Raw genomic sequence first — 69,514 nt, forward strand, 5'->3', positions numbered from 1 at the left:
CTGACGCCGGTTCCGACGCCGATCCTCACGGGCGCCATTGTGCGTCCCGGATCGGCGCCAAACCGGCGTCGGATTTAATTTTTTTTTTATTTTTCGAAAACACTATATATACGCGCGTTGAACCGACATGCGTCAGACGGAGGCTCATATTCGACTGCAAAAGGATTTAGTTGAAGAGTTGTGGGCGCGGAGGATTGCAAGGCGTTAGTTTTTATGCAAATTTATGTAATTTTTTAAATGTAATTTTTTTAATTATTGTACTTTTTTTAAAAAATTAATGTACTTTTTAAATTTTAATATTATTATTCGATTTTTCCGTATTTGTCTCGTAAATTAAATTCCGTATGTTGATACGAGTGTAAATTAAATTATATAATTGTTATTAGTGATGTGGATAGGTAGTGTGAAGGCTATGTGAAAGCTATTTGATGTCCAGTTGATGTGGCAAGCTGATGTGGCAGGAGAATTGTAGTGCTGATGATGTGGCAGTGTGAAGGCTATTTGAGGGCTATTTGACGTCCTAACCTATTGGAGATGCTCTTAATTATGCGTATAATTAGTTTATTTTTTATTTATCATTAGTTGCTCCAACATAGCATAAGTATTTATTTGAATATGCAATTGTCACTCACTTTCTATTATTCTCATTTTTAGTACTATATTAATCAAACTTTCTTAAAAAATCAAATATTTATAATTGTTTAACAAATATATCTATAACAATCAAAGTATTCAGAGATATTTTTATTGGGGAACGAATTCAATATAATAATGTATAGGATATGATAATCTGCTAAAATCAATTAAATAAACCATAGAATTGGAAGAACTGAACAACTAGAGCTTCCCTTGATGGCTTTATAAATATGCCGATCTTTAAATTCCCCATTTCATCGTGCTCCACCTCTCTTCCGTAACTGCCCCTCCAAACTCCCCAAATTTACACCCATATCCCTCTCATCTCTGCGTTCTTCTCTCTCATCATCAGCCATGGACACCCCACCAGAAGGTTACAGAAGAAATGTGGGGATTTGTCTCATCAATCCCTCAAAAAAAGTGGGTTATATTTCTAATTCATGATTGTTTATTTGGATTTTGCTTGTTTGGTTTATGTGATGATCTTTGTTTTTTGTTAGATTTTTGCTGCTTCTAGACTCGATATTCCGGATGCTTGGCAAATGCCTCAGGTTAATTCAACCGATCAATATTATTGATTTTTACCTTGTTCTCTTAAATTTTGATGTTCGCGCGTAGAATGGGGTTTCTCTCCGGTGATGTGATGAAAAATGTGAACTTCAAAAATTGCACTATTAAATTGAGTTTTTCATTGGTTGCTATTCATATATTTCTAGGGTTGTGAGTTACAACTGAAAGTATAGACTTTAACTCTTGCATTTACGTATTAGCATTTGCTTTTGGTGAATGCCTACTCTGATGTAGTTATTGTTATTCTTATTAATGCATAGGGATGACTTGTATTGTAGTGAAATACGTAGTATACTATAAGTTTGAGTGTTGATGGTGGTTGACTTAAGGTATTCGAGGCTCACATGAAGCCTATATTTCGTGCCAATCCAAAGACTCTTCATATTGGGAATGTGAGGTTGAACTTAGTTGGTATTATAACGTGCAAGTTTTTGAGGAATCTTGACATGATATGAGTTTTTCTCTTAGGGTGGAATTGATGAAAATGAGGATCCTAGAAATGCTGCCATTAGGGAATTGGAAGAAGAAACTGGAGTCACTTCAGCTGATATTGTTGCCGAGGTATGTGTAGAAACTTGACTTGTATTGCTGTTTTTTCAGTATCTAGCTTTATATGTGAACGGGGGAATTTTAGCTCTTCTTCTACATGTATCAACTGCAGTATCTAAGCTTCTGATATAGTTGTCTTATACAGAAAAGTCTGCACTTTAATGGGCTTTTAATATCGTATTATCTGTCATGTCTAAGAAGTGATCTATGCAGGCACCATTTTGGTTGACATATGATTTCCCACCAGAGGTGAGGCAAAAGCTCAAGCTGCAATGGGGTTCAGACTGGAAGGGTCAAGCACAAAAATGGTAGTTATGCTTATTTCTCATTTCTTCACAACTTTGAAATATTTGCTATAAATATGCTTGTGAGCTTCGGGTGTCTTTTTGGACATTCCTGAAAAGTGTACTACTGTGCCAGGGTTCAAGGGCCATGCATAGTCTATTTAAATGGTTCTTGTAGATCTTCAGTCTAATGGTCGGTATGCACATTAGCATCAGGGAACATTTATGATTCCTTTATTGGCATACCCCGTACTAGATTATATGCGCAGCAGCTATTGTGTAATGTTTTTCCAGATTAGTGGTAAAGGACTAAGGGTGGAGATGTGGCATGAATGATCATATCTCCTAGAAAATATATACGAAGCTAGAAATGATACAAACAACTCCTGCATTTGCAATCTGTTGGTATCCACTCTTATTATCTAGATTGGTACACAATTCTGCTGACGAGAGAACACTGTGATGGTATTTTCGAGCATCCTAAACAAGCTATCTGATACTAGCTGCATGCCAAAGTTTTGTGAATAGCCGGAAAACAAAATAGGAATAGCGAAAGATAGAGCTGTTTAATATTTTTGTTTTATGATATTTGCACATGAATCAGAAGTACTGTTTGTCTGACATTACACTTGTAACTTGAGGTTTCTGTTGAAATTCAACGGGAAGGACGAGGAGGTCAACCTCTTGGGCAATGGAACTGAAAAGCCTGAGTTTGGACAGTGGTCGTGGATGTCTCCGCAGGAGATAGTCAACCATGTAAGCTCTCTTTCTCATCTAAAACTATGGTTTCAAGACCTAATCATTTCTTGGCAACCCGACACCCTCGTATTTTTATCTGTAGGCGGTGGATTTCAAGAAGCCTGTGTACGAACAAGTCATGAAAGCTTTCTCTCCGTATCTTGAGTAGATAATTGAGTTCATGTTGTTTCCGAAAGCCCAGTCTGTAAGATGCTACTGCTCCCAACAATAACATCATAGGATGATACATTAATTCTGTTGAAATTGCAAATTTTTTGGTTCTGTTGCACATTCTGTCTTAATTTTGCTCCTTTTCATTTTAAGAAGCACACAAATGAGGAACTTTATTGAAGAAAATCTTTTATACTCTCATCACTGCCAATGCACAATATAATATAATTCTCCATTCCAAGAATATGAAAAGAAGCATAAGATAATCAGACATAAGCTTTCATTAACACATCTTGACAGCACCAGTTCTTCACCATTTGAGCTTTGGTGGGAAGTACTGCATTGCATCAATCACGCCATAAGAAAAAGTAGAAGAGGAAAATAATGTTAGGCATGTTTGGAGTTTAACCTTTTTAATAAGGGAGATGTAGTATGGCTTCACCTTGTCCACATCAACACCAGACTTGCTTTTGCTGTAGAGATCATATTTGCTGCAGAAACAGTGATTAGACTATGTAAATTGTCTCAAAAATATAACTCTAGAACTGGAAACAAATATAGAAGGTAAATCTTCTCAACTTGAAAATTTGAAGCCATTTGAGATTCTCAGCATCTTCTTCATTCATCAGATACTTGTATGCCCCTGACTTGTGCAGTGCTGAACCACAGATTAAGAGTTAAGTCCAGATACACACACACGCACACACACACACACACACATGTACAAGTACTTGCCATAAAAAGAATGATATCGAATGATGAAGAGTGCAGCCGGTGGCAGGGTAGTCTTGTTTTCCTTGGCAACCTGCAAGATCATTTGGAGAATAGAGTTGATTTCAAGAATCCATGGTGTCCAGAAGACGAGGTTATGGAGTCATACCAGGTACAGGTAGTCGTCGTGCCCCCATGACATCAAAATGTTGTCCAGTCCACAGCCCTCTGAATAAACTCCAAGCTGTGTGCTATAGGCTGGATTTTTGTAATCAGGGCTACTCTTAAAATGCTGCGAAATTTGAGATGTCATGTAAACTTTCTACCTACATGGCATAAAGAAATTGTAGTTCTAGAGAGAGATGGAAGACAGACCTCGTAGTGAACGATTGATGGATCAAAAGCGCAGCCAAGAGGGAATGTATCACCTGAAATCAAGCTGATGATGAACAGCTAGAAGAAGAAGGGTGAGAGAAGATGAGCAACTTTGATGAAATGATGAGCTCACCAACAACAGCCCATTGGGGCAGACCTCCAAAGCTAGGCAGAAGAAGAACCTTCCCAAGATCTACAACAGCAATACATAATTGTTACTACTTGGATATATTGTTTGTTACATATGGGGATACCAACCATGAATGAGAGCAGTCACATGCAGCCAGTCCTGATTAGGATAATCTTTCCTAATGGCCTCTGCAGATTGGAGCAGATGCTGAATTTGAGGCTCATCCAAATCCGGATCACTCTCGTCCACCACATCATTGAGGATCTCACAGCATTCCCAGATGCTCATTTCTACGTGATCCAGTGACCTGTACTTGTCCCTCATATGCTTCGCCTGCATCACTCTATCACCATCAGCACCAGAATGTGAAATATACATGGTTAGTTTTGTGGGCTTATCCTTACGAAGTCATATGTTTGGTTGATGTGGCTGAGGCGATAGAGTTCCTCAACCATCTCACTTCTTTCGTTCTTAGCTTCATAATCCCTTCAACAAAAACGTCTCACTTAGAATAATACTACTACTATATGACTGGACAATGAGAGGGATAGGGAGAGACCTGAAAGAATGGCCGTATGAATTGGTGTGAGGCACTACTAAGCTATGATCAAGAATTAGTTCATCAGTTTGAGGAGCAGTCCTATCATCCACACCTTTTCCATAAACAAGAATGTCAAATCCAAAAATCTATCACTGTAGAGAAGAGCGAAATGTGTAGAAGTATGAATACTTGTAAAATTCATATACATATATGTTTGCCAAAGTTAGGGTGGTGGAGGAGAATAGTCATGTTGAGATGATGAAGGTGGAATTGAAGGGTTACACAAAAACAAAAGTGCTCTCTACAAGGTTATTATGATTTCATAGGGTATAATGTAATGAAGCTAGTTAAAGATGCATGTTAACTGTTTGGATGATACTTATATTTCGGATAACTATATTTAATACACTATTAATGTGTCACGTTTCTCATCCCCAAAAAGCGATTAGCCTAATTGATCATCAAGAAAAATATAATGCTGAGATCTCTTTATTAAACAATGTTATTTTCCCCTCTTTTTTTGGATAGAGTAAACTTTAAAATTAGTCTGTTCGCACGTTGTAGGTCCTGATCTTGAAAAATATCACCACATATTTTTGGAATATTATTAATCACATTTCAAATCATTCTCAATTTATCTTACCCACATTTCCCCCCTAACTCTTTGAGAACTTATTTAATCTAAATTCATTGATATTTATAAAAAACAAATATCACATTACATATATGTACTTTTTATTTTTAATTTATATAATTATATAATATAGTGCATAGATAATAATTTAAACATACACATTTCTTTTTAGAAATTATTACTAAATATTTACATATTTTTAGATATATACACACAACAAATTTACTACTAATAGCAATAAATTATTATTATTATTATTATTATTATTATTAATATTACTATTACTATTACTACCGCTGCTTCTTCTTTTGCAATATGTATATACACAACTAATATGATCTTTTTTTATTCTCATTATTGTTATTTGGGCATATACTTAATATTAAAATTAGAACTAAAAAATAATAGTGGTATAATGTTAGATTTGAATTCCTAAAATATTAAAAAAAAATATAATGTATACTCCAAAAGAGGTTCAGGGGTAAAATAAAAAATAATAAGTGAAGAAAGACCTGAAATGTGATTAATGATTTTCCAGAGACATATAGTGATATTTTTTGAGTTCAGAGACTTAAAACGTACAAACCTCATTGCCCAGGGACTAATTTTGAAGTTCACTATTTTAGATAATACATGTGTATATAGTTCTTTCTAGGCGAGAGGTGTTTATATAAAAACAAATTCGCATAATTAAATATATAAAAGAAAAATAGCAAACAAAAACAGTAAAAATAAGTTAATACTCCATCCGTCCCATAAAAATAAAGACACTTTCCTTTTTCGTCCGTTCCATAAAAATATCTCATTTCCATTTATGCAAAGTTCTTTCAAACTCATTATCCATATACATCAATTTATTTACAGCTTATACCACCAGGGTCCACCATTAAACAATAATAATAATATAGGTTTCATTATCCACTAACACTATTAACTATCATTCTCCACATTTCTTTTACTCCCTCCGTCCAGACTTAAGCGAGACGTTTCTATTTTGGCACAGGAATTTAGGTAATGGTGTTTAGTGAATTAAATTATTAATAATAAAGTAAGAAAGAGAAAGAAAGAAAAAAGTAAGAGAAATGATAAAGTAAGAAATAAAAAGAGAGAATAAAGTAAGAGGAAGGAAAAAGTAAGAAAGATAGAAAATAAAGTAAGAGAGAAGAAAAAGTAAAAGAGATATGAGGAAAAAGTAGGAGAGAGGAGTGAGTTGATTGTTGCCAAAAAATGAAACGTCTCACTTAGGTTGTGACGTACCAAAAAGGAAAACGTCTCACTTAGGCTGGGACGGAGGGAGTATTATACTACCAATTATGCATTATTTCTTGTATCGTCCCAAATGTCCTTATGTTTTTAGGACGGATGGAGTAATAAATAAATAAAGGTTAGTTTTATCAATTCACAAAGTTCGGTCAAATTCTTATTTTTCCCACATCTTTCAATGATAAATCACAAAGTTTAAAATAATTTCTTAATTGTCTCATGATAACTTTTTTTTAATGCAAATTTGATGCTAAATTGGTGTATATGTGCTAAATTTTAGTGCTATCAAACGTAAATGTATATTTGTGTGACAACGTGGATGATTAAACGATGTCTTTTTGAGCTTCAAAAATTAAAAATCATAGCACAAATTTGGTCAAATGAGACAATTACGATTTTTTATTAAAATGTCATGATTTGTTATTCAAATTTGAAAAGGTTTGGGACAAACCAGAATTAGATCAAACTTGGTGATTTTATTGACAACCAACCCATTATATAGTTAATCTCATTTCTAATATACATTTGGAGAGACGATATAAATGGACTTGAGTCACATGACTTTAGAATATTATACAGTTTTTAAGCTAATCCATTAAATCGCTTATAATTTATATTACTACCTAATAAATTAGGCAAAATGCATGTAACATTGCCTTAGAGTCACATTTTATATGTGAATGTTGTTTTGTAACTATGATTTGTGCATTTATGTTTGTGTTAATTCTTTTAACGTGTAATAGTTCTCCAATAATACAGTAGCATATTACAATCGCCTTATGCCTAAGTACAACCCATAATGTAAAAGATTATTCAGAATTTCTTGACAAAAAAACCAGATCATCTTCACTTATTTGATCGTTTCTAACAAAACTTATGGAACTTGGAAAAGCAAGAAGGAAAACACAAGAATAAATTGCACAACACAGAGAAATTAAGGAGCAAACTTACTAAAACCATATCCGGAAAAATCTTCCTCAGCATTTTGTGATCTGCATTCAACTTTAAGGAAAATCTCTCTGTTTATTAACACCTGTAATGAAGAAGAAGACTTGGAAAAGGAATGATGTAGACCAAGTTTGAAAGGAAAAGGGCAAAAATTGGTTGCCATTTCAACAACCTAAAATATGGCTCTTTAGTGAAGGTTTTGATGGCAAAGTGAGTTGGTATGTTCTTCAGATTCCTCTCTCAATTGTTACTTGAATAGTAATCTGCAAAAATGTTGTATGATTTGGCACTAAACTTCTAATAGTACTTGTTAGGTCATCATAAAAAAAGGATGCTTCAACTACTAACCACGGTCCAAATTTTCTTTATGTGGTGAGTGAAGATTTTTAACTGAATTATTCAACAATTATTACAATGTTTGAATACTAATCTGCAAAATTAAATGTTTTATGGCTATTTTCATAGTATTGGTGTAAATGTTAAGTGATGGTACCAATCATTTATATTTTCCTGGAAAAAATCTTTCCATTTTTGGCAAGCGAATCAGATGCAGATGGCTGTCTAATATTTCCAGCCACGGAAGTTGAAAACTTGAAATCTTGCTTTTGGACAACCAATTTTTTGCATAGCTTTAATGGGAAGTATGTAACAACTGTACCTCAACAATTCAAAACCATTATTTTGTAGCTTCAAGAAATATTCAAAAATTCAATCTTGATCACCAATCTTGTACACTAGTTTCATTTTGAATGACTACATGAGTATTAATCTTCAGCACATAAATAAGAGTCCAATATACAAATAGTATTGAACAAAGTTGTCTCCACCAACATTGCTAGAATTATCTAGAGCAATTAATTAGGAAGCATTAACTGACATAGTAGAGATATTTTAAATTACTACTATCTCCGTCTCACAAGAGAATACACTTTTGGTTGCGCACAAATTTTAATATACAATTGGTAAAGTAAGAAAGTTGAAAAAAAAGTAATTAAAGAATCATTAATGGAGAATGAGTCTCATCTCATTAGAGATAAAAAGTTTCATAAATTAGAAAGTGCATAATCTTGTTGGACGGGGGAGTACAATATTAGAATAGGCTAGAAGCATGTAGCTTGAATTCTCTACCATGGTATTGACATAGTCCGTCACTTCAGACTTAGATTTCCAAGAAATAGTATTCCCTACATCCGACCGAAAAAGATTCACTTTCATTTTTAGTTTATCTCACTCAAAATGACACATTATTAAAAATAAAATTTCTCTAGCATGGTATTGACATAGTCAGCCACATCCCAGACTTAGATTTCCAATAAATAGTATTCCCTTCATCCCATCGAAAAAGATCAACTTTCCTTTTTAGTTTGTCTCACTCAAGATGATGACACATTATTCAAAAAAAAATTCTTTTATCTCTATTTTATTCCATATCTCTTACTTCATTCCCCCCACCTAACATACAAAATAAAACTACATAAAATTATGTGCCGCCCAAGGAATGAATCATCTTCCGTATGATAGAGGAACTCCGTATTAGGTTAGGTTTATTTTAGCAATGCAAGAGAGTGAAGCTTATGTGTTTTCGGATGTCTTGTGAGATGTAGTGGCGAATTCAGAAATCGAAACTAATAAGGTCGAACGCAGTAAAAAATATTGCTATCATATTTTAACTCCGATGTCTCCTCTTCATTGCAGCCTTCATCGTTGGTGTCCTCTTCATCCATACCAAAGTAATTAAACTATGCTTTGTGAATGTCATCATTGTTGTAAACTCTCATTTTAGTTTTACTGCTTGGATGCAACGTCGAAATACACTATATTGTAGTTCGCTTAGAATGAATAACAAGTATTCTTATTAATTGAGGTACAAACAAGTACAACCATAAATTGAATAAATAAAAATATCATGAAATTGAAAAATGAATAGATGAAATTGAATTGATATTAAAATATAAACATATACCATTGATAGGTGCAAGTGCAGCTAAAAGTGAAGAGGAAAAAGTTTTACTCCGTATTTATGCAATTTATGAAACAATCCCTATGAATTAGAACGGTGATTATTTTAATTTATAATTCAGTTTCTACGCTGATATTTAGTCTATCAAAATCAAACACTAAGCCCTACTCGTCGGTCGGTAGCCGTCTTTAATACCGGTATCGCCGCCGCTCCCATTCAGTCCACTCTCCGGCTTCCGTCTCAACTCAACGTTTGCGTCCGTGTCGTCAGATTTAGGTACCTCCATTCCTGCATTTTTTAGCTATGGCTTCGGGCCTTACCATGTTCTTCTAAATGGTTTATTGAAGATTTGTTAGCTGCAAAATTTGGTAGTTTCAAAGAAGCATACGCGACTCACGACTTATTCTATCAGTTTTGTTATGTTTTTTTCAACTTATTCTCGATTTCTTCGCATATTGGAATTTGGTTTGAAGACATTGTGAATTTATTATTGGTACTTTTATCTATATCTATATGTTAAATTAACATTGATTTAATGTGAATCATAGGAGTAGATTTTTAGTCGATTTTGCTATGTGAATCTGTTTTGTTCGACCTTTTCCCCGCAACCTGCAATTCTAGTGCTACATGAATGGCCTCTGTTAAGTTTTTTGTTTTTTTTGATTTGACAAAATGCCCAAATCACCCAGCTGAGGGGGAGCGGAAACAACATACTATAAAAAGAAGGTTAATCAACCTTAGTGTAATGGTAGTATTTTTGACAGAGGTACCCTTCGACAGAAAACTGTAAGATGACTTGATGATTATAGGATAAGATCACATTTTTAATTTGAGTAATAGTTTAAGCACTGCACTGGCATCATTCCGAAAGTCTTGCCACATATACATTGTAAAAAGATATTCTCACTATTTATCTTAAGAAGTCTGAATATTATTTTTGGCACACTTATTGGATTGATTTAAAATTATGAAAGGAATTGCACCAGTGTTTGGTTATAAACAAGTTATGTGTGAGTTTCTTCTGAACAAGATCCCAACAGCATGCTAGATTTCGGTGCTTTGCTTAGCTGAGCACATAGACTTTAGACTGGCAGCTTTGACTTACTTTATTGCTTAACCACTTCCTTTTGAGCTTTCCTTGAAAGCTAAGCCAAATCCATCTTCTAATAAGTTGTTTCTTTTAGCATACTGTTCTTATTCTTATGTACAGAAAGAATAAGATTTTTAAACTCCATGATTTTATGCCTGTATATTCCATTGCTTCCCTCAAGTTTCAATAGTTGTTCATGCTTTAACTGTCTATAGTCCTGCATGCTTCGTTTTGGTCATTTTTGGGATACCTTAAGAGCTCTTCCAGTGAACTTATTCTCTGATATTGTTTTTTGGCTTTTCCACCTCTCCAATGCTCAATTGGGACGTTTTGCTTCCACCAAACAAGACGTTGAACTGAAAATTTGGGAATTATCCTGCAAAAACATGCTAGGATAACAAGATATGATGTTTCTCCTTTCTTTGCAGGAGTTTTTAATGGTTTGACGTTTGAATGTTGACCTTTCAGCTTTTCATGTATATTCTTGCAGTTATGGTGGGACTCTCGCTAGGGGAGCAAACATTTATAAAAGGTGGGATTGATCAGGATTTACGCACTGATGGCAGGAAACGACTAACTTACCGACCCATTTTTGTTGAAACTGGTATCATTCCTCAGGTACAGTTAGTGTGACCTTTTGAGGTGTTCTTCAATACGTTTAGTAGATTGCATGTTTACTTATCTATTCTTTCATGTTAAAAAGGCAAGTGGCTCAGCAAGAGTGAAGCTCGGGGCAACAGATGTTATTGCTAGTGTAAAGGTATTTTACTGTCAAACAATCACTTTGCATCTTGATTTCAAATTTGGCTTGTTAAGTTTTTTTTTGGTGTCTTGGAACTCTTGTTTTATGCCATTTTATCTTTGGATTTTCTGACTCACTTGAATCTTTTCCATTCTATTATTTTATTTACAGGCTGAGCTTGGAAAGCCAAATCCATCATATCCCGACAAAGGAAAAGTTTCCATACATGTTGACTGCAGTCCAACTGCTGAACCATCTTTTGAGGTTTATGAATTTCATTTCTTTCTAATGTGTGAATGGGTTTATGTGCTGGTTTGTTATTGGAATATCAAATACTTACATAACCAAGAATATTTTGGGAAGATGGCACTATGTGCCTTGTCATTGGGTGATTGATATTTCATATTAATATTTGGAGAACTACGGAATACACAATTGGTTCCCAATATCCACTTCTTGGATAATACACCTATTTCAGTATTATGGGCGGTGACAATTTCTGTTAATCCTTAATAACAGGGCAGAGGGGGTGAAGAATTATCCACAGAGCTCTCTTCAGCACTTGAAAGGTGTTTGTTGGGTGGTAAAAGTGGTGCAGGTACGACTTACAAGTACATGATGATTAGATCTGCAATTTATGTTCGTTACATAAATAGTTATAACAATTTATGGTCTCCCGAATTTGCTCCAGGTGCTGGAATTGATCTGTCATCTCTGTGCATTGTTCGAGGGAAGGTCTGTTGGGATCTCTACATTGATGGTCTTGTTGTTAGTTCAGATGGTAACGTGCTGGATGCTTTGGCCGATGCCATTAAGGTGTATAATTTTTCTCTTTTGGCTTTGGAGTAATCATATTGCATTACATCAACGTGGTTTATCGACAGAAATGAACAATTTTATTAATTTTCCATAGGCTGCTCTAAGCAATACAGCTATTCCAAAAGTTCAAGTTTCTGCCAACGCTCCCTCTGATGAGCACCCGGAGGTTGATGTGAGCGATGAGGAGTTTCTACAATTTGACACGTCGGGGGTCCCTGTTATAGTCACTTTAACAAAGGCAGAAATTCACATTTTCTCTAATTTTCCATCTTTTTTTTAAGCGTCGGGGTTTGGATTCTGAGATGCTCTTGACTTTTACAGGTTGGGAGGCATTATATTGTAGATGCAACGACGGAAGAGGAGTCCCAGATGAGTTCAGCTGTGTCGGTCTCAATCAACAGGCAAGGGCGGATATGTGGTCTGACAAAAAGAGGGGGCGCCGGCCTTAATCCAACTGTTATACTTGATATGGTATCGGCCGCCAAACATGTAAGTGAGCAGTTGATGAACAAACTGGATTCAGAAATAGCTGCGGCTGAGGCTTGCGATGAGATGGAATCTTAATCTCACTATGTGGGGTTGTTGTTTCTTGCTTCTATACTGACATGCGAAGTTCCAAGTCTAATTTATGTCAACTATAGACTAAATCTAATGTAATATCTCTAGTTAATTGATGATTTGGCATTTTAGGGTTGCAATTGATTTTTGGGCACACTTTGACAAGACTCAGTCCATTTATTATGATCTGTATGGCTGTATCCGAATTGAATGCAAGTGTAACAACCGTCTAGCTAAGATTTGTTTAGGAAACTATTTCAGAAGTTTTGCTATGGAAGCATAAAATAAAATAAAATAAAATAAAATAAAATAAAATAAAAACATATGTTCAGAAGTGTAATAACATATGTTTAGGAAACTACATTCGATAACCACATGTTCAGAATTTCAACTTTTTTCTGGAAATAAAATAAAAAAACATAACAAAACAACATACCTTAACAGATACTAAAATCAAGCAAGAAGAAAATAAATACACCTTCACAAAAATGTACAGATTACAGTAAAAACAAGATGGGGAAAATGTTAGATTTGATGGTAAACACCGATCAGTCATATTCAACACATGCCAGCTTTAACAGACAGGATACGATTTCTTATTATTTCGGACATAAAGCATTTCTGTGAGTTTCCTTCACATCTTTGAGTGAAGGCGGCTCAGGCTAGCTTGGATCGATCCATGTGGTTCATCCGTAGGTAGAAACACATCATCCTCAAACTACAAATATCAGAAAATGATGCAGCATTAGATATTTCCTTTTAGCTTTGCATAATATCGAAAAAATGGTGATGGAAAAACAAAGAGATTCAAGAACTTCAAAGACATACTGATTACTCATATAACACATAAATACATGAATTTGTGAGTTAGTATCAGTGAACTGTAGGTGCTAGTGACATATTTTTGTGGGCAATTTCAGAAGAGATTGGTGTAGGAGGGGAGCTGCTGAGCTAGCAACCTAATAATGTCAGTATTTTAGTATAGGTTGGTGATCTTCACTTCCACAAAAGGTTCACATGAAGTTGTTCTTTTTCAAGACAATTGAGTCATTTTGTGCATATAACTTCAATACAAAGCAGAAAGAATCCATCAGAGATATCCAACAAAACTATTGAAGCTCTGAGCATTCAATCTATAAGTACGATCAGTAGAAGTTGGTTTTTTCTCATGGGAAGCAACAAACTGAGTCTTATGATAATAGAGCATTGTAAAGTCTCATAGTCGACTTTGGCATCTTTATTGACAGAGGACCTGAATTTAGTGACCAACATAACTAAATAGAGCCTGGACTAAACAGTGAAAAGAAAGAAATATTGAACTTCGGTACTATTAAGGCTTTCAGCGCTGAACCATCCAGTAAACTCATTAATGACCTCAATGATTCTTTCTGCTGTTGTGTTTATAGTAAGATAGGAACCATACCTTGACTATAGGATTATCTTTGCTTGATAAGTTGACAGGTAAAAAGTGAATATTTGGCATCTTCAACTGAATTGATGAAACATCAGGAACCCTGAAATGAAACAAGCACAGGGTCACTAAGAGGGTATGTTTGGCTTTAAGAAGTACTGCTAGTATATATCATCCTATATCTTATGAGATGTTTTTTGAACTAATAAAATGTGTAAAATTAATAAAACTGCTAGATTTACTTAGAACATACGGTGTCAAAGTGTAAGGATGTTGATATTGTAAGATTATAAGCTGGCAAGCTGCAATACAATAACTAAAGTATTTGGGCAATCCTAAGATGGATCTTTTTCTCCGAATTAGCTTTGCTATATTTAGTCTTTAATATTTCAAAGGAGCTTTCTATAATCTTATTTTGGAAGCAATAAGATGCTTTTGGTTTTTTTTAATCAAAATAGTTCACACACACTCTGAAGGAGCTCAAACACTCTAAAACATATTATGAGTTGTTTTAAAGTGCACACAAGCTTAGCCTTTCAAAGTTCAAACAGTGAAAAACATGTCTGCCGACAGGCCAAATGATCGAGTACAGGCGATGCCTCAAGGAAATTCAAGAAGTGGGACTCTCCATTACAATGCAGGGATGGTGGCATCATTATGAGTGTGTTGGGTGTATACAAGAAAATGGGTAACCTGGCAATCACAGCATTTGCCATGTCGTAGAGAGTACTTTGAACAGATGGACTGTATACTCCTCCTTTAGAAGGCCCAAAGAATGTTTCAATTAAAATCTTTTTCACACCCATGTATTTCTCCATGAAATATAACTGTTTTGCAGGGATACTTGCAAGGGTTTCATAAGAGTACCTACAGAAGAAAATTGAACAGCTGTGAAGGAGGACAACAACTGTAACTTCAAGTGACAGAAATCTGATAACTATATACGGAATATCTTATGATCTAACTGGATAACAGATTCTCAATATAGTCCCTATGAAATCAAGATAGGAAAATTTACTTCCAAGATGCGGTAACCTCTGTTGCGAACATCCTTTCTCGAGTTTCAGGCAAAATTGTATACTTGTCCCTAACAAAGCCTTCAAAACCTGACTATCAAATGATGAATAATAATATAGTATGAGATATAGATGAGAAAACAGTTGCTGATGGAATCAAGTTGCATAGGTCAAGGTTCTATATTGAAAATTTAGAACATCACATTTTAAGTTACAAGTTATTCTTCACCCGCAGAGCAAACTACTTCTATCTTTTCATCATCTATGTGATTTACTCGATGATTAATACAATCAAATGAAAAATCTCAGAATATCTTTAGTTAAAATCAGTGATATATGAGCACATGTAAATAAGTGACCAATTAGAATATGTAGATAAGGCTGGTAGGTGGAGGATTTTATGCTATTTCTCCAGCATCTGAAAAGACGTAATATTAAACCAGGCAAAGCAGGCTGCTGGCCTGAGTCAACATACAAGTTTTTGAGATAGCATTACTCACTTGGGTGGTCTTTAGCACTGCTAATCCTTCAATACCAGAAATAACTTGTAGCCCACCGGATTTCTTTACTACGACTTCAGTTGTGTGCTTCTCAGATCCAAGCTTGAAACCTTGAGATGATCAATTAAACTTAAATTGATTAATCATAAAATTATATTTGCCCTCCCAAACGTTACACAAACACCATCTTGGAAATAGCCTCTCATGCCCATAAAGCCAAAACAGTGAGTCTTGAAAGATTATTAGATTATATCATTTCAGAGTGCTGGTGCTCAGGCTGATTGATCAGGATATCAATCCATGGTCACGACTTTGATCAACATTTAAAGATCCAAGACTCTTGATCACTTTAAGAAGGTTAAGCAGTTATACTAACTTACATCACGTATTTGGAAGGAAGCCGTATGTAGAAAAAACCTATCAGGCAGACTTACCATGATCATGTGGCTGGCCATCAATGTTGATACGTTCCCAGGGCTTCTCAATTATGTTAATAATTGCAGCAGAGACCTACCAAAAGATACTCATCTTCCCAATGATACGTCACACAGTTCTTCAAATCTTAAGCCATATAACTAAAACTAGTTTAGCATGCTATCATCCAGAAACAAGGCAAGACAAATGCACAAGGGCTAGGTTACTCGAAAGGAAGTAAACCGCAAAACAACATTAAACAAGCCATATCAAATTCGAGAAGTCTTGACTTTAATGAATATCTTTGTGGATATGAATTCATCTCTCTCTCATATATGGTGGAGATTATCTATATTCAACTGGTTACACATCAACCAAATCATTCTAACATGAAAAAATAAGGTGCCCCAAATTTTTTCAGCGTTTCATCAAAGTCATTCATAGGACGCCTATTAGTCATTTCATCTAAATTAACCCTCGAATTTATTCGAATTGAAGGGATCAAAAACTCTGACAGACTCATTTGCACTAACTTAACTATTACCTGGGGATAGAAAGACGTAAAGTGCTTGCCAAGTAGTATGGCAAAGTCCTCCACCGAAATCTGCTGGCGACATTCTTTAGCTTTCACATATACCTGCACCGCAGCCAATTCACTACCAAATTTCCATAATCAAATTCAGGGACAATGGATCAAGTTATTCTCGCATATTTACCATGATGATGAAACTCAAATCTATCTATTTTCCAGCCATATGTAGTACAATCAATGAATTGATCATCCTACGCAATAATGAGAAAAGCAATAGATCTTGTGGTTACCGTGTTTTTCATGGTATCGGTGGCGACGATGTCGGAATTATCGGCGCGAGTATAGGCGGGAAGACAGTCGGAGAGGAGGCTGATGCTGACGTTCCATTCAACGAAATGGTGGCGGCCGCTCGGTTCTCTCCAAACCCGGCCGACTCTAACCCTGGATTTGCCGTGGCGCTGCTCGAATTCCACTCCGTTTACTGCCATTGTTGGTGCTGCAATTAGTCCGATCACGATTCACTAGAAAAGATTCCGTGCAACTTGCGGCCACGGCTTTTCCTCTTAAAAAAACAGCCCATGCTGCGTCACGCCCACTAGCTTATTCTAATTGCCACGTCACTCCAAGATTTACCATTCCCTCTGTCCCCTTAGTATTTTAGCCATTTCGGTAAAAATCTACTTTATAACTAACTCTTTTTACATCGCTAAACAATACCTCCTAAATTTTTATGTCAAAAGAAATGAGTCTAATATCTTAGGACGGGGAGTACAAATGCCCACTTTACATATTTAGAAATTTAAATAATTTTTATTATTTTATTAACCGTAAAAATATAATTAATTTAATATTGATATTAGGTCATAAATTAATACTCCCTCTGTCCACGAATAGGAGTCCCGTTTTTCCATTTTAGTCCGTCCGCGAATAGGAGTCCCGGTTCACTTTTACCATAAATGGTAATAGGGTCCCACCTTCCACTAACCCATTCCACTCACATTCATTTAAAAACTAATATATACAAGCGGGACCCCTATTCCACTAACTTTTTTCACCCACTTTTCTTAACATTTCTTAAAGTCCGTGCCGCCCATAAATGAGACTCCTAATGGCGGACGGAGGGAGTAACTATTTAAAAGTAATTTTAAATTTATGATTCATAGTTAATTGTAATACAAAAAAGTCTATAAATATAATAGTAATAATTTTAGTAGTATACTATATTAGTATTCTTGTTATGATATCAATAACTAATAAAGAGAATCTTAATATAATTACTAAAATTATGAATCATAAAAATAAAAATAATATTTTATTGATTTTTATTTTTATATTCTCGATTAATAGCTTATTTAAAAATCTTATTGTAGTTTTAAAATTATTAATTATATTATAATTAATTAAATTTTTTACTTCAATTATTATGTAAATTATTTAGTTAAATTTGACTAATAAATATAAGTTGAAAATCCTAACAACTTTACTTCTTCTTGTTAAACTCTAACAAGTTTATTTGATACTAACCGGATAAGTTATTTATCATGAATCATATTTTGGAACGAGAACTCATAATCCCAATAATATTATACCTGACAAAACAAACGCGCGTAAAATTTAACACAACTTGTCATGTGTTTTAGAAAGAGAAGCTTTGATAACAGCAAAAAAAGCGTCGCTTTGACGGCCCCCACACTCTGGCCCGATATCATGTGAGGGGATTCAATTAGGGTACGTAGTAGCCCGTTAAGGGGAGGCCTTAACCACTGGCTGTCAGAAGCCCATCTTCCAAGGCCTCACACTTGTGCTTGAGAGATGGAAGCAACTACACGACAGCAGTGAGATTCGAACCCAGACTCATTGCATGAGAGACGGAAGCAACTACATGACAACAGTGAAACCTAGGAGAGATGTAAGCAACTACACGACAGCAGTAGGATTCGAACCCTACCTGAGAGATGGAAACAACTACACGACAGCAGTGGAACCCATGAGAGAGATGGAAGCAACTACACGACAGCAGTGGGATTCGAATTCAGGCTCATTGCAGGAGATGGAAACAACTACACGATAGCAATGGAATCCAGGAGAGATGGAAGCAACTACACGACAGCAGTGGAACCCAAGAGAGATGGAAGCAACTACACCACAGCAGTGGGATTCGAACCCAGGCTCAATGCAGCAAGATCTGCTCCTCCGTTGCCAACTGCGTTACGCCCCTAGGGCTAAAAGAGAAGCTTTGATAGTTTAACCAATTGAAGGACACGCCAATTTGGGTTAAAACTTAAATAGTGTTTGTATTTGGGATTTTTGCTTCATATGATTCAGACATGATAAAAATATTGATCGACAATAATAACCCTTATTTAATTGATATTGTAAATTCAAAATTTCAGGAGAGTTTTTGTGGCTGGGGATATAATTGGAATTGTCATATGAGGAGAAATTATTAACTCAATATATAGGTCCAAATACACCAATACACATAAACTTATGTTTATATTGACATGGAATTAAATTTCAAATTAGTGAATTATGTTTCATATTTCTCATAATTAAATAATTAGGAATTAAATTATTTCCTGAGTCCCTAAACCCCTTATTTTGTCGTTAATAATTAAAAATCAAATTATACAAATTAATGAATTTGACAATTAAATTACCAGTATTTGCTCCGACATTTAATGTACGAATATTCGCCCTTTTACTTCGTCAACATTCTTTCATATTCCTTCTCAGTTTCAACTATATTTGTTAGTTGCAATTTTCATCTACACGAATACAGAAAAATTAGATCAATTTTGAAACCCTAAGACTCAATTTCGCAAATTACAAACTAAGATTGCTTAACAAATCAGCAGCATGAGGAGGGTGTTCGGAGTGAAGAAGGATAAGGAACCGCCGCCGTCCGTTCAAGATGCATCTGATCGGGTTTGAAATTCAACTGATTCAATTTGCATTTCGTCTTGTTATTGGATTAAAAATGCTGTCTGCATTTCGTGGAGAGAGAGATCGTGGTTAGGGAATAGGACGGGAGTTGTTTCAGATGTTCTGTAATGGTATAAGCAACCACAAAAGTTTTGGGTATTAACGAGGGGTGATAGATTGAACTCACCCAATTCGGTAAACATACAAGTGAAAAAATAGATATGTTTGCTGATCTGCCATTTTGCAGTCCATCTCCAGTAATCAGTTTTGTTCTGGTTTGCTATTGTCCCTTTCCCCTTCACTTCCCTATTTTTTTTTCTTCTTCCCACTTCCCTATTATAAAAGGGAAGTTTTACCAGCCACTTCCTTAATCCTCCTCTCTTCCCATTATCCAAATGGCTTTGCTGAATCACTGTATTTTCACTTGTATGTTGTTAATACCTCTATGATCTAGTTTATACATACATTAGAAGCTTCTTGTCATTGTCGCTGTTTTCTATGCCATTTGAGTTGTTAAATCGTATGCATAGTTAACAATTTTTTCAATTTCAGATAAATAAAAGAGGTGAAAATGTTGATGAAAAGATACAAAAACTTGATGCTGAGTTAGTGAGATACAAAGAGCAGATCAAGAAGACGCGACCAGGTCCAGCACAGGAAGCTGTTAAGGCTAGAGCCATGAGGGTTCTCAAGCAAAAAAAAATGTTTGTTGCTTCTGTTTTGTTCTTGAATAATTGAATCTTAATCCAAGTTGGTATTGCATGAAATCTTGGCCTTGGTGACCGCATGAGTGGTTTTGTAGACACTCCTACCCAATGAGTAGGGAATTCTTTTAGCATATTAACTAGTCCAGGTTTTGCAAGTTTAGTTTTAATGTGTTCAGAGGGTTGGAATGTTGCCATAATCATCTTTCTTAAATTGGGCAGGTATGAAGGTCAGCGTGATATGCTATACAATCAGACATTCAACCTTGATCAAGTTTCATTTGCTGCTGAAGGAATCAAAGATGCTCAACAAACAGTATGTGCTTGAGATGTTGCTTTCTTCTCTGTCATGAACTCATCTATCTCTTTTTTGTTTCCTGATCTTTTGACTGGACATAGATGAGAGCATCTTATGGGGACCTATCAATTTTAATTTCTAGTGATTTTATGTATCCTCAATCTATTGCATGATTATGAGCTTTCGAGTAGTTGTAATTTTGTAGGACGACGCTTTGAGATGTATTAAAACTGTTAATCAGAATGCTTTTCCTATTGCTCAAGACATCTCTTTTAAACTGAGGACCAAAAAACAAGATCATTTCGTTCCATTTTTAGTAAAATAGTTAAGAATATCCAATAGTAATGAAAAAGAGGGTTACGGGGATCCATAAATGATATATGCTGTTCAGGCCGATCTATAGGTGCAAAAATAGCTAGGTATCTACTAGCATGCATGTCAAAGAGATTTTCTTCTATTTATATTCATAACAATTAGATTAAAACATGCTTCCCAGGAAAGTTAGAATGTTTTTATATGACATTTACTGTGTAATACAGATGAGACCTATTGCCTATATCTGTTGTGTGATGTTTTGTGACTGACTTAGGTCATATAGTTGCATAGGCTTCTCTATATGTCTCCTTAAGTTGGATTTACTTCTTTGCTGCCCCTCTAGAATTTTATATATCTGTTCAGTTGTCTCATTAAGAACAGCACATAGGTCGGTTAGTCCATGACTAATCTTTTCACATTCGTTGCAGATGTCAGCTTTGAAGTTAGCCAACAAAGAGCTTAAGGGAATGATGAAGACTGTGAAAATCCAAGACATAGATGTTTGTTTCTTCAGTTATCTCATGTTTTTTTCTAGGAATATGTTGTTGATAATGATCTTGAAATAACCAGTGGATTTTATGCATACAGAGCTTACAAGATGAGATGATGGATCTTATGGATGTGAGCAATGAAATCCAAGAGTCTCTTGGTAGAAGCTATAATGTACCTGATGATATCGATGAGGACGATCTGATGGGTGGTAAGAATTAGATTCACTTGGAACTAACTATGTTTATTCAACTGATTTACCAGTCAAAATAATGATCCGCCAGGATTAGGAACTGACTTTCTTACTTTACTCTTGAACGTTCATATTACAGTTCAGTTCAGCTAGTATAGATGTCATTTGCTATTTTTAGTACTTCCATACACTACTCTTGTTGAGATCCTTTTATCTCGTCACGCAGAGCTCGATGCGCTGGAAGCAGACATGGGATTTGAAACTGAGAGTGATGGAGTACCTTCTTATCTTCAACCTGATAAGGATTCTGATCTAGATTCAGAACTAAACTTGCCGTCAGCACCAAGTGGATATGCTCCAAATCCAGCAGGCAGAGCAAATATGCAGGTAATTTACTCCTTGTAAGCCAAAGTGTTAAAAGGCCTTCTATAATTTTATATTATATCACTGGAACACTAATGCATACTTGAAATCATTTTTAGACATGCATTACATGGAATATTCTACAATGATCAAGAATACATTATTGTAGTGCTAAGTTTGTTTCCTTTCTTGGGTGCTGTAGTTTTATTTTGGAGATAGGGTTTTGTTGTTCATATTTTTGCTATGTTTGTATAGTGATGATTGGAAGTTCTCTGAACTGAGGAGTAACTCTTTAGTAATTTATTAGAAAATTTGTTCACAATATTCATCTAGAGATGAGGAAAAATGCTTTTTATGAGCAGAGATGCTCTTAATGAACGATTGCAGAATCTTGTGCATGATCATTTTGGGAATTGTTACTCCCTTATATGTTTGTATGTATATTAATCATGCTAGTTAAAACTGTTACTGCTCATCTGTAGATTTGCATTTTGAACTGTGGTGAAAATTACAGCTTCCCCGTGGATTTGATTCTATTCATGTGTTCGTGGTGCTTGTTCTGCCTAACTGTCTGATATAATGATTTGATGCTGACAGGGTGAGGATGAACTAGGTTTACCAGCTGTCCCTCGGGCTACCCTCCGAGGTTAAGATGGAGTAACAGTGCAATTCATGGACCTAGTAAACAAATGAATATTATGGCAAAAGTTTAATGTAAACAATACTATAGTCTGTGATTTCTTCTTGTATCTCAGACCAGGTAAAAAATAGTCGAGTGTCGGGTGCATACGATGTTGATAGCCATGTGATTCTTTATCCTCCTTATGGTGCTTGAACCCGAACCCGAACCCAAACCCAAAGTTGGATTTTGTATAGATTCTCTTGTTGGTCTCTCCGATTAGCAGATTGTTCTGGGCTTCGTACGACTTATTTGCTTGTTCTAAATTTTAAACCTTGACATAGCTCATGATTTGGATTTTGGGGTTATGTACATAGCTCAGGATTAGGGGTTATGTTTTTAGAAGTGATAATCGCCTTATCCTATCTATCTATCTATCTATCTATCTATAGTTTTCAAGGTTTTACCAAAATGAGTTATAAGCTCTAGTCCTCTGTCCCTTAAAATACTTCACATTTTTAAGTGAAAACATCAAATGGATTTGTACAGTTATCAACACTTTTTTTTTAACCGAACACTAGCTTTGTATAATGCCCACTTAAATATAATGGTGACACAGGATTGTCCAGATTTGGCTGCACATGGATACACCATAATAAGGAACCTAGAATGCATCTGTTAATTCTGTTTGTCGACACAAATTGAAAGATAAACTTATGCATATCATGATCATAAATGTAGGGAATTAGAAAAGTGACAAGATTCCAAAGGGTGCAAATATCGATCCGTTAGGTTCGTATTCTTTGCTAACCATCAAAACTAGTCCTACCCAAAATCGTAAATGTCATCTCAGCCGCTGCAGAGTCGAAAACCAAAGTGATGAGCATGAGGATGAAAAGACACCCTTGTTTCTTTTAGTTTAGATTCAGTTTTTGTATATCTAACATGTCCCAGATGGCACTATCACCGGAGCGTGGCCTGCTGTGGAACTTGTTCGTATCAGTGGAAACGGCTAAACCAGTTCTCAACCTGTCTACCTCTATCCTTAGGGTTATGTATTCATCTGCAGAAACCAGAAACGCAACGTTAATAATATATATATGCATTTAACTGAAATTATAGAAGAACATGGCATGGATCAACAAATTCTTAATCATTGCGTCGCAAACCAAAAGCTCCATACTAATCAAAGTTTTTGGTGTGCAGCTCTATCAAATCTCTTAACCTTGTTTAAGAATTTAGGTGAAAGAAAGACTCGAGCATTTCCCACACTTGAATGCAATAATATCAAATTTGTTGCACTTTTAGGATTTTCACGAGTAGAGTCTCCTGTGAAACGTTTAGATTGACAAAGCACAGACATGTTATAGTTCAGCAATAATTCGTTTATTCCTCAATCAAGAAAATCTCCGAAGGGTATATAGTAGGTATCTTTTCATCGTAGCTGGAATGGAATGAGAGATATTTTTATCGGGATATGATATAAATATTTAAAAACATCATAAGATACTTACTATCTACACTGAATTTCTTCTGATTCATTCTAAATAGTTGCTGCTTCAACCAGTTATTCTCCAAGGACAAAGCAGCATGCTGCTGGAATAAGGAAGCCACACTAACAGCCAATTCGGACCCAACATTCTGCAACAGGAACCTGAGATCAAATCGCAACGAAAAGAACAAAACAAATACTAACAAGCCGCTAAAAGTAAAGCTACAAATAGATGATATAGAAAAAAGCAGTTATAGCGAAATATTTATATGCATAAGGTCATTGCGAAAAATACTGGTTTAAGATCTTGCTTGAAGTTATGCATGCTTCCATTGTAACCACGTCATCATAAGGAATATCACATGTTAGGTCATAACATACATGCATAAAGCCAAGAGAGAAATGCTGGTTTTTATACTCCAGCTAAATATTGTGTTTTGAATTACATACCTTTCTAGAAATCATAAAATTAGGCAGTATACCAAAATATATAAAATTATCCTAATATTTTGAAGAATTATTTGATATAAATGGTTTCAAATTTAGGTCATAAATGGATATGCATAAACTCAAATAGGCCTCTATAACAAAACGCAATGCACATTAACTACTGGCCACATAAATCTGCAGAAGATGACTACTATCAATAGAAAAAGAAAATGAAAATTCTTCGTTGTGACTTTGCACCTGAAGATAATTAGCGGTCCTTTCTAGCTCAGAAATATATTGAACCTTTCGGGCTCTAGTCTTCTGCCCAGGGTGACTGCATATAACATGACGATGTATACCATAAGGAAAAATCTTTGCATAAAAGAAAAATGGCTACACCTCTGAATTCTTTCATGCAAACTATGTTAACACATATATGAATGGAATACAAAAAGATGTAAGATTTAAGAGAAGGATATAAAATAGTAGAAACAAAATGATGGAACTAGCAATAGCATGCAGAATCTCTATGTAGTTTCAGCAGTTTGCAGCAAAGACTGGCCATGATAGACTACTAATATCTTTCTAGTGATTACGCTTACAACCTACTCCACCCAATCCTTAAATTAAGATGTCATGAGATTTACGAGAAATCGAATAATCTGATTATGTTCAGTATTACTTCTTCAAATTATTCCCAATCTCTTCAAAAAAATCCTAATCTCCAATGTAAAGTCAAATACTAATATGTATTCCCCAATACAATTCTCTCCAAAATGATATCGCCAAACATTTCCGAACACAACGCAATAGACATTCAATGATTTTCTTGGTTGCTTGGATCCCTAACCACTAGACTTGGCCTTACCCGATGTAAACCAAAGATTATTTGATATTAACAGTTGACAAAGCAGTAAAAGCCATGATTTTATGAGACCTTCAATAAAATGTTATCCTTCCTAGAAACAAAAGGTAGATTAACTTTCATGATGCAGGTAGGATAGCATAACTCAGGTGGGCACAGCCAAAGACTATATTATCAAAGAAAAGTTGCAGCAATTAAAAACCATCGTGTAAAAAACTTGAAACTTTGACAGCTTCAAATTAATGAATCCAGGAAGTAACGTTAAATCTAGCCGTCACAAGTGAACTATATTGGAACGGTTATAAAATGTTAAGCAGCAAATAATAAGACGAAAGAAATGACGTATTTAAAAAGAAGAAAAAAAATGTATCAAAGTAGGGTCTACCTCCACTTCCTGTTGGAACTGATCTCATCAGCTGAAGCATGTATATCACTATATGAGTCCGATTGTACTCCAGAGACAGAGCAATATCCATCCGAATTCTGCAGAGAATGTTGCTCAGCATATTCGGAAAATGCTGATGCAATATCATTTTCAGGGATGTCTAACATGTTTCTCCTTCGAGGTGAATTAGGGCCATAGATACCAGACGACCCTAATTTATCATTAGGCTCACCAGACCCCGTAGATTCCTTCTCACTAAGTTGATCTAGATCTGGTAATGAACTTTCGGATTCCAAATCTAAATCTAAATCACTCAACAGATCGTTTAGCCAAGGTGGTGGCTCCTCGAATAGGAAGCTCTCGGAGGTGGATTTGCATTGTCCATTTTGCCTGGAATGTAACTCAATATCGTTGCTTGAGAATGGGGACATTGATGCATTAACTTGGGGAGCTACAGTTTTCTTCTGGAGAGGGCAGCGAGGAGGGAGCTGAGCATGCCTTGACATAGTGACGTTGCGCTTACTTTCTGCATAACATCATGATTTTATTTTCTAATGTGAGTTTCTCTAGCCCTAAAACATCAAGAACATGATATAATATTGTCGAGACAGCATGTGGTTGATATTAACCAGTGTGTAAACAATCAAGTTAAGCAGACTTTAGAAAACGAAACTGGATGGCGTTGAGCAATATCAATCAAAATCTTACAGGTGAGGAAAACTATAGTCTTGATGAACCTTGGTGAAGGACTCAGCCAAGAGATAAATGTACACAGTAACACAGGCATGCAAGAACTACAGAATTAAGGTCTTTTCTTAACTGAAACTTGTGTAAGAAACTACTAACAAAAATACAAGCCCCTAACAGAATATCTTCTTTCAATACTTGCTATTTAAAATTAGGAATTACCACAAAGATGGCATCAATTGATTAAAATTCAACAACAGCTTCAAGAAAACAACAACACTTAAAGACTACAACTTTCTCAAGTAGACATTTTAACCATATTTTCCCTCAAACAAACGCTATTTGGACATATCTGAAATTAAATGAAACAGTAGACAGAAACCTCAAACGCATACATAAGGAGAATTGGTAAATAAAAAAAAGGAGAAAGATACCTTTTACAAATTCCGGGCTTCAGAAAAGTTGTTGATCACAAGAAAAAAAACGTGTTCAGTGAAGAGCTAATCTGCAGAAAGATGGAGAAGAAATATGCAATTTAGGAAGCGGCATTATAGAAAATCAGAGGAAAAAAATAAAGAGAAGGGACGTATTGTACGGAGAAGAGGTGAAGAGCTCAGCTATTGTATGTTGGTGATGAGTGTCACCATCGCTGAATTTTTGAAACACGAAACGGGTCTATTTATGAACCGATCTGAGAGTGAAAGAGAGATAATGTTGAATATTCTTTATTATTAAGATGGAACTGAAATCTACATGCGATTTTTTTCCAAATCACCGCAATTGTCCTTAATTACATCGTGCGTTGATATATACACATGGTACATCTTTACTAGGGGATATTTAAGGTAACATTTTATAGTTGGAAACTTGATTTATTTTTATTATTATTCTTTATAGAGTGGCCAAACACGACTTAGATCTGTGTTTGGCCCTGCTAGAAAACGGGAGGAAGCAATGGGGTGGAGGCGAGTGGGGTGGCGGGTGGAGACGACAACAGCTACGACGGTGGAGGGGATTAGGGTAGGAGATGTTATAGCTGATCTCTCCTGTGGAGAGGGAAGGAGGTGGCGGTGGATGCTGGAAGGAGACGACAATGGGAATACGAGCAAATAGATGAGGAGTAGGGGAATGGGGATGTGCATATGCGTATAGAAGTCTTTGTCTTCGTTATAAGATCGATTTTGTGGATCATTTATAGTAAACGGGGGATAACGATTAAAATAATAAGTGTAAATAATTCAGATATTTCTCTTATATATCAGTTAGATGGATGAGGAAACGACAGTGGGGTGAGGAGTAAGGAGATGGGAAGTAAGGGAATGAGGATGTGTGCATCGGTTCACGTATAAAAGTCTTTGTCTTCTTTATAGATCGATATGTAGATCATTTATAGTAAACACGGAATAATGATTAAAATAACAAGTGTAAATAAATTAGATATTTCTTTTACATATTAGTGATTAAAATAGTTTTTATAGTCTCTTTGATTATTGAATGAATTACATAAATGGTCTATGAACTATGATATTTACACATTCACGGTAGCGGTCTCTTGAAAATATATCATGAGAATTTCATAAACTCTGAGCTTTGCATTTTCAATTTTAGGAAAAACTGCCTTCTTAGCCATAATGGGCATTTTGGTACATTTCCACATTTCAAATAAATAGTCCTTCCATCTACAAAATAATGTCCATATTTCCCATATCTAGTCATCCATAATTTAAAGTCTTATTTGTTTTTTATTTTTTTTTTTCGTTTTTGATAAGTGGATCTCAATACTACACTAACTTATTACACTCACATTTTACTATAAAATTAGAAATTGTCTACATTATTCTATCTCTTACTTTACTAAATATCGTTTTCCCAAAACAAGTGCTTAAAAGAAGCATCTCACTTATGGTGGGACGAAGAGAGTATATAATTTTTTTTCACCAACTTTTCTTCACATTTTTTAAATCCTTACTGGATTAAAATGAAACTTTAAATCATTAACCGGAGGAGTAACATATTGAAAAATAGCATACCCGCGGTACAAAATGGAAATGTGCTTTATCACTATTAATAAATCAAGATTTTGCGTATATATTATTATGTCTTTCATCTTAATATAGTAATGCACAATAAAAGCTATGTTTTCTTTTATATAACAAAAATTATTCAATTAGATTGAATTATGTAATATTATATATTATGGTGAAAGGCATATTAGTGCATATCACATACACAATCTAATTTTATTAATAGTAATAATGCATAATCTTGATTTTGCAATACTAGTATCTGTTGTGATATTTATATCTGTGTACACATTGCAGATTTTTAAGGATTTCTGAAGATACTTTTTCTAGAGCCACGAACGAGCAAGTATCAAAATTTATAGACTATTTATGTAATTCACTCTTTGTTATGAAAACACTAAAAGCCACTAATACTTTTTTTAAGATATGGAAATATCGAATTTGAATCTAGTGATTTGAAAATAAATTTGGGCTCTTAGAAATTAGAATGTTATTGAGTTTACAACTACTGATAATAATAGAAGTGTTTGGTGGAGCTTCACCACCCCAACCAATTTTATTTACCCTTGTATCAAGAACTATTTAGTAAAGCGTAGATATCAATTAAATAAAATAATCTTGGGAACCCTATGTTCCACTACAACAATGAGTAAATTTTCATACTTATTGACTAACTAGTTGGCTCAATAACTTATTGTCGGATCATACCAATTGCAAATAATTAGTTGTGGCTCATGTTTTTAAAATCACTACATTCAAATTCAATACTCTCTTTCTCGGTCACTACTTTGTCACTCAAATATGATTTAATGATTTTGATTTGTTAACCATCAATACTTTACTACTATTATTTATAGTCTAATGACACTAGCTTATCTTTATGATCTTAGTATTTATACTAATTTTGGCTAAATTATACATTAGGATCCAAATAATTTTAATTAATGTTTGACAAAAAAATGTTTTTAGCTATTGAAAACATAACAAATAACACTAAAAAAATGGTGGTTTACCCAGTGGGCAATTCCTCGGTAATTATCGATGCCAAACAATGTTACCGACGACGAATTTGTCCCATGGAATGACAATGACAGTAGTCCGTCACCAAAAAAATTAATGATGAAAATTTTTCTTCAGTGATCCATCGGTAATTAACTGACGGAAAAGTGAGAATTTCGGATGTTAAAATTGAAAAATTAGATAGGTATTTTCTTACTTTTATCGGCCTATATAAATGGCTTTTATTGTATTTTTGTAACCACTTAGTAAAAATGTATCCCATTAATAAAAAAACTCTCTCATTTCGTTCTCTCTCCTCTTCAAGCTTTTCATCTGCATTTTCCCTTCATTCTCCTTCGATGGAGATTTATCCATCATCTTCTTCTCCATTTTTCACATGGTATCAGAGCGCAAATCCGCTGCGTGCCTCTGATTACCTCTATCTCTTCTCTTTTTTTTATTTGATTTCCAGCTAGGTTTTGTGATTTTTGTTTTGTGAGAATGTTTCTGCTTTCTGGAGTGTTTATTGATAAGTCGTATTCTAGGCCTTGGTTATTGGTCAGTATGATGTGCATAATTGGATTATATCTGCAAAACAGTTGCTTAAGTGTGCAGGATGAGTGTTCTAGCCAGTAGGCAAAGCTTCGAATACTTCAGGTGAAAAGGGCGTCAGAACGATTACATACTGACCAGGATGCATGCAAAAAAATATGGCTCGAGATGGAGAAGAAGGATAGTTGGGGCTGGTCAACCGCAATTAAGGGCAGAGAAGTCATTTCGCAATGAGGTTTTACCCTAAAATCAAGGGCAAGCCTCCCTATAAAAGGAAGCCACTTGGAGAGATAAAAAGAATCATCATCATCCACTCTTAGGTAGAAATCTCTCGGGAGTTCAGTTCTTCAGTCCAGTCCAGAGTCTCATTCCTCGCCATAGCCATGATCACCTGAGTTCCAGAAACCTCCGGAGTTCCAGACGTTCTCTTTCCAGTCAGTACGATTGTAGTTAGCAGTTCCATCGCCCGGAGTGGCAAAAACAATCTTTATTTGCTTTCTAGTTAATCTTGTTTGTTTTCTCTACGTTGGATCTTTCGCATTTCTAGTATTTTGCTTATTTTGAAGTCTTGGTTGTGATCCAAACGTTTTCTAAATGCTATGAAGTTGTTTCGTTTCGGTTGTATCGTTGTTCTTTCTTCTTTCTGCCTAGTTAGCGTAGATCTAGCATTTTCGGTTGTCTCTAGTGTTAAATCGCATATTTCAGTTTAGTAGTTAATTTCTCTAAGTTAGCTGGTTGTTTACTGTTTGATCGCGTTTGAAGATTGTTACATGTGAAGCTCAGTTTACGTGATTCGTACCACCTTGCATGTTGGCCGGTAGACGAAGTTTCATTTTCAGTGTTTGAGTTAGAGTTGGAATTTTGGTAGTATATCTGTGTTCTGAAGCTGTTAATCTGTGTTTTCATGGCGTTGAATCTGGTTGGTGATCTGATTATTTTCATGTTGAAGAAGATGACATCTCCATCAAGTTTTGGGACCACTTTGCTTTTTAGTTGCTTTTTACTTTTGTCATTCACTTTTTAGCTTGTACCCTACAGATCTGTCAGCCCAGTCACCATAACTACCACTTATTCTCTGACCTTCAGTTTAGTCTTTTATAGAAACCCAATACTTTTCACATATTTTTTATGTTACACCCCATAAACCAATTTCCACGTACGCAACCACATGTCGACCACCCTTCACCCGTCCTAGTCAGTAGAGTACCATCTTAATTTCCCATCTAGGTAGAAACTCAACCCAAGCGTGGTAGCTAACCAAACCTTCCAGAATATCACCACAATCACTCCAAATCGTCACCATCTCTGTGGGATTCGACCCCTACCTTCACTATACTACCCAGTAGAAGAGGGTTGAGGAATTATTGATACTAGGTTGAGGATTAGCTGGGGCTTGTTTTATCCTGATCAGTAGGATACACCTGGGCTTGAACGACACATGACACAAACCTGCTCTTTCATTCATCAAGCGGTTTTGTTGTTCTCTGCTGCAGTTTTACCGATGAAAATCACCAGGTTCAATCCTCTTTTTGATCTTTTTGTTTCCGATCTGTTTTTTTTCAATTCCGATTTTTAATCGGTTCTCTCGTTTGAAATTCTCATATCAATCTCTGTTTCTGGTTTTATTCACCGAGTATCGGTGAATCTATCTCTTTTGTTTGTGAATCTCTGTATTCAGTTTTTGATCTGTGAATCAGTTTGTATTCTCTCCGATTAAAATCGGTTGAGTGTTTCGGTTTGAGAATATGTTTTCTCAAATTTGTTGTTGAATCTGAATATGTTTTCAGATTTATCTCTGGTTTTTCGATTGTATGTCGGATGTTTGTTTTGTTGATTCACCGATTGTTTGGTTGGATCTATTTCAAGCCTGGTTCGTGGATGTTTGAAATGTGTTTTTGATCTCCATTGAGAAGTTCGCATCACAGTCGAATTTGTTGTTGTTTTTGCCGAGGAGAAAGACTTTCTATCCTATGCTTTGATGCGGCGCTGTTCGTAGTCAATCGGTGTTGCGATAAAGATAGAATTAGAATTATTTTTTGGAGAAACATGGTTTGAGGCTGAGAGTTGCTGAGTTGTGGCATCTTTGGAGCCAATTGATTCTTCATTGAAGCTTGTCGAGTTCTGCTATAGCTTCATCAAAGGCTTGTTTTGCAAGGTGGCAGGCCTCTCAGGGGAATTCAAGATCTCATAGTAGAAAACATAGAAGTTAAGGGCCAAACCAAGCCTAATGGGATGTGTAGGAGCAAGGTCAGTGGAAGCAGCACTAGTGGCAGCTTTGTATGCCTTGAGTGACTGGTCTGCTGCCTCTTTACGATCATTTGTACCCTTGAATTCAGCTGGATAGCGTCAGTTCAACATCCAATCTCGCAACTTGTTTCATTGCTTCCACCATTTCATCGTATCTCTCAGCTTGCTCAGCAAGCCTGGCCAAGTAAACTTGCTACTCTCTGTGCAGCAAGCAGCAGGAGACAATTGCTTGAGCTAGACTGCAGTCTAATAGATGATTGGGGGATTAGAAGTTGTTGCATGGTTTGAGTGGTGATCTTGGATGTACTCGATGCTAGTGAATGCTGTGAGGCATCAAGGTTTTACCATAATTCCAGCTGCAATGTGATGGTTTGCAAATGCTCAAGATGGTTTTTTTCGAAGATGGAGTTAGAATAGTTAGAATAAGATTGAGACGCTATTTTCTTTTTGTATTGAGATTTTTTTTGTCAAGATGGTTGCATTTGATATGCTTCCATCTTGAGGGAGTCAGTTAAAATTGAAAAATAAGATATGTATTTTCTTACTTTTATTAGCCTATATAAAAGGCTTTTATTGTATTTTTGTAACCACTTAGTAAAAATGTAGCCCATTAATGAAAAACTCTCTAATTTCGTTCTCTTTCTTTTTCAAGCTTTTCATCTGCATTTTTCCTTCATTCTCCTTCGACGGAGATTTATCCATCATCTTCTTCTCCATTTTTCACATCGGATGAAATTTCCATCCATAAAATTTTTGTTTTATAGAGTTATAATATGCGTGAATTTCAACATTTACGTGTAAAACATGTAATACTAATAAAACTCACAAATAAATATTACAACTTAACGATATTTGTTTCCTATGTGACGAAATGGTATTACTACAATATATTACTCCGTAACTATCACACCGTTGGCCAAATTAATATTCATTTTAATGTAAATCTCATCGCATAAATAACATCTTGCATAACCCATATTTACTACTCAAACTAAAATAGTAAAAGTATAATAAATAGTAGTATAGTATATTTTTCAGAATGTATAAAGTGCTAATTAAGAGTCTTAACATAGGAGTAGTATTTTTGTTTTGAGCTGTCACCATTTATGTGTATCACAATCTTGTTTGGGTACAAATTGTACAGCCGTTCAACGAATGCAAAGTAGTATAGTTCAAACTTTTAAAACTATTTAGTATTTTCTCTTATTTATCGATTATTATAAATAAGTGTATCCATTCTCTTATTTATCGATTATTATTAAATAATAATATATTAGGCCATCCGCAATGGCGCCTAGCGCACCGCCTAGCCGAGCGCCGGCGCTAGGCGGTCCACTAGGCGGTCCATTGCAACCGCCCAGCGGATTTCGGAATTAAGAGCATCTCCAATAGCACTGGACGTCAAATAGCCATCAAATAGCCTTCACACTGCCACATCATCAGCACTACAATTCTCCTGCCACATCAACTGGACATCAAATAGCCCTCACATAGCCTTCACACTACCTATCCACATCACTAATAACAATTATATAATTTAATTTACACTCGTATCAACATACGGAATTTAATTTACGAGACAAATACGGAAAATTCGAATAATATTATTAAAATTTAAAAAGTACATTAATTTTAAAAAAAGTACAATAATTTAAAAAAAGTACAATATTTCTATATGGAAACATAAAACATTCAAGGATGTCTCTATAAAAGAGAGACAACCTAGAATGATTTTTGTCCCACATCGAATGTGAAACATAAAACATTCAAGGATGTCTCTATAAAAGAGAGACTACCTAGAGTGGTTTTTGTCCCACATCGAATGTGGAACATAAAACATTCAAGGATGTCTCTATAAAAGAGAGACAACCTAGAATGATTTTTGTCCCACATCGAATGTGAAACATAAAACATTCAAGGATGTCTCTATAAAAGAGAGACAACCTAGAATGATTTTTGTCCCACATCGAATGTGAAACATAAAACATTTAAGGATGTCTCTATAAAAGAGAGACTACCTAGAGTGGTTTTTGTCCCACATCGAATGTGGAACATAAAACATTCAAGGATGTCTCTATAAAAGAGAGACAACCTAGAATGATTTTTGTCCCACATCGAATGTGAAACATAAAACATTCAAGGATGTCTCTATAAAAGAGAGACTACCTAGAGTGGTTTTTGTCCCACATCGAATGTGGAACATAAAACATTCAAGGATGTCTCTATAAAAGAGAGACAACCTAGAATGATTTTTATCCCACATCGAATGTGAAACATAAAACATTCAAGGATGTCTCTATAAAAGAGAGACTACCTAGAGTGGTTTTTGTCCCACATCGAATGTGGAACATAAAACATTCAAGGATGTCTCTATAAAAGAAACACAACCTAGAATGGTTTCATAATTCGCAAGCCCATTAAATATATATGGCTATTACGAATTTCTTGTATAAATTTATTTGTAAAAATTGTTTTTAAATATTAAAAACAATTTTCATAAATAAATAGTATTTTTTAAATTTTTTTTAAATTCGAATTTTTAAAATTCGAATTAAAAAAAATTAAAAATTTGACGCCGGTTTGACACCGATCCGGGGCCTACAATGGCGCCCGTGAGGATAGGCGTCGGAACCGGCGTCAGCGCGATAATCGGCATGGCGACGCCGATTTCGCCGACGCCGGTTCCAATGGTTCGGCGTCAAACCGGCGTCGGCGAAAAATCGGCGTCGCGGTGGTGACGCCGGTTATTGGAGATGCTCTAAAAACCGCCGAGCGCTCGGCGGTTTCACGACGCTGGGCGATCCGCTCGGCGCTATTGCAGCGCTCCGGATCGCCGAGCGCATCGCCCAGCCGATTTTTTAATTTTTTTTTATTTAATGTTTTTTTATGAAACCCATTCTTGGTTGTTTCTCTTTTATAGAGACATCCGTAACAAACTCATTCTTGGTTGTTTCTCTTTTATAGAGACATCCGTAACAAACTCATTCTTGGTTGTTTCTCTTTTATAGAGACATCCGTAACAAACTCATTCTTGGTTGTTTCTCTTTTATAGAGACATCCTTGAATGTTTTATGTTCCACTTTCGATGTGGGACAAACTCATTCTTGGTTGTTTCTCTTTTATAGAGACATCCTTGAATGTTTTATGTTCCACTTTCGATGTGGGACAAACTCATTCTTGGTTGTTTCTCTTTTATAGAGACACCTTGAATGTTTTATGTTCCACTTTCAATGTGGGACAAACTCATTCTTGGTTGTTTCTCTTTTATAGAGACATCCTTGAATGTTTTATATTCCACTTTCGATGTGAGACAAACTCATTCTTGGTTGTTTCTCTTTTATAGAGACATCCTTGAATGTTTTATGTTCCACTTTCGATGTGGGACAAACTCATTCTTGGTTGTTTCTCTTTTGTAGAGACATTCTTGAATGTTTTATATTCCACTTTCGATGTGGGACAAACTCATTAATGAGGATGTTGTAATGTTATTTTAATTTTAATGAAGTGTATTTTTTAATTAATGTACTTTTTAAAATTTTAATATTATTATTGAATTTTCCCGTATGTGTGTGGTAAATTTAATTCCGTATTTTGTGTGATTGTTAATTATTTGTTTTATACTATAATTTTGAGTGATGTGGCTAGGCTATGGCTAGGCTATGGCTGTGCTATTTGCTTGTTTTGATGATGTGGCAGGAGGATTTTTAGTGTTGATGATGTGACAGAAGAAGTTTGTGGCTAGACTATTACTGGGCTATTCCTATTATGGATGACTAATACAATTGGTCGATTTAAGAATTAATTTCCAATGAAATGACACAAGTTGATGGGAACAACTTGTTGAAATTATTGGTCATGTAACTAACATTAACATAGTAGTGGATTGCGCACAAAATTCCGACGATTTTTCGATTAATTTATGGTGAAGCCATTCCCATCCAACTGATTTCCGTATACATTTCATAATTGTAGTTTATGGCTTGTCATCTCCCAAACTATCTTTGTCGTTTTCTTTTTTCTCACTCAAATCCAACAAAACAAATACTACTATCATTCAACACAAAATTCCGACGATTTTTCGATTAATTTATGGTGAAGCCATTCCCATCCAACTGGTTTCCGTATACATTTCATAATTGTAGTTTATGGCTTGTCATCTTCCAAACTATATTTGTCGTTTTCTTTTTTCTCTCTCAAATCGAACAAAACAAATACTATCATTCAACAATAGAAGAGTAGTACTCAATATTATATTACATTCCTTAAGACTAAAGTCTCAATTTGGTCCTTAATATATTGCATTTTTTTTTATTTTGGTCTAAAATATTATCTTTTGAATTATTCGGTCCCTCACATTTGAAATCGGATCATATTTAGTCCAAAATGGACGGTTCCGTTAAAATGTAACAGTCAACGAAATTTAAATCAATTTTGACCGGATTAAGAGTTATAATTATGTTTTATTAAGGGCTAATATCTAATTAACCTAAAACTTAAAAATTAAAAAATATAAAATAATTTAAAATATAAAGCACGAAAATAAAAAATAAAATCAAAATGAAAGGTGAAATGCCAATCGACGCAGCGTCCATAGCTCCGCCGCCGCGACGACGGGGAGGGGATGGCGGAGGCCAGTGTCTGGGAGCAAGACGGCGGCGATTGGGGGAGTGACGGCTGCGGCCACCGCAGTGAAGCATGTTTGAGAGGAGGAGGAAGGCGTTGCACAGTCAACCAACTCCGAGTGAAAATTGAAAAGGTAAGCTTGAAGGAAGATGGGGGCAAGATTGGAGGAAGGCGTTGTACAAAAATACGGTCAGATTCTTTGTGAACGTTCGTACTTATAGTCTCTCTCTAGCTGTCTTGGACTGTTCGGCCCCAAGATTTTTCCAAGCGTGTTTTTAGTGTTTGTTTTTCGGTTTTTCCATTTTCTACTGTATTTGGGTGCTGTATTTAATGGCCTTCGCTCCAATTCTATTCATTCTTGATAAGCAAAGCAACGTCGCTCGTCCTATTTCCAGTGACTTTTTCTGCCTATTCGAAGCTTTAGTAAATTGGTTTATGCGATTCATCTCGGAATGTGTAGCCTTGATCCGTTTTTAATGGCTGTGTTTGCGTATGAAAATGAAATGATTATAAGAAATGGGGAATGATTGCTTTTGATTCATTTCAACTTCAATTTGATTGTTTTTCTCTCATTTTCATTTTGTAGGGATTTGTGTTTGAGCTGAGCGCAATTGAAACTTGGGGATTGACGGGTTCTGCCATTTTTCCTGATTCGAATCAATGAGATTTTTTTTTGCTGAAAAAAGTTCCTTTTTTTGTTTATCTTTTTATGGAAAAGGGATTAATTTGATTCTTCCTTTTTCCCTCTCGATCCCTCGTTTGATTTCAATTGAATTATGGTATTGAAAGTAGCTCCAGCAGCTTCACTGCGGTGGCCGCAGCCGTCACTCCCCCAATCGCCACCGTCTTGCTCCCAGACACTAGCCTCTGCCATCCCCTCCCCGTCGTCGCGGCGGCAGAGTTATGGACGCTGCGTCGATTGGAATTTCACATTTCATTTTGATTTTATTTTTTATTTTCATGTTTATATTTTAAATTTTTAAGTTTTAGGTTAATTAGATATTAGCCCTTAATAAAACATAATTATAACTCTTAATCCGGTCAAAATTGATTTAAATTTCGTTGACTGTTACATTTTAACGGAACCGTCCATTTCTGACTAAATGTGATCCGATTTCAAATGTGATGGACCGAATAATTCAAAAGATAATGTTTTGAACCAAAATAAAAAAACACAATATGTTAAGGACCAAATTGGGACTTTAGTCGTTCCTTAATAATAGAAATCATTAACTAGAAAAGGTTTTTTTTTTTATCTCTTTTATTTCAAAATTTACTTGAAGATGATCAGGCGTTATTATCATTACATAAACATATGTCGTACTTATAACTTTATCGATAGTATTTCAACCATTCAAAATTACTCTAATTTACTAAAATAAATAGAATGATTTTATATGCTACTACAACAATTAATTAGCTCATGCATAATATTTTAGGTGTTGAGCTTATAATTATTAGTACTCATTATTATATATTATCCAAAATATTATATGGCAAAATAATGCCAAAGAAGCAATGATCAATCAAATTCAACAGGTTGATTTGGTTTCTAAAGTTGGGCCAAAAGGAAAAATTACCTGCAAATATTGAGATTATGTGGGCCTAATTGTTGTGTTTAGTGGGCCTTGTTATAATTATTTCATTAAATTGAATGTGCACGTAATTAGAAACTCCCTTACCCACTTTAATAGGGGGAAAATATCGAATTTGGGTGAATTTAGAAAAACAAATATCTAAAGAGAACCTTTTTTTTCTTTATATAGCGGAGGAGAAAATCACCAGTGGTTGGGTTTCTAAAACATTGCGAGTACTATTAGGCTCCATTTGGTACACAAAATTAAAATTGAATAGAAATTGAAATTCTATTGAATTGAATGGGAAGGAATTCCAAACCCAATGTTTAGTAAAACTAGTATTAACACCCGAGCTATGCACGGGACATAAGAGTTCCAAATAATGAATATAAAATATAATAAATATATAGAAAATAAGAATTGAAAGCAATATGGAGATTTAAAAAAACAGAAATGTACTTATCTTGTCTCAATCAAAATGAAGAATTTACTACTCCCCAGTTAATGAAACATTTATGCAATTTTAATTTATAATCTAAGTGAAGTAAAAAAAATAAAATTAATGACAAAAATAAGATGTGTGACTAATGATCTAAGAGTATGAATTAATTAGAATAAGATATACAAATAAAGAAAATATGTGTGAGTAAAGATGTTTATTGAAAGTGCTATGCAAGTCATTAATCCAAATAAAAGGTAAATTAATATATAAATTTAATAGCTTAATTTATAAAAATTAATTTGAAAAAAATATATGGAATATTAAACATATCCACATTAAATATATGAATAATTTAAACCATACAAATTTAAAACTTCTTTGAGAAGTCAAGTTAGAAAATTTGTATTATCCAATAATCACATTTTAGTTGACTGTTTATTTTTTCTTTTAATTTCAGACCATAGCATAACTTCATATACATTGCCAAAGACTAAATGAATTTTTTATATTAGAAAGAATAAATTTCTTACTTCCCGCCACATATACGTATAAAAAGTAAATTACTACTATCACTTAAAATAACGATAATATTTTAGGCATCTTGTTTGTTTTGAATAATGTGAGAATTTACACTACTCTTTATATTAAGAAGTTATACAAACTTTATGTCACGCCCGCATTTCCTAAGGATAGGAAGTACGGTGGACCGCGACTAGGGGAGGAATAAAGAAGCGGGGAAGAAAGGGGAGAACAGGAATATTTGACCCAAAAACATTTATTAAAAAGAAGTTCACTTCAAACATTGTACTAAGAAGACATTACTAAAGTTAATGTAAACAGAGTTAAATAAAAACAATGTATCGGATTACAAAGCAGCGGAAAAGACCAAAAGACAGATGATGCCGGGTATGACGACACGACACCATCCAAAAGACCAAGTAAAACACTCATTTGGCTTTCACTGCTCAACATCCGTCATCCCCATCGCCGCTCAACCTGCACATTAAGAAAACAACATGCATGGCTGAGTACTTATTGCACTCAGTGGACACACGCCAAAATCATAGTTTGTCATGCCACATCAGTGTAACCTTGGGGTTTTAAGTGTAAGAAAATAACCCAAGTACACAAAATATATTTCATAAATTCGACTGCGCAGTCATTTTCAGATATTGCCACCCTTATTCCCACCATCATACACTATCTGATCCAACGGTGACAAGGGACGTGGCCACACCCCAGGTCAACTAGACCGGCCAACTTGCTCTCAGATGGCTCCCGGTCTCGTGTACACTAGCCTGAGGGTTCGCAGCCCAACAGACCCGAATTCGATTAAACATATGTGGTAAACCACTTCAGATAGGTTTCAAACCAAAACAATTGGCAAGACAAACAGTTCACCTCCATAAACATTTCCGGAACAAAGTCCGTATTAAAAAAAAAAATAGCCCACATAAAAGTAGGGTAGAAAAGCCCACCTCGATTGCTTAGCCTTTAAAATAGTTCCCTTCAACCACACTTTCCACGTAAAAGATCACCCTTTTGAAAGATAAATAAATCATGATTAGAGTCATGGTAAACGAGGTTTAAACGTCAATGCATGATTCCTACGTGGACGACTTCAACATCTAGCACGTTACCCGTACACACAATTAACAACATGTTATAAAACAAACACACAAAGCCACACGTTCGAAACGCACCCCGCACGAACCCGACACGCGTACGACATACCTCAAAACGCGCACACGACACACACACACAGCACTCCAACTCCTGGCATACTCTTACTGTGCAAACGGCTCACCTGGCCCGGAAAAGGTTCGGAAAAAGCTCGGAAAAAGGATCGGCGTCTCGGCATGGCTCGGTGTCTCGGCCACCTGGCTCGGCACCTCGGCCGTCTGGCTCGGCACGTCGGCCGTCTGGCTCGGCACGTCGGCCGCCTGGCTCGGCACGTCGGCCGCCTGGCTCGGCACGTCGGCCGCCTGGCTCGGCACCTCGGCCGCCTGGCTCGGCGCCTGGCGCGGTCCAGTGTACACTCACTTTCCTCCAACCTCCGATTCTCAAACCCTATACGACATTCACACCACACCTCCTACGTCCCAAAACACACCCAAACACCTGGGTCATCCCTTCAAAACTCTCCACAACACTGCCCTAGGCCGAACCCTACAACCCTCGGCCAACACACACGAAACCCTCGAACCAAACACTGATTTTCCCGAGCCATCTCTTGGCCAAACACACCCACATACTTCACAAAACACAACACTCAGAAACACACCCAAAGCACATGAAAACATCTCCCAAAAACATACAACTCGCAAATCTGCGCAGTCTACTTGCAAAAATCATGATAAAATCATACGACATCCAATGAAGCTGAAATTTACACACCACACCGAAGACACATCCAAGTTTATACGGTTAAAATTTCGTACCAAAAGGAGATCGTTTGCTCAGTCAAAACGGGGTCGGAACCCACTGTCAGTTACTATCAAAACATGCTCGACAACAACACATAATCACAAAATCTATTCAGCATCTAAACCTTCCCAAAAACGTCCTACATGCATGTTTTTCGAATTTAACAAGGGTTAGGGTTTGGGTTACCTTTCCCGGATAGTTCGAACGTAGATCAAACGCTTCCCTACTCCGATTTCAATTCGGTACGAGAGATATACCTTGACGAAACCAAGAATTCAGTGAGAGGGAGTGAGAGGGAAGAGGACCGAGAGAGAGAAGGAGAGAGGGGCTTACCGGTGTTGTGCACGACGCGAGAGAGAAGAGAGCTTGAGAGAGAACCGAGAGAGAAAAAGAATGAAAAGGGGGGGGGATCGGTTATGAGGGAGTGAGGGGGAGGTTGAGGAATTAGTGGGAGAGGGGGAGGGGTTTTCGAAAAAAAAGAAGAGGGAGAGAAAAAGATTTAGTTAATTAGAATTTTAATCCATGATTTATTAATTAACCCAATTTTAATTGCCTAGATAAATTATCTCACATCCACAACAAAAATAAAACAATTAAGATTTTCCACACCATATATTAAACACAAAAACACAAATCATCCAATAAAAAAAAATAAAACTTCAACATTTTCGGCTATTACATTCCTCCCACCTTAACAAAATTTCGTCTCGAAATTTGTTAGATTACTCAAACAGTTCTGGAAACTTCTCTCTCATCTTATCTTCTGATTCCCATGTTGCTTCTTCGATTCCATGGTTCCTCCACCGTACTTTCACCGAAGCAATTGACTTATTCCTCAATTCTTGCACTCTTCGGTCCAAAATGGCCTCGGGCTTCTCCTCATAGCTTAGATCGGGATTTAGGACCATCATCTCTTCTTGGTGAACGATGTGTGTGGGGTCAAACACGTACTTCCTCAATTGTGACACATGGAAGACGTTGTGCACATTCCCAAAGCTTGGTGGTAAGGCCAATCTGTATGCTACCACGCCGACTCTATCCAAAATCTCGTATGGGCCGATAAATCGAGGTCTCAGCTTTCCTTTCACTCCAAAACGGGTTATTCCCTTAGAAGGGGAAACTTTCAGAAAGACCTTTTCCCCGACCTCGAACTGTAAATCGGTCCTTCGAACATCCGCATAAGATTTCTGTCGATCCTGTGCCTCCTTGATCCTCCCACGGATTTGTCGGACAATCTCTATCATCTCTTCTACAGAGTCTGGTCCGAGAATTCTTCTCTCACCCACTTCATCCCAATAAAGTGGCGACCTACACTTCTTTCCATACAATGCCTCATATGGAGCCATCTTGATAGTCGCCTGGTAACTATTATTGTACGCGAACTCTACCAGTGGCAGCACTTCTTCCCAACCCCAGCCTCGATCAAGCACCACGGCTCGTAGCATGTCCTCCAAGGCTTGTATCGTTCTCTCCGACTGCCCGTCGGTTTGCGGGTGGAACGCTGTACTGAAACTCAACTTAGTCCCCAGCTCGCGCTGCAGGCTTGTCCAAAATCTAGAAGTGAATTTAGCATCACGATCAGATGTGATTGTCGCTGGAACTCCATGCAAGCGTATAATTTCCCGTACATATACCTTAGCCAACTGATCGGATCCATAAGTGGCACGAACCGGCACAAAATGGGCAGATTTGGTGAGGCGATCTATAATCACCCAAATCACCGTGTTCCCTCGCTGGGATTTTGGCAGTCCTACCACAAAGTCCATTGCAATATGTTCCCACTTCCATTCCGGAATCTCGAGGGGTTGCAATTTCCCATAGGGTCGTTGGTGTAGCGCCTTTACTTGTTGACATGCCAGGCATCTCTCCACAAATGCCGCAACATGCTTTTTCATACCGTTCCACCAAAACTGTCTTTTCAAGTCTTGATACATTTTGGTGCTCCCTGGATGAGCAGCGTATGGGGTTTCATGTGCTTCTCTCATGATTTCCATCCTCAGGCCTTCATCCTTAGGCACACACAACCTTCCCTTGTAGGTGAGACCGTTATCCGCTGCCTCACGGAAACTTCCGGGTTCACCCGTCCTCACTTCTGAGCGAATCTTTTCTAGTAACGTATCTCGCCGTTGAGCTTCTACAATTCTGGCTCTTAAGTCGGGTTCCATTACCAACGTGGCTACTATTCCTTCCACAGTCTCGGGTATTCTCACTACTTCCAACCGCATCTTACTGAACTCTTGGATTAAACTCTCCTCGATAGTAAGAAAGGTGGCCAGCTGAGATTGAGACTTCCTACTAAGAGCATCGGCCACTACGTTTGCTTTTCCCGGATGGTAATTTATACCACAATCGTAGTCCTTTACCAACTCGAGCCACCTACGTTGGCGCATGTTCAACTCCTTTTGCTCAAAGAAGTACTTTAGGCTCTTATGGTCCGTGTATATCTCACAACGGACTCCATAGAGATGGTGTCTCCAGATCTTCAAAGCATGTACCACGGCTGCCAGTTCCAAGTCATGCGTCGGATAATTCAGCTCATGGGGCTTCAATTGTCTCGATGCATATGCAATCACTTTCCCCTTCTGCATAAGCACACATCCAAGTCCCACCTTCGACGCATCCGTATACACCGCATAGTCAGTCCTTGACTCCGGCACAGCTAGAATTGGTGCGGTGGTCAATTTCTCCTTCAACAACTGAAAGCTCGCCTCACATTCTGGTGTCCAAATCATCTTGACTCCCTTTTTCAGTTGTTGTGTCATTGGCCTGGCTATCTTCGAGAATCCTTCAATGAATCTTCGATAATAGCCCGCCAGTCCTAAAAAGCTTCGGATTTCATTTTGTGTAGAAGGTGACTTCCACTCCTGCACCGCTTCCACCTTGGCCGGATCTACACGAATTCCATCTGAAGTTACTACATGTCCAAGAAAATTTACTTCCTTGAGCCAAAACTCGCATTTACTGAACTTGGCATATAGTTTCTCGTCCCTTAGAGTTGCTAGGACGGTTCTCAAGTGCTCTTTGTGCTCCTCCTCGTTCTTTGAGTAAACAAGCACATCATCGATGAAAACTAGGACAAACCGATCCAAAAATGGATGGAACACGCGGTTCATAAGGTCCATGAACACTGCCGGGGCGTTCGTCAGTCCAAAAGGCATCACGACGAACTCATAATGACCATATCTTGTTCGAAAAGCTGTCTTGGGTACATCTTCTCGCCGAACCCTCAGCTGATGGTACCCAGACCTCAAATCCATCTTAGAGAAGACACCTGCCCCTCGAAGTTGGTCAAACAAGTCGTCTATCCTTGGTAGTGGATACTTGTTCTTCAGCGTCAGTTTGTTTAGCTCTCGATAGTCGATGCACATTCTCATCGTTCCATCCTTCTTCTTTACAAACAACACTGGTGCTCCCCATGGCGACACGCTAGGTCTAATAAATCCCAATTCCAGTAGCTCTTGCAGTTGCACCTTAAGCTCCTCCAACTCTTTTGGCGCCATTCTATAAGGTGCTTTGGATATTGGTGCCGATCCGGGCTCCAGATCGATCGTGAATTCTACCTGCCTGTCGGGTGGGGGTCCCGGCAATGCATCGGAGAAAACATCGGGGTATTCACTCACTATCTCCACATCTTCTATCTTCCTGTCTTTCTTCTCCTCCCCATTCAAATAAACAAGGTACGCTGGACATCCCTTCCTCATCATTGTAGTGGCTTGCAGCGCAGAGACAATGGACTTGCGTCGGCTCAATGGGATTCCGTGAAACTTCGTCGGCTCCTTTCCGGGGGTTTCAAACGAGATTTCCCTTTCTCTACAATGAAGGGTAACGTGGTTCTCCGCTAACCAATCCATACCCAAGATTATGTCTACGCTACCCATCGTCATTATTTGCAAATTATGAGCCACTAAACTGAGTTCACCTATTCCAAAGTTCACACATGCACAAGATCGGGATATATCTATAGTCCCGCCTACCGGTGAGGTCACACTCATAGTGGGTTCGGTCTTAACAGTAGGTAATTCCAAAGTATCCACACAAGACGTTGATATAAAGGAATGCGACGCACCCGTATCAAACAAGACAACTATAGGCATATTGAGAAGTGTGCCCATACCTGCCAAGTTTCCTTGCCCAAAGGTTTCTTTCCCGTTTGCCGGCTGCTTCCCCTTCAAGGCGTAGGCCCTTGCTTGCGATGGTAATCCTTGGCGGCGTTGTTGCGGTGGAGGTGCAGGTAGTGCCTGGGATTGTGGACGGAAACCTAGCTGGTTCTGTCTCGTTCCCGTTCCCATGTTCTTATTTGGGCAGCTTCGGAAGTAATGGCCACTTCCACCACAGTTGAAGCACCTAGGGTCTCGACACTCCCCGGCGTGGTACTTGAAGCACCTTCCACATTGAGGGTTCCTCGGCGGAAAGTTTGCCCTCGGTTGGAAAGTATTCTGTCTCCCGCCATTGTAGGGTGGGTTCCTCATGTGTTGTGGCCTCTTACCACCATACTGAGCCTGGTCACCATCCCACCTCCTCTTCTCTTGGTGGCCTGACTGAGCTTGTAGGGGTGTCGCGTTTGTTGTTGCCACAACTCTTGGCTTAGGGAGTGCATCTTCCACGTCCAGTGCACAAGTCAAGATCTCCGAGTAGGAGAGTTCTCCTCGACAGGCCAATGCGGCCTTTATCTCATCTCTGAGCCCGGCCCGGAACTTCACCGCCCATTTCTCATCGGTATCCATCAACTCGGGCGCATATCGTGCCATCTGCGCGAGGGCTCGGTCATACTCGGTTACAGTCATTCGGCCTTGGCTTAGTGTGTGGAACTCTACCACCTTGGCCCGTCTGTACGTCTTTGGAACATACTTGTTATCAATCTCTACTTTAAACTCCTCCCATGTTAGCGCTTCCAGGCGTAGCACCAGCAATGCGCTCCCTATCTGTGCACTCCATGACCCTGAAGATACGCTCGAGGCCGCGTATCCACTCTTCCGCTTTTGATGGATCTCCTTGTCCATCGAATTTAGGAGGATTCTGCCTGGAGAACGTAACTATGAATCTTTCTTGTTGAGGCGGGGGTGGAGGTGGTGGTGGTGTTGCCTCCACGTTGGGTCCTTGTCGTGGTTGGCGTGCACGTCTTGGCGGCATTCTGATTCAATATCCAAAAAGTGTTACTACAATTCTCATCCAAAAATTACCACTTTCTCAAAATTTTTCTCATAATCTTCAAGTAGTAAGATGCAACACATAGGATATATATATCAAAATCCAAATTCTCATTAAAAGAAAGGAGGTCAAACGTTGTTCTCAAGAGCAGATCGTACTGAAAGCAAAAACTGAAAAGACAACGAACTATTCTAATTCTAGACTACGACTCTATCATCCTCATCCATAGGCCCTTCCTCCGGGTCTTCGTCATCGTCCTCCTCGGGGTTCTCTTGCAGAGCCTCCTCGGGGTTCCCTTGCGGAGCCTCCTCGGGTTCCTCCTCATAGTCATCTTCAAACCCTTGCTCACCCTCGTACATGCTCACATACTTGTCCTGATACACGATCCTCTCTTGCACATCCTGTGGGGGCTGTTCCTCTCGAGAGTCTACCAGTGCACAATACACGGCCTTCCGAAAGCCAGCCATGTCACCCACCATGTCATCGGTAACGGGCTCATGCCACGTGTACCTCCTCGCCGTTCTTTCAGCCCACTCCTTCCAGCTGTCAGGGAGCAATTCTATTAGCTTCTCAATGCCGTCGTGCTCTGTCACTCCGAACTCCTGAGCTGCCCTCCATAGGGTATCGAAGTGTGCCACGAACTCGATCAACGGTATGTGATCATTCTTCCGGTACACTCTATAATCCCTGAGCACCCTCTGTGCCCTAAGTCTATCGCGATCACTCCGTCGCGGGGTTCGGAACATACGCGCCATCTATAGAAAAACAGAAACAACCGCCTCGCGTATAAAAACAGAGTGCATAACCGAAGAAGAGAGAAAGATATGTGTATGCAGACGTATCGATGTTCTAACTCCCAACCCGCTGGTGTTCAAAGGCCAAACGTTCTTATCTACTATAGGTCCAAGAAGCACTAGTGAAATCCTATCACGTCTAAGTTCAAACATTCAAAAGGCCAACACATTCTCCCATAAAAGCTCACATCAACAATCACGTCATCAAATCATCATACATCAGCTACATGCTTTCAAGTACATTCGACACACAAAAACAGTTCATAACATACTATAACAGTTCATAACTCAAATAATTCCCAACTTTTCACATCAATTTGTACCCTTTTACATGCATCAACCTTTTCTTAAACTTTACAAAATTTATTTCCAAACCCATTCATAATTTCCTCCACTTCCATATACTTTCCAAAAATTCAAAATTTTCATTACCTCATTTCAGGTTGAGTGCGATGAGTCGGATGTTGAGCCAATGACACTTTTGAAAACTTAGTCAAAACAGAAAAAGACTTTTGGGTCCAGAGCAGAAAGAAAACCTAGGCTCTGATACCACTCTGTCACGCCCGCATTTCCTAAGGATAGGAAGTACGGTGGACCGCGACTAGGGGAGGAATAAAGAAGCGGGGAAGAAAGGGGAGAACAGGAATATTTGACCCAAAAACATTTATTAAAAAGAAGTTCACTTCAAACATTGTACTAAGAAGACATTACTAAAGTTAATGTAAACAGAGTTAAATAAAAACAATGTATCGGATTACAAAGCAGCGGAAAAGACCAAAAGACAGATGATGCCGGGTATGACGACACGACACCATCCAAAAGACCAAGTAAAACACTCATTTGGCTTTCACTGCTCAACATCCGTCATCCCCATCGCCGCTCAACCTGCACATTAAGAAAACAACATGCATGGCTGAGTACTTATTGCACTCAGTGGACACACGCCAAAATCATAGTTTGTCATGCCACATCAGTGTAACCTTGGGGTTTTAAGTGTAAGAAAATAACCCAAGTACACAAAATATATTTCATAAATTCGACTGCGCAGTCATTTTCAGATATTGCCACCCTTATTCCCACCATCATACACTATCTGATCCAACGGTGACAAGGGGCGTGGCCACACCCCAGGTCAACTAGACCGGCCAACTTGCTCTCAGATGGCTCCCGGTCTCGTGTACACTAGCCTGAGGGTTCGCAGCCCAACAGACCCGAATTCGATTAAACATATGTGGTAAACCACTTCAGATAGGTTTCAAACCAAAACAATTGGCAAGACAAACAGTTCACCTCCATAAACATTTCCGGAACAAAGTCCGTATTAAAAAAAAAATAGCCCACATAAAAGTAGGGTAGAAAAGCCCACCTCGATTGCTTAGCCTTTAAAATAGTTCCCTTCAACCACACTTTCCACGTAAAAGATCACCCTTTTGAAAGATAAATAAATCATGATTAGAGTCAGGGTAAACGAGGTTTAAACGTCAATGCATGATTCCTACGTGGACGACTTCAACATCTAGCACGTTACCCGTACACACACTTAACAACATGTTATAAAACAAACACACAAAGCCACACGTTCGAAACGCACCCCGCACGCACCCGACACGCGTACGACGTACCTCAAAACGCGCACACGACACACACACACAGCACTCCAACTCCTGGCATACTCTTACTGTGCAAACGGCTCACCTGGCCCGGAAAAGGTTCGGAAAAAGCTCGGAAAAAGGATCGGCGTCTCGGCATGGCTCGGTGTCTCGGCCACCTGGCTCGGCACCTCGGCCGTCTGGCTCGGCACGTCGGCCGTTTGGCTCGGCACGTCGGCCATCTGGCTCGGCACGTCGGCCGCCTGGCTCGGCACGTCGGCCGCCTGGCTCGGCACCTCGGCCGCCTGGCTCGGCGCCTGGCGCGGTCCAGTGTACACTCACTTTCCTCCAACCTCCGATTCTCAAACCCTATACGACATTCACACCACACCTCCTACGTCCCAAAACACACCCAAACACCTGGGTCATCCCTTCAAAACTCTCCACAACACTGCCCTAGGCCGAACCCTACAACCCTCGGCCAACACACACGAAACCCTCGAACCAAACACTGATTTTCCCGAGCCATCTCTTGGCCAAACACACCCACATACTTCACAAAACACAACACTCAGAAACACACCCAAAGCACATGAAAACATCTCCCAAAAACATACAACTCGCGAATCTGCGCAGTCTACTTGCAAAAATCATGATAAAATCATACGACATCCAATGAAGCTGAAATTTACACACCACACCGAAGACACATCCAAGTTTATACGGTTAAAATTTCGTACCAAAAGGAGATCGTTTGCTCAGTCAAAACGGGGTCGGAACCCACTGTCAGTTACTATCAAAACATGCTCGACAACAACACATAATCACAAAATCTATTCAGCATCTAAACCTTCCCAAAAACGTCCTACATGCATGTTTTTCGAATTTAACAAGGGTTAGGGTTTGGGTTACCTTTCCCGGATAGTTCGAACGTAGATCAAACGCTTCCCTACTCCGATTTCAATTCGGTACGAGAGATATACCTTGACGAAACCAAGAATTCAGTGAGAGGGAGTGAGAGGGAAGAGGACCGAGAGAGAGAAGGAGAGAGGGGCTTACCGGTGTTGTGCACGACGCGAGAGAGAAGAGAGCTTGAGAGAGAACCGAGAGAGAAAAAGAATGAAAAGGGGGGGGGATCGGTTATGAGGGAGTGAGGGGGAGGGGTTTTCGAAAAAAAAGAAGAGGGAGAGAAAAAGATTTAGTTAATTAGAATTTTAAATCCATGATTTATTAATTAACCCAATTTTAATTTCCTAGATAAATTATCTCACATCCACAACAAAAATAAAACAATTAAGATTTTCCACACCATATATTAAACACAAAAACACAAATCATCCAATAAAAAAAAAATAAAACTTCAACATTTTCGGCTATTACACTTTATAAGTTAGATTTAATTTTAAATATATATAATGTCAACTTATTCCTTAGTTTAATCTATAAACTTAGTAGTATTGTTTAATTAGAGGCGAATTAAAATATAAGAACTAAAAACTTTAATTGAGTAAATATAGGATGGAAATTGTAAGCATTAAATATATGTGTTGTAGTTTAGCTTGTGAATTAATTCGGAGAAAAATTATTGCAATAAATGATTAAATCTCAATTTTAACCTAAATAAATGGAAGGCAAACTAAACTCTCTAACACAATTCCAATTTAACTCAAATATAAGTCTAATTAATATATAAATTTAATAACTTAATTATAAAAAAAAATTTAATGGTAGTGCACTATTTAAATGTGATTTAAAACTTCTTCAAGAAGTTAGCATTTTATTGGGCTATTATTTGTCCAATTGTTTTTGCCTTAAAAAATTATTTTTGAATAGAAGACTTCTCATCTTTCCATTTTCCCTCCAAAAAGGGCATTAAGGACTTTTCATCAAACTTGCACTTTAGATTAGTATAGATGAAGGAGTAATTGATATGAAATTGAATTTGAAGAATTTGTGCACTCATACACACTTATACAGAATACAAATGCTATACACATGCTATACACAAAATACACACACTTCACACCCTGCACACTTTACACATGCTATACACAAAATACACACACTACACACATTATATACACAATATTCACAAAATACACATATTGCACACACACTATACACAAATTACACAAAATACACACAATATACACACATTACACACATTTTACAAACAATGCACACACTGCACACAATGTACACACTACACGCATTATACACAAAATACATACACTGCACACAAATATACACACACTACGCACATTATACACAAAATACTACACTGCACACACTATACAAAAAACACACTTCACACATTGCACACTCTACACATGTGCTATTCACAAAATAAACACACTGCGTACACTATACATAAAATGCACATTACACACAAAATACACACTACATAAATTTTACGCAAAATACATACATTATACCCAAAATACACACATTATTCACAAACTAAAATTTTAAATTTTGTTAAGTTTATCAATTTTTCTGTTTGATTATGTTTAAACTTTTGGCAAATTTTAGCTTTCGATTCGAATCGAAAGAAAAATCTATAAACTGGAAAAAAAAAATCCAAAAATCGGATGTTTGAAATGTGTGAAATGTGTGTAGTGTGTGTGAAATTTGTATAGTGCTTAGAGATGTCAAGTGGGTCGGGCCGGCCCAGCCCAGACCCATATCTGTGTCGGGCCGGGCCTGGGTTTTGGTTTGTAGAATGAGCCCAGCCCAAGCCCGGGCCTAGTTGGTAAGTGGGCCTGGGCTGGGCCAAGTTAAAAATTTTATTGTACTAATTAAACATTAATTAATCTAAAAAATGGGTGTTGAATCTGATTACTCAATATTTCTGGCTTACTTAAATGAATTTGTTTTTATATATTTTTAGGGTGTTACATTAATGATTGGTCGAAACATATAAATATGCATTGGCAATTCTAGTGAAATTAGTTCACCCTTATCTACAACTTTATTAGACATTGTTCATAACCACTAAAAAGATAGAATTCGATTAAATATTCTAAGATTTATACAGTATAGTACTAATGATGTATAAATACATATTCCCACAAAATAAAGAATCAAAATTTTGTAAACATTAAGTTTTATATATTCCCACAAATTTTGCGTAGACAATAAGATTTTAGAAATCTTGTGGTCTAAAATTTGTCATGTGTAATTTCATTTTTCATTTATTAATATTAAAAAGATAATATCAACTATCAAATTTAGGGTTTAGAAACACAATGTCAATACAGTGTATGAAATACATCAACACAAAGACATGGCAATGTCAATACAATTTCATATTGACATTGTACAAACATTGTATTGACATATTATGTGTCGTGTATTGGTATAAAGTTGTTAACGAAATTTATGAATATTTACGAAAATTTATCAAATTTTGACATCGAAACACATGCATGTTGGATCTCGTTAGAATCCTTATAAAATTATCTTAAAATTTATATATGTTATGTGGAAAAATAATTTAAATCGAGATAGTTATATGCATTTAAAGTTTTGGGATATTTTTCAAAAGTTAGTTACAACTAATTTGTTATAAATTGACCTTAATACCCTTATTGACGGTTTTTGTTGATCGTATTGACATTCCGGGGCTGATGATCTAGGCCCTTGATTTGAATATCTAATGGCTATTATTTAATTGTTGTTAGCAATTAATTAAATATTGAGTTAGCAATATAACACTCCCCGTTATTATAGTTATAAATACATATTACACAAGCATAAATTTTATATATAATCCTACAAATTCAGGAATCATAATACTATAATTATGAAACTATTTTTAATGGATATAAATCTATAAAAAATTAATATCTTTAATTATGCAAATCAATTAATAATTAATATCTATTATTATGCTAATCAAATGTAATTATGGAAATAAATTTGTTATAAGTTTTTATTTAGGTTGAGTAATTGAATTAATTGATTATTTTTGCATAATTTCATTAATAAAATCTATGATTATCCAATCAATCTTCATACTCATATACATATAAATAACTAATCACTATATTTATGGAACTATATTTGATAGAGATAAATCATTAACAACTAATCTATATAATTATGCAAATCAAAATTATTATAACACAATCAATTCTAGGATTTATTATTTTTATATATAAAAAGTAAATAACTAATCAATGTAATTATAGAAAAAAAATACAAATATAATAGTACTCCATAACCATGCATCTAATAATAAATTAACTAGGAAATACGGTTATTGGATAGTATGTTTAATTTGTAATACTTAATACATATATTTCACACGTAAAAGAACTAATAGTATAAAATTAAGTGCACAAGTTAGATTCTACCGGGCCGGGCTTGGGCTGGCCCTGGGCCAGGGCCAGTCCTAGGCCTGGGTCGGGCTTTGAGTGGGCCTGGGCTCGCACCGGTCCTGGGTTTGTAAAAAGGCCCAATTGGAGCCCAATTAATCTACTGAGCCCAGCCCAAGCCAGATCCATTTCATTGGAGGGTCGGGCCTGGGCTGGGCTGGGTCGGCCCAACCCATTTGACATCTCTAAGTGTGTGAAGTGTGTGAAATTTTTGTAGTGTGTGTTCATCTGTGGCTTCATTCATTACTTCCACGACTTATCAGACGGTTCATCCATTTCATTTGTGGCATCATTCGTCAATCCTATCAAGTTTTTCGTCATGTTCTTAGAAGATTTTTATCGTCGTTCTTCAACAAGCGACGAAGGATTATATCATTTGGCATTAACAATCAGTTTCTATCAAGGTGCTTTCTGATAAAAAAAAATCCTCTTCTTTGTAATTTTCGTGTTCATTTTCACCAAGAGCTAAAAAATGAAAAAAACTAAAATTTTAGGAAATTTTGGAGGGTAAATATATATTCTTGAAAAAAAAACAGAAAATTGATCCTCCAAAATTTCCTAAAATTTTCCAAAAAAAAAATTCGTTTTTTCATTCTTGGCGAGACTGCATCTCCATACATGGTTACAAAGTAAATTTTAAATCTATTAATATTTCCCAGACACTCTAATGTTGAGAAGATTGAAAAATAAGATTTTCGTTTCAAATTACCAGATCATTTAGTTTGAAAAAAATGTATGTCCATATGTGAAAAAAGCTGAGCTACAGTATAAATTAAATCATAATCTTAGGTTTGGTTGCATAGTAGATAACTTTGTATTTGAAGATCAAGAAAAAACGGTATTGATAAACAAATGAACGATAAACAGTATCGCAGACCACAAATTAATGGCACGAACTATATTATGATCATGTCACACACACTTAGCTAGCTAGCTAGCAATGGCAGCTGAGCTAGGTATATAATTAATCAGATCAGACAATTCAATCAAAATTATTCATCATACCATTTAATTTCAAGTGGCAAAAATACCCACCAATTAAAATGTCAACTTATACTCCAGCAAACCAAACCAAACCAAACCAAGCCAAGCCAAGCCAAACCAAACCGAAATCAAATGAATTTCACATCGCACGCCTCAAACTTTGGTCTAGACATCAAATCACAAGACGGCAGTACTGGATACGCCCTCGGCCTTTGCATTGGGTTTCCCATCGTATTGCTTGTTGTCACCTACGTCTCGTACATGTGCAAACATGGACGAGACGAGGCTATTGGAACTACCAACGACCACCACTCGATGGCCATGAACGGATTGGACGAGTCAACCCTCTCCTCCTACTCGGATGCCAAGCCCGGCGACACCTGCTCCATTTGTCTGGCTGATTATGCCGCCGGCGATTTGCTTAGGCGACTGCGCCCATCTCTTCCATCTCGCCTGCGTTGATCCATGGCTACTACTTCATTCGTCTTGCCCCATTTGCCGCTACTCGCCCTTGCCGGTTGCTCCACCGGGATTATAGTCATCATCATTGTATATATATGTTCACTTCTTTATATCCTAAATCGAGTTCAAAGCTCAAAACAAAATATTGAATCCAAGTTTAAATCAATTATTGATTTAGCAAAGGATAGCCCATTCTTCCCCATGGAAATTTTCAACTCTACAACAGTGATCAAATTGTAAAGGCTAAATTATTGATTACCCTAGTTAGTAGTGATAGTTTGTACATATCCTGAAAGTAGCAAACACACATTTAGACCATCCACAATGCCGCCCAGCCGAGCGCCGGAACTGGGCGGTTCGCTGGGCGGTCTATTCGCAGTCGCCCAGCGGGCGAATGGAGAGAGAAACCGCGCAGCGCTGGGCGGTCGCGTGGCGCTAGGCGGTCCGCTCGGCGCTATTGCAGCGCCCGGATCGCCCAGCGCACCGCCTAGCGCGAAATTTAAAATTTTTTTTCCCGAAACACTATATATACGCGCTTTGCTCGTCATTTTCATTCGCACCACTTGTTTTTAAATTAATGTATTTTTTTAAATTATTGTACTTTTTTTAAATTTTAATATTATTATTAAACTTTTCCCGTATATGTCTCGTAAATTAAATTTCGTATATTGTGTGATTGTTAATTATTTCATTTTGTATATATTTGTTAATAGTGATGTGGATATTATGTGGCTAGGCTATGGATGGGCTATTGCTGGGCTATTTGCTTGTTTTGATGATGTGGCAGGAGGATTTTTAGTGTTGATGATGTGGCAGTGGCTAGGCTATGGCTGGGCTATTGCTGGGCTATTCCTATGTGGATGGTCTTATGGAGATTATTACTTAGATATATAACCATAGGGGAGTGTTTAATTTGAAAATCACTAATCTTAAAGCCATAATGTACTTCTTAACTTGTGCTGCCACATAGCGCGTATAAGGCAAATTAACAAATGCTACAATGCAAAAAAAATTAATCGACATTGTAGGTGGATTTCTGCGGATTGCAATGCCGATAGTTTATCTTGCATTATAAACCGTTTGTTTTTGCATTATAGACATAGGTTGTCTATAATGCAAAATAAACTAGCAGCATTGCAAAAATAAATAGTCTATAATGCAATCCGCGGAAATCCATCTACAACGTTCACTAATGTTTTTTGCATTGTAACGTTGTTATTTTGCATTATACTTGACACATGGGAGATTAGAAGTACATTATGAGTATAAGGGTGGAAGGACACTAGTGTTCTCGTATGACCATAATAGTAACAAATGATTTGCAAGTAAGCATTAAACAACCAGACCGGGTGGGTCTTGCACCACCACCACCTAGACAGGCAACTAGCAGGAATTCCAATGTTTATTCATTTTATGTTATTTTAATTTCTTGTTTTGACGCTAGTATAAATAGATCCTCTAGTTATCTTCTTCATTAGACTTGGAAGATATTGAATTATAAACTCCTTGTCAGCTTTTCTTTGCAAAATCTATTAAATTCCTAACTTGTTACGTTGCTTGTTAGTTCTTTTGATCTTTCAAGTATATGTATGCAACAAGGACTTGTGTATCCATTGAGTAGTAAAGTTATGGAGTGGTCTAGCATGATGAAAGTTGTATAGGGCTGCCTTCATTTTTTTTTTGGAGAAGGTCCCTAGTTAGACCCCTCTTCACATTCACTTTTTCTCATTCCTTATCATCATCAATTTCTCTTTTGGATCTATTTTTTAGGCTCGAACCACATATCTCCATGTTAATTGTTGAAGATCTTACACTTGGACTCATCTTGGGCATGCTCAATGGAATCAACAATGAAGATCCATATCACTCAGACAAGTAGTGTACCTATAGATGAGCCTGAGGCTCCCGACTATATTTATGTCTTACAAATATTTGATTACACGATGTTGACAGTGTAATTTTCAAAAGAGCTTGACAAAGACACGTCGATTATGACCAAGTTAGAGGACAACATCATCAAGCCTTATTCGAGCTACTGAAAAAATAGACTTTAGATTTCGTATTTTTTCCTTATTTAATTTTATGTATTTCATTTTATAATGTTAAGGAACTTTAATTATGAGTAAAAAGTAGCTTTTATTTTATAATTATCACAATAAGTATATATATAAATAGGAGGACAACAAAAAATTAATATAATGAAAAAAATGAGATTGCAGCAAAATTTTGATGATATGGGGGTGGCTGAAACAATAAGGATTGATTCTGGAGTAATAGTGATGAAATTTTATTGATGTTAAAATAATACAACACATGATACTGTTGATATCACAAACCTTGACCAATTTTCATACTTTTTTGCGAATATAAATTTTGATAGTGTTAATATCACAAATTTTGACCAATTTTCATACTTTTCATGAATATAAATTTTGCTAGTAAAATGATGAATTTCATTGGCGTTTGGAATTTCTGACATTTGACAAAGTGGATTGGTGGAGAACTGATGGTCGAGGTAAAGACGGAGGCAGAAAATAATATTGATAGGTTAATGCTTTTTTTTTTATGGAAATGTACTTTTTGGATGATTTGGATTGTTGATATGAGCTTTACATAATAATTTATGTTAAATTTTGACAAATATAAAAATTTATAAAATAAACACTAAAAAATAGTTTTAGTGAGAGCTTGAGCCCCCTTGTAAGCTCCATGTAGGAGCGCCAATAGGCCGAGGTGGCCGGCAACTTGCGGTGGAAAGTATATATGGATGAAGAAAAATTATATTTAAAATTTAACATATTTTGTAGCATTAGATTTTTAAATTGGCATCGTTTCAGTCATCTAGATTATGTGGCAACTAATGAGAGAATGAATTTCGCTGGAATTGCCAAATGTGGGTAATCTCAATCATTTATAAAATTTATGATTTTGACTATCAAGTTTTAAATTCATAAAAAATAGTATTCAAAATCTAGCCAGAACTTATAATATTAGCAAAATATTGCCCTAATCAAATAAGCTTTAGGACCGTGACACAAAAGAAATTGGTAATAGACGTATTTTCTTATTTTTGTGGTAAATTGCACAAAGTCTCCGGACAGAGAAAATGAGAACCCTTCCAGTGCACCCTCACCCACCGTATAACTTTAAATTTTGAAACGCCAATCAGAAATTACTAGCCGTTAACATTTTGCTTGTCATCATCTGGATAGCTCTTTTCCTTCTTCTCTGTAGCTGTAGCAATTAATGAAAACGACCTACAAATCTATCTCATTCTAATCTTTCCCTATTCTCACACAAAACCTCCATTCTCAGAGATGAAGGCCATGAAAGGAAAGCTGTTGAAGAAGCTCAAGACGGTCAAGGCCATCGGCTACCTTAAGCCCGACACGATCCTTCAGGTCAGCGGTTATTTACACACTTCAGCTCGCCCCCCCTTGGCCGCCATTGAAGAATGCCCAAATTCCAACCTCGATGTAACGGAGCTGATCAAGGACCTCCGAGATGAAGAGACGGACCTCGATTCGCAGCTCACGGATGATAAAGAGAATGTCAGTCCAGAGGAAAACGAGAATGTTGTTGAATCGAAGCCTCCTTCGTCGGAGATCGATGCGACGTCGTTTAGGCGGCCGGATTTGTACTCGGGGAGCCTCTTCGATCCGAATCTCCTCGCGGCGTTCGAGCAGGCGGTGATGGAGGTGAAGGCGAGAGAAGCCGAGAGAAGGAAGCGAATTGAGGAAGACGGCGAAGAGGAACCGCCTTCCAAGTCGAGAAGGATCGATCAGGCTCCCGATCCGCTGGCGGAATTCGAGGAGAGGTGCCCGCCGGGAGGGGGAGAGTCGGTGGTGCTGTACACGACGGGGCTGCGAGCGATCCGGGAGACGTTCGAGGATTGCCAGAAGACGAGATCGCTGCTGGAGAATCTGAGGGTAGTGTTTTTGGAGAGAGACGTGTCGATGCACTGCGAGTATAAGGAGGAGATGTGGAGGATTTTGGGAGGGAAAATTGCTCCGCCGAGGTTGTTCATCAAGGGGAGGTACATCGGCGGAGCGGAGGAGGTGATCGGGCTGCACGAGCAGGGGAGGCTGAAGCCGTTGATGCAGGGGATTCCGGTGGATGATGGGAGGCGGTGTTGTGAAGGATGCGTTGGATTGAGGTTTATTGTTTGTTTCAACTGCGACGGAAGCCGGAAAATTATGCCGGAGGGCGACGGGGAGGCTATTGTTTGCAATGAGTGTAATGAGAATGGGCTCATAGTTTGCCCCTTTTGCTGCTGAATCCAGAAATTACTACACTACTATTTGTTTGTTGATTTTTGTATAATTGGGATTCTTTTATTCATTGGGGAAATTGATAATATTAAAGATTGAACTTGTGTATTTGATTGCACTTCACATGCAATTCATGTGTAGTTTTTGTATACTGTCTGTCTTGTTCTATGTATACAATATTAGAAACATTATTTTTACTGTATTTCGGACTTTAATTTTGGAGTATCTTATATTCGGTGCCTGGTGGTATATAGTACATAATGAAAATGTTTGTATGAGAAATTATTCTATATGCTTTATTGTGAGTTAAAATACATATTTAAAAAGAGTAAATATCAAAATTGGTCCTGAATATATAATCATTTTATGATTTTGATCCTAAATATTATGTTACGGCAACGGCAACGTTTTTGACCCAATTAAACATTTTAATTATATTTTTTATTATTCTGAAAACAAAAAATAATTGTATATTAAAACAAATAAAATAAATGTGCCTCAGCTGCCGCCCTCTCCGACCACCGCCTCGCGGCGGGTTTCTCCAACTGTGCCGACCGCCTCTTCCACATCCCCAGCCGCCTCCACCTTTCCAACATATGGAGAATTTAAAGATTATACCTTTGTTTGAAGTTTTGGGTATCAAAATGGAGAATTCCTCCGGAGTTGTGCTGCTGCCGAGAACTGTCCATGAGTTTGATGGTCAAAGGTGAAATGGAAATTAGAGAGATTTGGGTGGCAGATTGGGATGGAGCGACTGGAAATCCGAGAAACCCCGCCACGAGGGCACATTTATGAATTGAAATACTTACATTGTTTTATTTTCTTTTAATATATTATTTTTATTTTTAGAATAATAAAAAAATATAATCAAAATGCTTAATTGAGTCAAAATCGCATTTAAAGACGTTGACCGTTATAATCTGACGGAACCGTCAGTTTTGGACCAATTGTGATCCGAATTGAAATGTTTGGGAATGCAAAAATTCAAAACATAATATATAAGACCAAAATCTTAAAATGATCATATGTTCAGAACCAATTTTGGCCTTACTCATTTAAAAAATCATAACCACACTTAAGTCTCGCAAATTGATTTGATCAAAACTAGGAATATCACATACACCTTATGTATTTTGGAAAAGTTAGCATGTAGTACTATAATTTATAGCTTAAACTTTATTTATTTATTTATATAGCTTTAACTTTCGAATTTTTTATTTATATTTTTTAACTTAATTTGTTCAGGTTGAACATTCATTTTGTTAACTTTTACTAATTTTTGGTATGACATGAACTTTAAGGAAAATTTTCAATCACATTAAAATTTTGGAATCCAAATATGTGACTGTATCATGATAAATTAAACACAGTAAGTTACTACAATTTTTACCTCAACAAAACAGAAACCATTCATATTTATATTACCAAAGAATATGTCATCTAAGTACGACTTTGTTTCATTCTCCTTCAATTAAAATGGTATAAATGAGGAATTATTTTAAAATGTTTTTATTGTACTCCTTCCGTCCTATAAAAATGTGTGCATTTTTCATTTCATCTGTTCTCAACTCATTATTCATATACAACAATATATTTACGACATATACCACTATAACTTACCATTACAACTCATTAAACACTAATAATAATGTATGTTCTCACTATCTATTAACACTATTTTAAATTTTTAACGGTCATTCTCACCCTCTCTTCTATTTTTACCAATTATATATTAATTCTCGTAGCATTTCAAATGCACATATTTTTATGGGACGGATGAAGTATTAAAATTTTGTTTTAGGTAGTAGTCTATTGAAATGAGATGTTCAATTAAGATATGATAAGATGACCTACTGAGATGAATACACACTGTCCATTAACACTATTTAAAAATTTTAACTGTCGTTCTCATCCTCTCTCGTACTTTCTAATTATGTTGGGATTATAAACAGAAAAAATTGAAATTCATGCTATATAAAAAATAATCAAAATTTGGACTAAGTTGAAAAATAATGTTTAAGTATAAAGTCATTTTTAACACTTTTATATATTAAGTGCCTTCTATTTATTAAGTGCATATTTGGTTAGTACTCAGATCCAAACCTAGTTTGTCACAACTTGACCTAAAATAAATTATTTTCCATAGTTTTATAATCCAGTAATGCTTTAATCATTTTGTAAATTTCAGTCCATATATATTATATCTTTCATTTTTCATTAACTAGTACTCAAACACAAACATTTTGAAGTTTCTCCCACGTGTTTTAATTGAATCAAACTCTTACGTTATTTTATTTATTTATTTATTTATTTATTAATGTATTACTACTATTATTTAATTATTTATTAATTTATATTATTTATTTATTAAGCCCTACCCATCTTTTGCAACAGGGAGTATAAAATACCACACCAGTCTTCTTCCTCATGAGCTACTGGCATCAAATTTCCTCTCTCCCCATTCGCTTCGTCCCTTTCCATCTTAGAATCAGGTAATTGACCGCTCTTCTCCTCACTTCGCGCATAATCTGTATCGCATTTCTCTCATTTATATGATAAACCGCTAAAAATTGTTCCATTGCGCTGTTTTTTTTTGGAATGGGTAATTATGATTTTGTTGCTGTTTTGATCTGCTATTGAGCTGGAAAATGGCTTAGTGTGTACATATGTATGTCACAGAGGAGAGTGTGGGGTGTCGTATAGAAACTACTGCAGGAACACTGACAATCGAGGTGAAACTATGGAACATGTTGTGTTTGATGGTGCTCAAGTCATGGTGGGAGACCCTCAATTGCTACACACCAAAATATCATCTATTCTACGCGATGGCACTTCGAAGCTGCAGGTTTTGTTTCGTCTAGATTAATCATTAATGTCTTCATTTGGTGGAAAGTTGTTAGTATGTTTCTGCGCTTGAACCAGAAAATGTACTTCTCGAATTTCTGTAATTGGTAATTATATTAATCTGCGTAACCTCGGTATGTAAGCAGATTTTGTTCATATGTGCTACACTGCTACATACTAGTATATAGTTGTGGAATTTTGTTGTAAGATATAAGATATCTTTCAACTGAAATTAACATTGCTCGGAGACTAGTGATTTCCAAATCTTTTATTTCATGGAAAATAACTCTTGGTCCGTGTGATGGCCGACATGCAATATTTAGCCATATTCTACTTGTTTAGAATTGAAACTACAATGGCTGCTAGAGTGTAAGTGCAATGTTATTATATAGTTACACTTTGTTCAAATATTTACATAAAAGGTAAAATACGAATTGACAAGAATCCTTAGGCAGACTCAGTTATAAGTTATAACTGGATATATATCTACATAAGAATTTAGAGGCATCTGGGAACACAAAGTTAGGGGGGGGGGGGTGACCTGCAAGGTAATTATTAGCTATATCTTGTGAAAATGTTGTAGAGAGCACCTGTCAATAAATAATAAGAGAAGTTAGTTAAGATTTAGTAAATGTATAAAACGTTAGAACTACTATTTGATTTTCTATATTCAGTCATGTTTGCTTTAGTCTTGTTCTCTATACTTATTCATATCGCCCACTTTTTGAGGGTTGGCATTTTATTCAAATGTGCGTACTTCTTGGCCATCTGTGCGTATATGTAACATGTATCCTACTTTAAAATGTCAGGTTATTGCAGATTTTGACGCCACACTAACTAAGTATTTGGTCGATGGGCAGCGAGGGCATAGTATGTTATACTTGTTTCACGTTTGGGATATGGTCCACCATGTTTCATTTCATTTATATCTGATTCTTCTTTCACTAATTCCAAATATAGCCACCTATAGAGTAGGTTTCGGAGCCCTTAATGGCCATACTAACTTTTTGCTAAATACTAAAATTGTAGGTAGTCATGCCCTCCTGCAACAGGGAAATCCTGAGTATGATTTAAAGAGGCAAGAATTATATGATCATTACCATCCATTAGAAATTGACCCTGCCATTCCTCTTGACGAGAAAGCAAAACTTATGGAAGAGTGGTATGTGACTTTACATATCCTAAGAATGGAATTACAACTGTGTTTCACTTTCATATACTCCCTCATTATTAGCTCGTCTTGTTAGAGACTGGAAGTGTTCTTAAGCCGTCCAATATATTATTCCTCAATACTTTTTCTATCAAATAAATTTCTGAAAGTTTTCAACTGCCTCTGAGGGAGTTGAAGTGTTTGAGTCTGTATGTGCAGGTGGGAAAAAACACATGGCCTTCTTGTTGAGGGAGGACTCAACTTTGATGCCATAAAGAGCTCTGTGGAAAAATCAAGGATTGCATTCAGAGATGGGGTTACTGAACTTTTTGAACTGTTGGAGGTAGACATCACCAGAATCCCTGAGCCTACATTAATTTTTCATTTATTTTTATTTATTTTTTGTTTGCTGACATATGCACATATTGGGAGATGATGTTTTCCTGTAACTTTTGTGCCGCATTCCATTATTCTTTATATCATGTGTTGTTTTTTTCCATTCTGATTGATTTTTATACTCTATGCTAACCTAAATTTAAGGGCAAAGTTATAATGATGATATCATATATTTGCAGAGAAGTAATGTTCCGGTCCTTATATTTTCTGCTGGACTTGCAGATATTATTGAAGAGGTTAGCCTTGAGATTCCAATTACCCATGTCTGATTTTAGTGAGGCTTTGCACCTATGTATAGTTTTGAGGATACTGTATAGTATTAGTGGATGCTAATTTTTATGCTTTTTTCACCAGGTGTTCAGACAAAAACTTCATAGGCCCTTTAAGAATGTTAAAATTGTATCCAATCGAATGGTTTTTGACCAGAATGGTAACCTTGTATCATTTAAGGGTATGTTTCCTATTACAACTTAAAACTTACAAGGATAACTAATTAAGTAGAATGATCTGTTGTGCCTTTTTTCTGATTTTCTTGTTGTGAAAGCATTGATTTTGTACTGTTGATTTGTTATTGTATATCAAAAATTCTTTTCAGCCTCAAACTCGCAGCCAGTTGTATGCACTGTAGTCTTTATATCTAAACTCTTTAGCGTGGAAGATAAAATTTTCAATTTCTCTTCATTCTCCTTATACTAACTTAATTCTATATGCTATAGGTTTCAAAAACGGCTTTTATTCGAAACATTGTTTTCAGATTGTCATCTTTTCATGTTTCCAAAACTGTTTCAGTGACTGACAAAGATGGTATTGCAAGAATCTTTCTTCTTGCATGTGTTCCTTCCTTTGCATCATTGAGGAATACGGATCATCTGGATATTGTTCTTTGTAACAGGAAAAACAATCCATGTATTGAATAAGAATGAGCATGCAATTGACATGGCTGGTCCGGTTCATGAGGAGCTTGGCTACTCAGAAGAGTCCACGCCTGACGCCTCCTCTGTGAAACTGAGAACTAATGTACTACTCCTGGGTGATCATATTGGAGATCTTGGAATGTCTGATGGCCTGAACTACAGTACCAGAATATCAGTGGGATTCCTGTGAGTTATAAATTCTGGTGTAAAATATTATGAATATGTTACTCGCATTGCTGCATCTAATTTTGCGAGAATGCTGATGGTTGTTGTTTCCAATTTTTTTATAAATCTAAATCATTACCAAGATAGCAGAATGCTATTATCTTTGAATAATATTTCACGAGTTATGAGGTATAAAGCTGCTAAACTTCTATTCCTGATTTTATTGTTACTTAGTGCCTCATTTACTCTGACATGTGTTTGCTAAAGCCAGTGTTTCTACTGAACCAGTGGATTGTTCTCTCTAGTCTCTCCTATTAAGTTAGGTTGTGTCTACTTTTTTCCAAAGTTTGACATATATAATCGAGTTATTTTATGTTATCATCTTTCATTCTTTTTTATATTGTAGCTGAAAAATTAGGGCATCATTCTGATGCATTCATGACACATCTTTAGTTGTCTCACCTGAAAGTACTTTATGCAGGAACGACAACATTGAGAGCTCAAGTGACAGCTACCAGAAAGCCTTCGATGTTGTGTACTTGGTAAGTAGCAACACAGTTCAGAATGCTCACCTTTGTCCACCACTATGGTCTATGTCAGACTTTTTCCTTAGATTTGTTAAAATTTCTGGCATAATAAGACTGCGAAAATGGTGCAGCCTTGCAGCACTATCCATAAAGGACTCAGTTGGGTTGCCGGATTTTAGCTTATATTGTAGATCCACCTCATTGTTTTGTGTATCTGTCTGTTACATGCATCACTTGAATCCTTATCAACAAAAATATATAAATTTGCTGATTACTGAAACAGAACGACGCATCCATGTGGGGAGTTGTTAAGCTTGCATCTCAGCTTTGCTCAACTGTTAGTAATGGATGTGGTAATCAGTGATCCCTTATTCCCACAATGAAATGACTGTACCTGCCGGCAGCCAAATTTTGATCGAGTGGGTTCTTTGGGTTTAATGCTTCCATTGTTTTCCTTGATTATGTGTGCTGAGAAAGATTTAGTAATATTGCTTTGGAATGTAATGCAGGTGTTCTCTTCAACCTCGGGATTCAATCGCACCATGATATCTTACATGTTTTGGCGCAATTTCTTTGTGACATTGACCACTAGGACTATCAGTATCATGTATCCATACTTAAAATAGACTGTAATTTCAATGGAAGTATATACAGAATATATTTATTCAACTCATTTACATTTCTCCGAAAATTGGTTATTGAAGTGAAGGCCAAAGGCTAGGAAAGCTAAAACTAAGCTTAGCGCACAATTAGTACATTATACCTTGTCATGTAGAAACATGAAAATTAGACATAACTGAAAAGGGGTTTTTATCTCTAAAAATTTTTAGCTTCTAATACTTCTTCCAATGGTAAGGTTCCCTTAGTATCATCTACTACTTCTGCTTCCAGAAGCTCATTCTGTGGATGCAGGCATTTGGTGTAATGGAACTCGATTTGCAGGCGATGATGTAGAGGCGTCGATGCCAGCAGTCCCTTTTTCAGATCAACTAGTAACTCCCTGATGGGGATTGCAGCTAGAAAGCTCTTGATGTACTCTTTGCACGACTCTTTGCCCGTGCAGACTACGCTTGATTCTTCCACATTCTTTCCTTCAGCAAGATTATTGGTATCCACTTCTTTCCCAGGAGAGCCCTCCTTATCGTCGTTTTCCTCTGGTTTATCGTCGTTCTTCCTTTGATGAATTGCGGAATCACTGTCAAATTTCAAGATGTAGGCTTGGTTGCATCCTTCATAGAGCCTCTCACCCAAAGTGTCGATGATGTAGTATGCATCTTGTTCGACCTTCAAGAGGAAGAAGTGATCGTTCCAGCTGATGATGTAGATGAGAGGGCGAGCCGAGGGAGGCATCTCTGATGCAGATGCAGAGATTTCATCCCATATGTTGTCAAATGACATGGCACCTTGTAGGACATCACACCCTTTGTCATCCATTCCTTCCGGATGGAAAAATCCAACGAAAGATTTCTCAGGTACAACAGAAAGTGGCCGGACCTTCGCCTCCAACACTGTCTCAAGATCAAAATGCTTGTCCGGGAAGCGCTCCCTGTACGTCTCGTTGTCACAGAGGTTTCTCCACTCCAGTGATCCCTCACGGATGAGGCTGTCAAGCTGGGATTTGATCGGCATCTCATTGTCGTTGGATTGCAGCCAGTCAGCGATCACAGCAACCAGAGCTGTGCATGCACTCTCACCAGCTGCACGCTCATGCCTCTGGTCGATTGAGGCAAAGAAAACTTTTGTTTTCAACTTCATGTGGCCATCGCGGCTAGTGATATCCCTGTCTTCCCAGGTGCCAATGGCGAAACCATCGTCTCCAAATGCAGAGCCGGACATAGCAGAGCTCTCCCCATCTTTCTGCACGAGTAAAAGGTTAATTCAGTAACTTGTTTCAACCACCCAGAATCGAGTATGGCGATGATCGAAAATATACCATTAAGGTGGACTCATCAGAGGAGCTAAGCTGCCTTCGATCGAAATCAATATCATCTCCGCCTTCCTCACCATAGCACTTCTTCAACAACGGCTCCCCCTTCATCTTAGGAGACTTGAAGCTCAACTTCCGCTTCCTCCACGGCAGAAGCCGACGTTTTGAGTTCTGCTCCTGCATTGGATGATCAGGAGGTGAAGTGGGCTTGGTGTGATGGGTGTAATAGAGCCAGTCCTCATCCTCCCCGCTGCTTGTGTTTGAGTGAGCTGACGCTGCTCCGGCATAGTTGGCATAAGCCAAAGTCCCATAACTGAAGGACTTCCTGTCGCCAGAATCCTCCTCGGAGAGCCCTTCACCAGAGCCGTGGTCATCTGAATCGGAGTCGAGTGGATAGAGGCCGCCCTCACTCCTATCGGAGCTCCTCCCATCACTGCTGCTGTCGTCTTGACCGGCTCTTTTTGGCCTGAGGGCGGAGAGACCTTTGAAGATGTTGACTCTGATGGGGCTGGCCTTGAGAGTAGAGAGATCTTGCTTCTCCGGGGAGAACATTTCTCCATAGCATGGTGATCGAGGAAACATGAGAATGGGTTTTGGTGCTGGTTCAGGTTGATCTTGGACATTTCTCAGTTCAACAAGAAGGATTGAGAGCTGCATCACAAGAAGGAACACAATACTAATTAGTTACTCCATTTATCATTAGAAAAAAAGGGCAAAATTTGGGTAAGATTGCTTACATGAAGAGAAGCATTGATGACAAGAGGAATATCGATGTCTCTGCGTTGTTTATCAAAATCTGCAAGATTCAATGATGCAGAGGCTACACTGTTGGACCCCTGCATAATCCCAGTGTTTTAGCATCACAAATTTGTCACACAGTCAGCATCAATCTCCCAATTATTCCAACTCAAGTACAATTCAACTAGAATCTCAAACAAAAATGAAAAAGGGAATAAATAAAAACCAAGAAAAAGAGAGAGAGAGAACTGACATTGAAAAGGGTAAAGGAGACCTCCCATGGATGAAAGAGACCGTCCTTGTAAGGAGAGAAAGCGCAGAAACAACGGAATTCCTGTTGCCATGAAGCAATTCCATGTTGGTTCAGCAACATCTCCTTTGTAAAATTCCTTCTCACACTCTTCCTCCTCAGAGAAGTCAAAGAGATCCCTTTGGCGCCTTTCCATTTGACTTGAACTGAATATCTGGACCCATCATCGCCTGCGAAGAAGCTGCTTTTCAGATGATGAACCGTGATTCTCGCCTCCAATTTCTTCGATTGCCATGGCCTCCACTTCATCATCTTCACCACCATTTTCCTTTCCCCTCTGTTCACTTTTTGATCAACAAATTGTGTCTTTGAGAGACACAGAGAGAAGGCCACTGCGTTTATATAGAATCAAATCTGTTTTTTTTTCTCCTCTTTTTTTTGTTAGGAGTAGAACGGGTTAAAATGGTCTTTATCAAAGTACAGTATTTGAACGTAAGTTCACAATTTGCATCTTACATCTTAGCGAGTGAGAAAATGATGGCCACGGGGCCAACGTTGTCTTAATTACCGGTTCACGGTTTAATTATTCAATAAATATATTGTACCACTTCATAGTCTTAAATACGTGGAGTATTAACTTAATATTTAATTACTAACTATAATTAAATAATAGCCATTAGATATTCAAATCAAGTGCCTAGATTATCAGTCCCGAAATGTCAGTACGATCAACAAAAAACGTCAATAAGGATATTAATGTCAATTTACAACAAATTAGTTGTAACTAACTTTTGAAAAAATATCACATAACTTTAAAACGCATTTAGCTTTCTCGATTTAAATTATTTTTCTGCACAACATATATCAAATTAGTTGTAGTTAGCAACTAAATGATGAGTTAGCAATTGATCACTCTCTCTTAAATAATCATCAACAAATTTGTAAGTATACAAAAAAATTCATATACTAAACAGATTTCTTATTGAAATATGAAAAATGGTTTTGCACCGGAGCAGATCTCCTACTCCACCTTTCATACTCCATTCCTACTCCACCTCTCACAACCTAATAAAATAATTCGCTCCGGTTTTGCACGTGTGGTGTGTGCATGCGTCCTTATCAAGGAGTAATTCATAAAGTTCTCATTTCGAAAATACTAGTATGAAGTACTGTATAAGGGCGGACACAGAAATCGTCGCTTATAGGGGCTATTTTATAAAAAAAATTATTTTAACTATATTCATGTATTATTTAACGCATATATAGGGGCTTTTGTATAAGAATTTATAAAAAATTAGTATAAATTAATAAAATTTACAAAGAAAAAATATTAAAAAATCATGTTTATTAGGGGCGGCTTAAGCCCCTAGACCCTCCTACGTGTGTCCGCCCATGGTATAAGGTAAGTTAGATGTCGATCCCACAAGGAACGTCAATATCCATCACTGTATATTAGTAATAGTACACTTGGATACTTAGACTATCACGCTCTAATTTAAGGTGAGGATAGAAAATACAGAACCAAAATGGGAACTACTTTTACAATTAAAATAAACTTAAAACAAAACAATGTTAACAAAGAAGTAAATTGGACAATTTATGGTAATAAGTTGTCCATAAAATTAGCAAAGCTGAGCGAAAAATACGAACAATGGTGAAAATACGATAGCGTTTATGTGTGTCCATCTATTAAAGATTTTTTTTCAAGCAAATGTATGTGTATACATAT

General features: G+C 37.0%; 10 protein-coding genes across 13 annotated transcripts; 6 read left to right on the top strand and 4 right to left on the bottom strand.

Annotated features, from left to right (window-relative positions):
- The first annotated feature begins 821 nt into the window (after positions 1–821).
- LOC121749446 (nudix hydrolase 26, chloroplastic-like) lies at positions 822–3,066 on the top strand. 2 transcript variants are annotated; one of them, XM_042144017.1, is made up of 6 exons: positions 822–1,056; positions 1,137–1,187; positions 1,675–1,767; positions 1,969–2,063; positions 2,681–2,795; positions 2,881–3,066. In XM_042144017.1, exons 1-6 carry the CDS (start codon positions 991–993, stop codon positions 2,944–2,946), a joined length of 486 nt encoding a protein of 161 aa, XP_041999951.1. In that variant the 5' UTR covers positions 822–990; the 3' UTR covers positions 2,947–3,066. The 2 variants fall into 2 exon arrangements, with proteins under 2 accessions (XP_041999951.1, XP_041999953.1); XM_042144019.1 differs by lacking the exon at positions 1,137–1,187.
- An 88-nt stretch (positions 3,067–3,154) lies between these two features.
- Positions 3,155–7,886, bottom strand: LOC121749437 (inositol oxygenase 1-like). 2 transcript variants are annotated; one of them, XM_042144011.1, is made up of 11 exons: positions 7,554–7,882; positions 4,724–4,817; positions 4,569–4,650; positions 4,293–4,497; positions 4,168–4,227; positions 4,035–4,087; positions 3,829–3,951; positions 3,684–3,753; positions 3,528–3,606; positions 3,358–3,439; positions 3,155–3,285 (listed from the first exon to the last, which is right to left on the bottom strand). In XM_042144011.1, exons 1-11 carry the CDS (start codon positions 7,711–7,713, stop codon positions 3,259–3,261), a joined length of 1,035 nt encoding a protein of 344 aa, XP_041999945.1. In that variant the 5' UTR covers positions 7,714–7,882; the 3' UTR covers positions 3,155–3,258. The 2 variants fall into 2 exon arrangements, with proteins under 2 accessions (XP_041999945.1, XP_041999941.1); XM_042144007.1 differs by having other exon boundaries at positions 3,241–3,439; positions 7,554–7,886.
- A 1,676-nt stretch (positions 7,887–9,562) lies between these two features.
- LOC121749453 (exosome complex component RRP42-like) lies at positions 9,563–12,859 on the top strand. 2 transcript variants are annotated; one of them, XM_042144030.1, is made up of 8 exons: positions 9,571–9,786; positions 11,091–11,218; positions 11,304–11,360; positions 11,514–11,606; positions 11,862–11,940; positions 12,034–12,158; positions 12,256–12,399; positions 12,483–12,859. In XM_042144030.1, the coding sequence occupies exons 2-8, from the start codon at positions 11,093–11,095 to the stop codon at positions 12,723–12,725; spliced, it is 867 nt and encodes a 288-aa protein (XP_041999964.1). In that variant the 5' UTR covers positions 9,571–9,786; positions 11,091–11,092; the 3' UTR covers positions 12,726–12,859. The 2 variants fall into 2 exon arrangements, with proteins under 2 accessions (XP_041999959.1, XP_041999964.1); XM_042144025.1 differs by having other exon boundaries at positions 9,563–9,786; positions 11,862–12,158.
- Positions 12,860–13,022: 163 nt separating this feature from the next.
- LOC121749463 (uricase-like) lies at positions 13,023–17,158 on the bottom strand. Its single transcript, XM_042144036.1, has 8 exons — positions 16,883–17,158; positions 16,605–16,697; positions 16,081–16,156; positions 15,647–15,756; positions 15,149–15,240; positions 14,824–14,997; positions 14,143–14,233; positions 13,023–13,437 (listed from the first exon to the last, which is right to left on the bottom strand). Exons 1-8 carry the CDS (start codon positions 17,078–17,080, stop codon positions 13,354–13,356), a joined length of 918 nt encoding a protein of 305 aa, XP_041999970.1. The 5' UTR covers positions 17,081–17,158; the 3' UTR covers positions 13,023–13,353.
- A 2,134-nt stretch (positions 17,159–19,292) lies between these two features.
- On the top strand, positions 19,293–22,858 carry LOC121799867 (vacuolar protein sorting-associated protein 60.1-like). The gene is made up of 7 exons (XM_042199380.1): positions 19,293–19,520; positions 20,070–20,221; positions 20,444–20,537; positions 21,263–21,334; positions 21,423–21,534; positions 21,743–21,903; positions 22,477–22,858. The coding sequence occupies exons 1-7, from the start codon at positions 19,452–19,454 to the stop codon at positions 22,528–22,530; spliced, it is 714 nt and encodes a 237-aa protein (XP_042055314.1). The 5' UTR covers positions 19,293–19,451; the 3' UTR covers positions 22,531–22,858.
- Positions 22,859–23,199: 341 nt separating this feature from the next.
- Positions 23,200–27,039, bottom strand: LOC121803421 (basic leucine zipper 19-like). The gene is made up of 6 exons (XM_042203092.1): positions 26,952–27,039; positions 26,791–26,861; positions 25,670–26,195; positions 24,678–24,753; positions 24,013–24,139; positions 23,200–23,561 (listed from the first exon to the last, which is right to left on the bottom strand). Exons 3-6 carry the CDS (start codon positions 26,173–26,175, stop codon positions 23,413–23,415), a joined length of 858 nt encoding a protein of 285 aa, XP_042059026.1. The 5' UTR covers positions 26,176–26,195; positions 26,791–26,861; positions 26,952–27,039; the 3' UTR covers positions 23,200–23,412.
- A 27,234-nt stretch (positions 27,040–54,273) lies between these two features.
- On the top strand, positions 54,274–54,603 carry LOC121785389. The gene has a single exon (XM_042183836.1). The coding sequence runs from the start codon at positions 54,274–54,276 to the stop codon at positions 54,601–54,603; it is 330 nt and encodes a 109-aa protein (XP_042039770.1).
- A 3,184-nt stretch (positions 54,604–57,787) lies between these two features.
- On the top strand, positions 57,788–59,089 carry LOC121802983 (uncharacterized protein At5g39865-like). Its single transcript, XM_042202684.1, has one exon. The coding sequence runs from the start codon at positions 57,921–57,923 to the stop codon at positions 58,878–58,880; it is 960 nt and encodes a 319-aa protein (XP_042058618.1). The 5' UTR covers positions 57,788–57,920; the 3' UTR covers positions 58,881–59,089.
- Positions 59,090–61,281: 2,192 nt separating this feature from the next.
- LOC121749475 (7-methylguanosine phosphate-specific 5'-nucleotidase A-like) lies at positions 61,282–65,549 on the top strand. The gene is made up of 11 exons (XM_042144046.1): positions 61,282–61,366; positions 61,554–61,719; positions 62,528–62,588; positions 62,748–62,880; positions 63,088–63,211; positions 63,444–63,500; positions 63,619–63,715; positions 64,157–64,364; positions 64,825–64,885; positions 65,154–65,289; positions 65,380–65,549. The coding sequence occupies exons 1-10, from the start codon at positions 61,302–61,304 to the stop codon at positions 65,232–65,234; spliced, it is 1,053 nt and encodes a 350-aa protein (XP_041999980.1). The 5' UTR covers positions 61,282–61,301; the 3' UTR covers positions 65,235–65,289; positions 65,380–65,549.
- On the bottom strand, positions 65,504–68,236 carry LOC121749470. Its single transcript, XM_042144041.1, has 4 exons — positions 67,789–68,236; positions 67,535–67,633; positions 66,804–67,448; positions 65,504–66,727 (listed from the first exon to the last, which is right to left on the bottom strand). Exons 1-4 carry the CDS (start codon positions 68,107–68,109, stop codon positions 65,687–65,689), a joined length of 2,106 nt encoding a protein of 701 aa, XP_041999975.1. The 5' UTR covers positions 68,110–68,236; the 3' UTR covers positions 65,504–65,686.
- Positions 68,237–69,514: the final 1,278 nt, after the last annotated feature.

Source organism: Salvia splendens, chromosome 1 (genome assembly GCF_004379255.2).
Source record: "Salvia splendens isolate huo1 chromosome 1, SspV2, whole genome shotgun sequence".
Taxonomy (NCBI): domain Eukaryota; kingdom Viridiplantae; phylum Streptophyta; class Magnoliopsida; order Lamiales; family Lamiaceae; genus Salvia; species Salvia splendens.

Bases quoted from the DNA above. Each gene is read 5' to 3' on its own strand.
- LOC121749463 (XM_042144036.1), bottom strand. From the start codon at position 17,080: ATGGCAGTAAACGGAGTGGAATTCGAGCAGCGCCACGGCAAATCCAGG. The intron at 15,757-16,080 runs GTAAGTCTGCCT...GATCATCTCAAG, and splicing joins TGGCCAGCCACATGATCATG to GTTTCAAGCTTGGATCTGAG. The intron at 15,241-15,646 runs GTGAGTAATGCT...ATCATTTGATAG, and splicing joins CAGTGCTAAAGACCACCCAA to TCAGGTTTTGAAGGCTTTGT.
- LOC121749437 (XM_042144007.1), bottom strand. From the start codon at position 7,713: ATGGCAACCAATTTTTGCCCTTTTCCTTTCAAACTTGGTCTACATCAT. The intron at 4,088-4,167 runs GTGAGCTCATCA...GCTTGATTTCAG, and splicing joins GCCCCAATGGGCTGTTGTTG to GTGATACATTCCCTCTTGGC. The intron at 3,440-3,527 runs GTTGAGAAGATT...CTGTTTCTGCAG, and splicing joins AAATGGCTTCAAATTTTCAA to CAAATATGATCTCTACAGCA.
- LOC121749453 (XM_042144025.1), top strand. From the start codon at position 11,093: ATGGTGGGACTCTCGCTAGGGGAGCAAACATTTATAAAAGGTGGGATT. The intron at 11,361-11,513 runs GTATTTTACTGT...TTTTATTTACAG, and splicing joins ATGTTATTGCTAGTGTAAAG to GCTGAGCTTGGAAAGCCAAA. The intron at 11,607-11,861 runs GTTTATGAATTT...CCTTAATAACAG, and splicing joins CTGCTGAACCATCTTTTGAG to GGCAGAGGGGGTGAAGAATT.
- LOC121785389 (XM_042183836.1), top strand. From the start codon at position 54,274: ATGAATTTCACATCGCACGCCTCAAACTTTGGTCTAGACATCAAATCA.
- LOC121749446 (XM_042144017.1), top strand. From the start codon at position 991: ATGGACACCCCACCAGAAGGTTACAGAAGAAATGTGGGGATTTGTCTC. The intron at 2,064-2,680 runs GTAGTTATGCTT...TTGTAACTTGAG, and splicing joins AAGGGTCAAGCACAAAAATG to GTTTCTGTTGAAATTCAACG. The intron at 2,796-2,880 runs GTAAGCTCTCTT...TTTTATCTGTAG, and splicing joins CGCAGGAGATAGTCAACCAT to GCGGTGGATTTCAAGAAGCC.
- LOC121799867 (XM_042199380.1), top strand. From the start codon at position 19,452: ATGAGGAGGGTGTTCGGAGTGAAGAAGGATAAGGAACCGCCGCCGTCC. The intron at 20,222-20,443 runs GTTTGTTGCTTC...TAAATTGGGCAG, and splicing joins GTTCTCAAGCAAAAAAAAAT to GTATGAAGGTCAGCGTGATA. The intron at 21,335-21,422 runs GTTTGTTTCTTC...TTATGCATACAG, and splicing joins TGAAAATCCAAGACATAGAT to AGCTTACAAGATGAGATGAT.
- LOC121749470 (XM_042144041.1), bottom strand. From the start codon at position 68,109: ATGGTGGTGAAGATGATGAAGTGGAGGCCATGGCAATCGAAGAAATTG. The intron at 67,634-67,788 runs GTCAGTTCTCTC...GGGATTATGCAG, and splicing joins TCTCCTTTACCCTTTTCAAT to GGGTCCAACAGTGTAGCCTC. The intron at 66,728-66,803 runs GTATATTTTCGA...TTACTCGTGCAG, and splicing joins CTGATGAGTCCACCTTAATG to AAAGATGGGGAGAGCTCTGC.
- LOC121749475 (XM_042144046.1), top strand. From the start codon at position 61,302: ATGAGCTACTGGCATCAAATTTCCTCTCTCCCCATTCGCTTCGTCCCT. The intron at 61,720-62,527 runs GTTTTGTTTCGT...TTAAAATGTCAG, and splicing joins ATGGCACTTCGAAGCTGCAG to GTTATTGCAGATTTTGACGC. The intron at 62,881-63,087 runs GTATGTGACTTT...CTGTATGTGCAG, and splicing joins GCAAAACTTATGGAAGAGTG to GTGGGAAAAAACACATGGCC.
- LOC121803421 (XM_042203092.1), bottom strand. From the start codon at position 26,175: ATGTCAAGGCATGCTCAGCTCCCTCCTCGCTGCCCTCTCCAGAAGAAA. The intron at 24,754-25,669 runs GTAGACCCTACT...TGTTATATGCAG, and splicing joins AGTTCCAACAGGAAGTGGAG to TCACCCTGGGCAGAAGACTA. The intron at 23,562-24,012 runs GTAAGTATCTTA...TGGTTTCTGCAG, and splicing joins GAAGAAATTCAGTGTAGATA to ATGAATACATAACCCTAAGG.
- LOC121802983 (XM_042202684.1), top strand. From the start codon at position 57,921: ATGAAGGCCATGAAAGGAAAGCTGTTGAAGAAGCTCAAGACGGTCAAG.